The following is a 72,089-nucleotide window of genomic DNA, read 5'->3' on the forward strand; positions in this document are numbered from 1 at the left end:
GGGTCACTATCAGTTGCCTGTTTGTCATGGTATTACTGGGCCTTGCCTTCATCACCAGATGGATCAGAGCCTTAGCACTCCGTCAGCAGAATACCGACTTGATAATCCAACAGGCTATGCTGGCCACCTTGCGATCTCACCCCAATAAAAAAGTATGGCTTAGCATGACAGAGTGGTAGTCAAAGATGGGTAAACACTGATGGGCATTCCTAGCATCCTAAGACAGAGGGTAGGACAGGCTTCCTATTACCTCCATGATGGGTAAGCAGGTAGCGCGCCATTGGGTACCTAAGACAGGCACATTTCCATGCCATTTAAATAATAAAGAAGGGGGAGATGTGGGGCTCCATGGGATGCGCAGCCATGGAGCCCCCATGTCAAGGTCGGTCTGATAGCTGTTGCTGTGTCTTTATCACATGGCGGATGTTGCTAGTTTCGGTTAGGGCAATGCTTTCCCACTGTCGGGACTTTCCAGAGGAGTTGAGAATGTTGTAAACAACAAGATGGTGCCGAGGACTGCGCGGTGAGCCTGCCTGCTGCGTGACACCTCATCTGATTGGCCCGAGGATGCGTGCACACTGCATGAACAGACAGCGGATTGGAGTGTTCCGTGCATGGACTTGAGCCCGCTTGCAATTGGCCAGATTTTGTATATAAGCTGTGTGCTGAGGAAGGAGGGGCTTTCCTGTCCACTCTCCTCCCTTCATTCTTTCTCTGTCCCTGTTATTTTTTCACTAAAAGTCTGCTGAAGACCGATAAGCTGTGAACAGTGTCGTTCCTTTGCGGGCAAGGGAGCGACAAGTAGGACCAAGAAAGCATACACATCTGTAAGCCTAATTCTGTGCTGTTTATGAATAGTCATTGAGCTGTAATACTTATCATGAATATCAATAGTATTTATATTTCCAGTTTTAAGATTGTAGTATGTGTTGCCAGCAACATGGCATAGCCCATAAAGCTGCCACCTGCAGTGTTGGTATCCTATATGGACACCAGTTTGAGTCCTGGTTGCTCCCCTTCCAATCCAGCTCTTTGCTATGGCCTGGGAAAGCAGTAGAAGATGGCCCAAGTCCTCGGGCTTCTGCACCCATGTGGGAGACTTGAAAGAGGCTCTTGGATCCTTGCTTCAGTTTGGCGCAACTCTGGCCATTGCGACCATGTGAAAAGTGAACCAGAGGATGGAAGACCTCTCTCATTCTCTCTCTCTCTCTCTGCCTCTCCTCTCTGTGTGTAACTTTTTTAATTAAATAAATAAATCTTCAAGAAAGAATCCTTAGTATGTGTTTATATTTACAAAAACTGATTTGCACATTTCTCCTATGGCTTGTTGTGTATACAGCATCCAAAATAGGATGCTCTCCAAACATTCACTAGCCTAATTATTGTTTGCTTTTGAACATATTTGGACATGCTTTCTTATATATGTATGTTATCCAACTTGGCACAACTTGTCTCAGACATTTAAAAGAATATTTTATATGTAGGACACTGTACTAGTTCTTTGCCTCTGTACAGCTCTAAGTTTATGTATTCAATGATTAATTGATTTCATATCACCATCTAGATAACCAGTCTATGTTTTATCATGTACTTGTGTCCCTGCATTCTTTCACTTTAATTCGCCTTTTTTATTTCTTTATTTTCCTCCCCAGAGATCAGGCTTGTGCTATAACTCATATGCACAACACTTTGTTTCATCCAGAGAAAAGGAAAGTGTAAAATTCAAAATCTCATTCTGCATAACTTATCTCTTTCAATAGCTTGAAGTACATTTGAATGATTTATCTTTTATTTATTTAGCTTTAATTCTAGATTATAGAGAAATAGTTGAGGGTGCCTCGCGCTGGGGGCTGCGGGAGGGAGCACGCTCCCGCCCCTCTCCCCAGGCCCCTGTGCTGTAGGCCCCCGCAGGAAGACCCTGGGGCTCCCAGCCCTCCTTCAGGGTCAGGGCCTCGGGTGAGACCCTCGGGGTGGGAGTCAGGGGAGGGACCAGAGAGCAGAGACTTTGGGGAATCGGTGAGAGTGAAATCCAAAGGGGTGCCTTAAAGGTAAAGTCGCTATTTTACCGCCTACTCTTGCCTGCTGGGCCGGCGCCGCCTCTTAAAGGGCCAGAGCCTGCGTTTTACAGAAGCTGCCCCTCTTGTTCCTGTGCCCCCTAAAAGGAGTTGTCTTATTAAAGGGCCTAGAGGGCTGTGTAAGCAATGGCAGGAAAAGCTCCCGGGCCGCTCAGTGGCGGCACCCTCTTAAAGGGGAAGTCTGACCTGCTGGAAAGGCATGGACCGATCTTGGAGGGCTGGCTCTACTCCGTGCACCTGGGGGGCCATGGCCACTTGACTTTGGGGATGCTTGGCCTTGTTAGTGCAGCAGCTTCTGGGCACGCGCAGGTCCCCGCAGAGGCCTCGCTTACCATTTCAAGGGGGGTGCTCATTCATTCGTTCACTCATTCATTCTTCAAAGGAATTTGTTCCCTGGACACAGGCCCCCATTTCTGCTGCTTGGGAAAACCGTGGCCCAGGCTGCACCCTGGTTGGTCCTCTGCACGCTGGGCGGCCCTGAAGCAGGGGCTGCCTCAGTAGGTGTTGGGGGCGGTAGAGGAGAGTTGAGCTAGCCCCAGGAATCAGTCTGGCGACTTCTGGAGCCAGTGTGGTGGTCCTGGCTGCGGGGGCGTGGTTAGTACTGGCAGAAAGCACAGGACAGCCCCAGGGGTCTCTCTGGTCCAGCCACCTCCAAGGGGAGGAATGCCATGGAGACAGGGATGAGGCTGGGGAAGAGACTGGGGAGTGTCGGCAAAGACTTGGGAGTGAGGCAGGCGCTGGGGACGCTGGCGTGCCAGAGAAGCCTGGCAGGTGCCCCAAGGAGAGAGCAGGCTGGTGACCAGGGTGACCCTCAGCCTTAGAAGGCACGGAGGGGACAAGGCTGCAGGCCATGGGGAGATGACAGGCTCAGAAATGGGAGCTCTGGGAGGTCTCAGGGCAGCAGAGTGGAGAGGCCTCCCTGGAGCTACTGTGTGGGGAACAGATGGGGTTAGGAAGGGAAGGGGCAGAGACCTGGCGCGGCCTCCAGGAGAGGAGGTGGTAGCACACAGATGGGCCTTCAGAAGTGGCCGGGTTCTGCACAGGACCCTGTTGGAGGACTGCTTCCAGAGAGCCAGGGGGAGAGAGGGGCGAGGAAGGCCCTGCGTCCCAGGCTGCCACCTTCAGACAGAAAACAGGGGTTGAGTCGGGGTTGAAGCAGGCCCAGGAAGCTGGGGTTGGGTTGGAGTTGGGCATGGGAAGTCCAAGGTGTCCCAGGTCCATGTGGCACAGCCTGGCAGGGGAGTTTGCAGTCCTCTCTGTGCATCCCTGAGAGTGGACATGGCTCCCAGGGGGAGACTTGTGGGAATGCAAGGGCACAGGTCTGGTGGTCAGTGGGCTACACGTGGAGGAGGGGTCTCAGTATTCTCCATTGTGTGGGGTGGTCCTGCAGCCCTGCAGTGTTGAGAAGGACCCTTGGCCTCACCCCAGAGGCCGGCAGCACCTGCCCTCCAGTTGATAAACAGGCGGGGCTCCCCTGGGAGGTAGGAGCCGCTGGCACGCTGGCTGGAAGCTGAGGGCTTCCTCTCTGGATTGCTTGTGTTTTCCTCAGAGCCTGTGTGGTCCTTGGCGGGGTTGCCCACTTAGAGCAGGAGAGGACAGGGTGCTGGAGTCTGGGGAGAAGAGAGGCTGCCAGGGAGCCTCAGAGACATGGGTGTGTGCAGTGGGGCTGGCTGGGCCACCTCGTGGGCCAGTATATGCTGGGGGTGGGGGGGCTGTGAAAATGGGGGCGGGGCAGTGGCACAGGGCCCACAGCAACAGGGGCCACACACCTGGTGGTGTCCAGGGACTTGGGGTTCCAAGAGAAGGTGAGCTAGGAGGCAGGGTGATGGTGGCTAGGAAGAGTGGTTAGAGGCCAGGGCCCTGCAGAGGCTGTGGTCAGACTGAAGGGTTAGGGCGAGGCCCGGCTGCAGCCTCTGTGGAGGAGCAGGTGGGTGAGGTCTTTAGGGAGCTGCAGGCGGCAGATGACATGGCCTGGAAGTATGGGCAAGGTGCACAGTCCTGCCCGCTGTGCCCAGGCTGCTCAGTCTGGGAAAAAGGCCTGCCGCGCCCAGGCTGCTCAGTCCAGGGACATGGCCAGCGTGGCGAGGGTGACCTGTTGTCCCAGTTTGTCGGGTGGTTTCCATTTTGACACTAACAGCCTCTTTTCCTGGGCAACCCTGGGCTTCTGGGAGTGCACGTCCCATGGGGGGCCCCCCCCTGCGGGGTGGGTGGCCCCAGGGGAGGCAGCCAGTGTGGCCTGGGGCTAAGTGTAGCACCTGCCGCTGACCCAGAATCCCTCTACCAGGTGTGATGGTCGGCTCCAGGGCAGACAGGGCACCTGCCTCCACTGAGGAGGGGGCCAGGGAGAAGCCAGGCCCTGCCTGCTCCCTCGCCCTGAGCCCAGTATGAGTGTGGGGAGTGCGGCACAACGTTCCGCTGGTCCTCACAGCTGTTGCGTTAGATATTTTAAAATTTAATTAGCCAACATGTTATGAAGAACTTCAACATTTTTATTGAATTGGTAATATTATATTTTAATTTATGCTTGATATTTAATCTGCTTCTAAATTTTTAAGGCCTCATCTCTTTATCAGCACAGCCTGTGCCTGGTATGCTGTTGGCCCCAGGCCTGGGGAGTTATGATAGGGAGTCTCTAGGAAGCCAGCGGTGGCTACATCAGTGGAAGCTGTAGGCTGCAGGGGCTGTAGGAATAGCAGCATTGGTCCCCATGGACACATTTCTTGTGGAGGAATCATCTTGAACCTGGCCACCTATTGTGTGGGGTCCTCTGGGGGCTCCTTCTGCTTATTCTGGTAAGGCTGTATCTGTCTTCCATTGCTTCTCCTGCTTGTTTTGCCCCCTGACTGGGTGTACGACCTGGGGCCCCAGTTGGCCTCCCTGTTGGCTTGGAGTCCTTGCTGCTGGGAGCTGGGTTGAGATTATGAAGTTGGCCTGCAGCTTGGGCTACAGGCTGAGAATGCACGAGACAGGGTTGTTCTCTAACAGTCAACCCCATTTTCCAAGACACTCCTCCCAGAAGGTTCCAGAGAGACAAGGCAGCAGCTCCATCCTGACCAGGTTCTTACAGCTTGTGAGAACAAGACTGGAAGCCCATGTGGAGGAAGGCAGAGTATAGCTGCAGGAGGCTGGTCATGCTGACACAGGAGGGTGCTGTTTAGCCCATGCAGTGTGTAGTGAAGAGGATCATCTGGGAGTTCCCCAGTAACAATGCCAAGGATGCTACATACCTGCTCTGAGGTGCCAAAGTGTCTGGAACTGGTGCTCACAGCCCCAAGGACACAGCCCACAAGTCTAGATTGTGGAGGGGCTCTTCTGACAGGGGGGCCTCCAAATTGGTGTTCCTGCCCACAATACTGGTACTCAGTGGTCGGGGTCACAGAGGGACCACAGGCTGCGGAGAACATGAGTCAACTGTCAGGGGTTCCTCTTGCCTTGCTGATGCATTGAAGATAGAAACCCACACCAATGCACTGGAACATCAGTGCCTGCTTGCATGCCCAGGCCTTGAGCTTGACATTGGCCTTGCTGGTGAACACTCCAACAAATGCACATTGATAGAAGTTGGCCCTTATGTGAGCAGTGGCACCATGGAGTGCTGGCTGCAGCTGGCCTGGAGGTTCAGGTTATGCAGGATGAACCTCAGGGACATTTTGTGGAAGGACAAGCACTTGAGAGCCATGGCCATAGACTTGCTATAGCAGGTCTCTCAGCTGCTCCCACCAGCACCATCATGTTGGTTCAGGTCAGGCACAGCAATGTTCCTTCACTCACAGCCTGCAAACATGCTTCCAGGATGCTTGTGTTAGGGTTCCAAGTGGAGGACATATTGCTCTGCTCCCTACCCTCTGGAGCCAGTGCATCAGTATCTAGTCATCTGTGGGGTGGGACTGTACCAGGTGTGCCACTTCATTGAGCTTCACATGACAGCATTTGAGAACAATGGCCCTAGCAGAGGCATTGTTGGTAACTACAGATTGGGGCTCCAGCACCTCTCAGGTCAGTTGAATGGATTGTATCCAGAAGCCACAAGGCCCTCGAGCACCCAGAGGCCTCCCTCACAGATCACCCCTGCAGCAGCTGTTGAATGTTGGTCTCTAGGCCCCAGGTTTCCATGCCTTTTTGATTCAGCCATTTACTCATCTTGCTCTGACAAGTCCACAACCACCTGCTTCAGGTTCTTCCCAGCTGGTACCTTGATTTGGAGTTCTCTGGCCTCGAGATGAGACAAGCAAACTCTCTGATCACAACTCACATCAGGTCCCCATGAAACTCTTTTACACGGTGAGAGAAGACCTTATTGGAGGTGAGAGAGGCTACCATCACAGCCCCCTCAGTGTGTGGTTTACTTTTTCTCAGGTGGGCTCTCTTATATGCAGTGCTTTTTGCCTTTTTCCATTGCTGCTGGATTCAGGGATGCTTGGGGTTTCCCTGCCATAAACCAGGCTCTACAAAGACTTATTGTGAAGCTTAGATAACTGAATTAGTTTCTCACATTTCCCTTTCTTCTAATATGTGATGTAATAAATGATGTGATTAAATATACTTGATGCAATATTCAAAAATAATCACTCATTCAACTGAATTTTAAATATATATAATAGTATGTCAAATAACCTTGTGAGAATAAAGCCTACTGTTTCAATAGGTCAACAGTTATATTCTTTTAAAATTTATATGTTGAGAGACAAATAGAGAAGAACACAGAGAGCACCATCTGCTGATTCTCTTATGAAATGTCCACAAAAATCAGAGCTGGACCATGACTAAACTGAGAGCTTAGAACTCAGTCCAGGTCTCCTACATGGTTGTAGAAACCTGGTTTTAGAGCCATCACTTGCCACTTCCCAATGGAATTCTTTAGCAGGAAGCTACATGTCAGAGTGGAGCTGTAACTCAAACCCATATGTTACTTGCTAGAACAAGTGCTTACTCTGAAAATATTATTTGTAGAATATTTATACATTTGTCTAACTACATCTTAGAAATGTGGAAGCAATGAATACTCCTAATAGTTTTATATGAGTGTTTTTTTTTATCACTGGGAAATGTTATTCCTGCTTTGTTGTTTCTTTGTTAATTCCCTGTATGATTGTATCACAGAGTTTCTTAATTTTATGTGGCATAGTAGTTTCCATATAATTTCTTTAATTATTTTTATTTTACAAAAGATCTGTACATCGAAAAATATTGGCACAAGATTTTTCTTGTGGAATTAAAGTAAAAATTGTTAGCATTTCATCAATTATATTTTGTCCCATAGAGAGACAGAGAGAAAAAAATCAATAGATACAAACAGAAAGAGAGATAGACATCTCCCACAAACATGCTGACTCCTCAAATGCCTACAATAGTCCAGATGAGGATTGGCCCAGATGTGAAGTCAATCCAGGAACCTACTTGAGTCATCACTTGCTGCTTCTCAGAGTGCATCTTAGCAGGAAACTAAAATCAGGGGCTATAGTGGGAATTAAATTCAACCTTCCACCATGGAATACAGGCACATCAATTGCTAGGACAAGTCCCCACTTTTTAATTTTTAACTTGTCTATTTATTCAAATGGAAAATCATTTTAAAAATATTTCAGAGGGGCCAGCACTGTGGCATAATGGGCTAAGCCACCTCCTATAGTGCTGGCATCCCATATGGGTGCCGGTTCATGTCCTGGCTGCTCCTCTCCCAATGCAGCTCTTTGCTATGACCTGGGAAAGCAGTAGAAGATGGCCCAAGAGAGTGGGTCCCTGTACCCATGTAGAAGACTCTAAGGGAGCTCTTGGCTTTGAAATAGCACATGTCTGGCCAATATAGACTTTTAGCAAGTGAGCAAATGGATGACAGACTTTTCATTTCTCCTTCACCCTACCTTTCAAATATAAAAATAAAATCTGTAAAAATGATTTTAGAAAAATATTTCTTAAAAAATATTGTCATTTTATTTATTTATGAGACATGGTAGAATAAGGGAACATGAAGTTAACTTTTCCATCTTAAAAAAATAAAATAGGCCAGCAATGCGGCTCAATAGGCTAATCCTCTGCCTGCGGCACCAGCACACCGGGTTCTAGTCCCAGTCAAGGTGCTGGATTCTGTTGCAGTTCCCCCTCTTCCATTCCAGCTCTCTGCTGTGGCCTGGGAGTGCAGTGGAGGATGGCCCAAGTGCTTGGGCCCTGCACCCACATGGGAGACCAGGAGAAACACCTGGCTCCTGGCTTCAGATCAGCACAGTGTGTTGGCTGCAGTGGCCATTGTGGGGTGAACCCAAGTTGAAGGAAGACCTTTCTCTCTGTCTCTCTCTCTCTCACTGTCCACTCTGCCTGTCAAAAAATTAAAATGACTTCAGCAATAACTGTCTATATTTATCAGGTGCAATGTGATAATTCAGCAAAGGTAACCATGTGTACCGGTAAAATCAGAGATACTAACATTTTTTCACATTTGCCTTCCTTTATGATTGCAGCCTATGATAACCTCTCTTCTGTTTGTTCAGGCAATATCTAATAGTTTATTGTGAACTATTGTCACCCCACTCTTAGGTAACACTAGTTACATATTCCTTCAACTTCTGATTTGATGCCCATTATCCAATCTCCTTCTAATCTCCCACACATACTTAGCATTCTACAGTCATCATTATTATGTGTAAGATTGATTTTTTTTAGATTCTACACCTGTAAGAGAAAACATAGTATTTGTCTTTGTGTGTGTTTCAACTATTTAATTAATACCATGTTTTCCAAGTCCATCCATTTTTGCTGAAAATGACAGAATTTTATTCCTTTTATGATCAAATAATATTCTATTGTGGATATATACCATATTTTCTTTATGCATTCATCTGGTGATAGACATATTGGTTTATTCCATATCTTGCTATTGTGAGCAGTGCTACAATACACATGTGAGTTCATGTATCTTTCCAATAGAATGATTTTGTATCTTTTGAATATCCACCTAGCTGATTCTTTTTATTAAAAAAATTAAGCAAATAAACACTAGAATCAGCCAGTCCCAAAGGGACACATATCACATGTTCTCCCTGATAGGTGACAACTGACTGAGCACCAAAAAGGGAACCTGTTAAAGTGAAATGAACACTAGGAGAAAAGGTGACTTGATTAGCCCTCACCCTGACTGTTGATGAACAGCTTAATATGTTATCCCTCTTAGTATTTTTTTTCTTTGTTCTACTTAATACTTTTGGTTGAATACTGTAGTCAATACACAATTCTTCTTAAGTACTGAAACTTAACTGAAAAGTGATTGCTGTTAAATATAAGAGTGGGAATAAGAGAGGGAAGAGATGTGCAATTCGGGCCATGCTCAAGCTGACTTACCTCAAACAGTAGAGTTAGAAACATACCAGGGGATTCGAATTCAATCCCATCAAGGTGGCATGTACCAATGTCATCTCACTAGTCCTGGTGATCAATTTCTGTTCACAAGTGATCATAATGATAGGACTAAGAACCAAAGGGATCATATAAACAAGAATAGTGTCTGCAAATACTAGCTGATAGAATAAAAAAGGGAGAGAATGATCCAACATGGGAAGTGAGATAGATACACAGCGGACCCATAGAATGCCAAATGTCCTAAACAGCGCTCTGGCCTCAGAATCAGCCCTTAAGGCATTCAGATCAGGCTGAAATGCCCATGAGACTATTTCAGGCATGGAAAGCCAAGACACTCTGGGAAAAAAAAAAAACTAAATGAAAGATCTCCACGAGTGAGATCCCAGTGGAAAGAACGGGTCGTCAAAGAAGGAGGTACCTTTCTCTGAAGGGAGGAGAGAAACTTCCACTTTGACCATGGCCTTGTCTAAAAATGATCAGAGTCAGTGAACTCAGGGGGCTTCCATAGCCTTGGCAGCTCATGACAAGAGCCTAGGGTGATTACTGATGCCATAAACAAGAGTGTCAATTTGTTAAGTCAACAATGGGAGTCACTGTGCACTTACTCCTCATGTAGGATCTCTGTCCTTAGTGTGCTGTACATTGTGATTTAATGCTATAACTAGTACTCAAACAGTATTTTTCACTTTATGTTTCTGTGTGGGAGCAAACTGTTGAAATCTTTACTTAATGTATGCTAAACTGATCTTCTGTATTTATAAAGAGAATCGAAAATGAATCTTGATGTGAATGGAAGGGGAGAGGGAGTGGATAAGAGGAGGGTTGCGGGTTGGAGGGACGTTATTGGGGGGAAGCCATTGTAATCCATGAGCTGTACTTTGGAAATTTATATTCATTAAATAAAAGTTAAAAAAAATAAATAAATGCTAGAACCGTGAGCTACCCATTTTTTTATTTTTTTTATTTTTTTGCAGACATGTTGAGTTTTACGTGCACATTCAAACATTGAAACTTTCAAATTAAATTGCAGGTTTAACAATGGGATTTTAAGATGAATATTGTGATTCAATGAGTTATGTGGTTACTTGAGGCTTCCACATCCTGTATGAGATGGCTTGATTTGGAATCTTACCTCTAATTCTGATCCCACTTCCTGTTAGTGTGCACTCTTCAAGGCAGCAAAGATGGTCAATTACTTGGGTCGCTGCTATGCAGCTGAGAGACTCAGATGGAATTCTTTGTTCCTGGCATTGGCCAGGCTGTGCCCAGATTATTATAGACATTTGTGGAGAGAACTGGTGGATAGAAGTTTTTCCCTTCATGCCTCGACTTTTGTATCTGTAACTGCCTTTCAAATAAATACATCTTTTTTAAAGGATTTATTTTATTTATTTAAAGACAGAGTTACAGAGAGTGGTAGAGACAGAGAGAGAGAGGTCTTCCATGCACTGGTTCACTCCCCAAATGGCCACAACAGTTGGAGCTGCACTGATCTGAAGCCAGGATCCAAGAGCTTCTCCAGGTCTCCCACATGAGTGCAGGGGCCCAAGCACTGTGGCCATCTTCTACTGCTTTCCCAGGCCACAGCAGAGAGTTGGATTGGAATAGAAGCAGCCGGGACTAGAATCGGTGCTCATATGGGATGCCAGCACTGCAGGCCAGGATTTTAACCTGCTGCAGCACAGCACCAGCCCCCAAATAAATACATATTTAAAAATAAGTGGGGTCTGACCATACTGGATCCATAATCCCAGGGGATGACAATTGACTGCAGCTGGATAGCTGCTATTTCTTTCAGATTTTAAGCATTTGCTAATTCACCACACTCATTATTGTAGTCTAATAGGTCTTCTTCCATCCTCCACACTATGCCTCAGCACAGTTATCACTGAGTGGGAATTCTGTCAAGTATCAAATTATCATGGATAGTCACAGAGAAGACTTATCAGGACCAATGGCTTCTTGAATCCTTTGGAAACTATGTTATTCCCATTCTCAGGAAGAAATGGGTTCCAATACATGTTGAGCTCTAGGGATGATTATTCCTGGAGGGCCAATATTTTTGGTGTATATGTGCGGGGTCAGGGTTGTGAGGTGCATTTCATGAAAACTAGAAGTTATGGGAATGTTGGGCCTGCAAAATAGCATTGGTAATGAAAATGTATCTTAGCATTTAGAAAAAAATTCAGTGGCTTAGAAGAAAGTGCTTTGTATAATATGCTTGATTTTAAATATATGATTAATTTTTGTAATGAATTAAGGGGAGATAATTGATAGTCTACCTCATGATAAGATCTCATTAATGGGGAGTTGAGGATTAATTGGAGAGGGAGAAACAACTCAAACTGCTGGAAAAGGCTGAACAGAGCTCACAGAATATGAGGCAGAAAACAGTCCTCTGTTTGGGTAGGTCAAAGATGATTTGAAAATGCATGACCATGGCTGGTGCTGTGGCTCACTAGGCTAATCCTTCTCCTGGGGCACCAGGACTCCAGTTTCTAGTCCTGGTTGGGGTGCCAGTTCGGTCCTGGTTGCTCCTCTTCCAGTCCATCTCTCTGCTGTGGCCCAGGAAGGCAGTAGAGGATGGCCCAAGTGCTTGGGCCCTGCACTTGCTTGAAAGACCAGGAGGAAGCTCCTGGCTCCTGGCTTTGGATCAGCACAGTGCACCTTTCTCTCTGTCTCTCACTAACTCTGCCTGTCAAAAAAATAAAAAGAAAAAAAAGAAAACGCATGACCAGGTGCTCCATTGTCATGTGGAAAAAGGCTTTGTTCCCCAGGTGAACTACCACCTACTCTCTAGCCTCAGCCTCTGTAGCATGCCTGCCCTAACCCACAGTGTCTAAGTACAAATCCAGAGATCTTTGCCCACACTGATGCCACAGGGAGGGATGGGAGAATTGGGGGGTCACTGGAAGATGCTAGGTCTAGCTGACCCTTGGGTTGATCCACTGCCTATTTCTAGTCCAGATCTGATTGATGGTCATCATCTTTAGTGTTAGCCATGGCCATGTCTCATGATGGGTCTAGGCTTGCACACTGTTACATGGCTTCTTTGCTGCCACTCACTCAGAACATATTCCACTCATCCTGGCATTAGCTGGAGGCTCCATTCATGCTCAGGCTCAGGCTCTGGCTCCCAGTGACTCAAGTAAGGAGTTAAGATACACACTTGTAACACCCCCATGGAACAGGCCCTAGAGTTAATTTTATAAAAAATGATTGCAACATTGGACTTTAGGACTCCTTCATAGTATTAAAACCAATTGTAAATACCAATGAGCTTCTTTAAGTGAGTTGTTTCATGTATATTTTGTAAATATTTTATCTGGAGTTCAAGTTACACTCAGGGCAGGGGAGGATACTACCATTGTTAAATGTTCTTTGCATATTTATTATAATTTTCTTGAAAATGCCTGGTTGAATTTTAAACAGACATGACATTTCACAATACCATCAATAGATATTACAGATTTCTATGATGAGAGTTATAAAACATTAAAGAAAAAAGTAATCCAGGACATGTTCAAACTGACTTACCTCAAACGGTAGAGTTAGAAACATACCAGGGGATTCCAATTCAATCCCATCAAGGTGGCATGTACCAATGTCATCTCACTAGTCCTGGTGATCAATTTCTGTTCACAAGTGATCATAATGATAGGACTAAGAACCAAAGGGATCATATAAACAAGAATAGTGTCTGCAAATACTAGCTGATAGAATAAAAAAGGGAGAGAATGATCCAACATGGGAAGTGAGATACACAGCAGACCCATAGAATGCCAAATGTCCTAAACAGCTCTCTGGCCTCAGAATCAGCCCTTAAGGCATGCAGATCTGGCTGAAATGCCCATGAGACTATTTCAGGCATGGAAAGCCAAGACACTCTGGGAAAAAAAAAAAAAACTAAATGAAAGATCTCCACGAGTGAGATCCCAGTGGAAAGAACGGGTCGTCAAAGAAGGAGGTACCTTTCTCTGAAGGGAGGATAGAACTTCCACTTTGACCATGGCCTTGTCTAAATATGATCAGAGTCAGTGAACTCAGGGGGCTTCCATAGCCTTGGCAGCTCATGACAAGAGCCTAGGGTGATTACTGATGCCATAAACAAGAGTGTCAATTTGTTAAGTCAACAACAGGAGTCACTGTGCACTTACTCCTCATGTAGGATCTCTGTCCTTAGTGTGCTGTACATTGTGATTTAATGCTATAACTAGTACTCAAACAGTATTTTTCACTTTATGTTTCTGTGTGGGAGCAAACTGTTGAAATCTTTACTTAATGTATGCTAAACTGATCTTCTGTATATAAAGAGAATCAAAAATGAATCTTGATGTGAATGGAAGGGGAGAGGGAGTGGGAAAGGGGAGGGTTGCGGGTGGGAGGGACATTATGGCGGGGGGAAGCCATTGTAATCCATGAGCTGTACTTTGGAAATTTATATTCATTAAATAAAAGTTAAAAAAAATAAAGAGAAAAGTAGAGGAAGACACAAATAATGGAAAAACCTTCCATGTTCATGACTTGGAAGAATTAATATCATCAAAATGCACTCTTCCAAAACCAATTTACAGAGTCAGTGAGATACCATTCAAAGTACCAAAGGAATTTTTCTCAGATCTAGAAAAAAATGATGCTATTAATATGGAGGCACAGGAGACTTAGAATACTGAAGCCAATCATACAACAAAAACAAAGCCAGAGGCATCACAATACTAGATTTAAAGACATACTACAGGGCAGTTATAATCAAAACAGCCTGAAACTGGTACAAAAACAAATGGATAGACCAACAGAACACAACAGAAACACCAGAATTTAATACAAACTTCTATAACCAACTTATATTTGATCAAGAAGCTAAGGCCAATCCCTGGAGCAAGGACAGTCTATTCAACAAATGGTACTGGGAAAACTGGATTTTGACATGCAGAAGTATGAAGTAAAAGCCCTACATTACATCTTACATAATAATCGACTCAACATGGATTAAAAATCTAAATACATATCCATGCACCATCACATTATTAGAGAATATTGGAGAAACCCTGCAGGATATTGGCAGAGGCAAAGACTTCTTGGAAAAGACCCCGGCGGCACAGGCAGTCAAAGCCAGAAGTAATAATAGGGATTACATCATATTGAGAAGTTTCTGTACTTTAAAAGAAACAGTCAAGAAAGTGAAGAGGCAACCGACAGAATGGGAGAAAATATTTGCAAATTATGCAACTGATAAAGGATTAATAACCATAATCTGCAAAGAGATCAAGAAACTCCACAGTAACAAAATAAACAACCCAGTTAAGAAATGGGCCAAGGAGTTGAACAGGTATTTTTCAAGAGAGGAAATCCAGGGTCTGGTGCAGTGGCTCACTTGGCTAATCCTCCACCTGTGGTGCCGGCATTCCGTATGGGCACCTGGTTCTAGTCCTGGTTGCTCCTCTTCCAGTCCAGTTCTCTGCTGTGGCCTGGAAAGGCAGTGGAGCATGGCTCAAGTGCGTTGGCTGCTGCACCTGCATGAGAGAGCAGGAGGAAGCACCTGGCCCCTGGGTTTGGATTAGTGCAGCACGCCAGCTGTAGTGACCATTTGGGGTGTGAACCAATGGAAGGAAGACCTTTCTCTCTGTCTCTCTCACTGTCAAAAAAATTTATTTATTTGAAAGGCAGAGTTACACAGAGAGAGGAGAGGCAGAGACAGAGAGAGAGAGAGAGAGAGAGAAGAGAGAGGGAGAGAGAGAGATCTTCCTCTTGCTGATTTACTCCCCAATTGGCTGCAATGGCCAGAGCTGTGCCTATCCAAAGTCAGGAACTTCTTCCAGTTCTCCCACACAAGTGCAGAGGCCAAAGGCCTTGGGCCATTTCTACTGCTTTCCGAGGCCATAGCAGCAGAAAGCTGGGTTGGAATAGGAGCAGTCAAGATTAGAACCGGCACCCTTATGGCATGCTGGTGCTTCAGGCCAGGGTATTAACCCGCTGTGCCACAGTGCCGGCTCTTAAAAATGTTTATATAATATCTGCAAAGCTGTATCTACACAGTCTATCACTGTACTTAATTAATAATAGTTCATAATAAATATTGGAAGTAAAATATTACTTCAAAATAATGTAAAAATCTAATCCATTTTAGTTCTAGAACTCTCCATTTACCAATTGCACCTTATGTGTTCTGCTTAATGCAGCATCCTTAATCAATCATATTGTCTTCATCAAAATAATAAACCATGGGATTTTTTCATCTCTCTTTTCCCTTCTCTTACTACCTGTGGAATGAATAATTTTATAGGTGTTTTCAATTGCCTTCTAGAATAGTGACTATAAGCCATAATTGGAAATTATTGAACTATCCAAAGACTGGTTTCTCTTATTTCTTCATGAGTGTGGGAGATCCAAAAAGCAGGACATTTAAAACCAAAGACACAGGATATTTAAAATCAAATACCTAAATGCATCTCCTTAATACAGGAAGATGTGAAAAGAAAAACAAAAGCAATCATAAATAATTTACACAGCTTGTGGTGATCTTTTCAGTTTTGTCATTGGGAAGATTCCTAAAATAATGATTAGATGTTAGTTTTTTTATTTTCTTAGATTTTTTCTTTTTCAAATTTATTGGAAAGGCAGAGTTACAGAGGGATATGGAAGAGACACAGATCTTCCAACCACTGGTGCATTCCCCAAATGGCTCTAATGGCCTGGGATGCACCAGGCCAAAGCCAGGAGACTAGGGCTTTTTCTGGATCTTCTACCTTGGGTCAGGGGTCCAAGATTAGTACATCTTCTGCTGTTTTCTCAGGTGCATTAGCAGGGAGCTGTACTGGAAGCAGGTCACTTAGGTCTTGAATTGGCACCCATAATTGATGAAGGCATTGACTTGGCTGTCTAATCCTTTTCACTACAACTCTGGCTCCTTCTGCATTTTCCTTTAATTTAAATTCATTCTGTAGTAGGTACTAACAATTTTTACTCTAAATATTTCTGGATATATTTCCTCAATCTAGGTGTGTTTTATCCTTGTTTTCCATTCTAGTCTCTTTTAACATCTCACCCCGTGTATCCATATGCTCTCATTCAGAATTTATACCAACATATTCTCAATGAAAATATGACCATTAGCCATTATTTAAAACCTTAATTTTGAAGCATCTGGACATTATGTGTTATGCTTTAAAATCCATATTCTGCCCAACTCTTCATCTTAGTCCTTTCCTGTCTGCCTATTGCTTTGACATTACTGATTTGTTTGCTGATGCCCTTCTCAGCAATATCTATATTTTATTTTATTTTGTCCACATATAAACTTATATTCCATTTAATATTATACAAACATTTAAACTTGAAGAATGAAATGAAAATAGGTACCTCTTGTAAGTGTGAGATAAATGAATTCAAATTTAAGAATTTGCTTTTATTTTATTGAATCTAATTTATTTGACTTCTTTTTTTCACAGTACATATTTTTTATTAATTTTAAGACTCATCAGTTCTCATCATGAAAACACAGTATTACTTTTTTTCTAATATAAGAACATTCTATGAGCATCACAGTTATCATTTCATGAATATTTATTTTTGTTCAGCCAAGCATTTAATGAGCAATAATTATTTCAATTTTTCCACATGTCAGACATGTCCAAGAAACAAAATGTGAAATGACTGGGTCTATTCTTTCCCCATTTCTGTCACTAATCTTGCACATTCCCTTTAATATTTCCTAATATTGAAAAACATTTTTCTCTTCTCCAGTTAGTAACCTTTAGAAAATGCGCCCAAGTGAATTCGTTATTTAAGATATGGTGAAGTAAAGTATTTTAAAAATGAAGAAACCATTATTTATATCCTAAAACTTCTTTTGATTTAAGCAATAATATTATGTGTGTATATTAGGAAAAAGGAAAATGCAAATAAACAGAAGAAATAAGGCATCCATAGCCCTGCCACTGAGAAACTTTCTATTTTAATCCTTCATGATTCTTATTTCTGTAACTTCCTCTTTGAATGTAATTGCTGTGGTGCAGACGTTTCTTTGTTTTCTAGATTCAAAATATGATAATGAAATTTGAATAAGTGATTAATGTAACAGTAGTAACAGCAACAGGTTAAAAGTATAAAGGTGGCAAATGTTGTCAGAAAAATGTTATTTCAAAAATAATCTAAGCTAAAGCTCAGCATGAAAACCAAACAAGCAAAACAATAAATGCTCTATGCAGTTAATATGTCAATACTTATATCTTTAAAGATGTCAGTGTTACAATTAAAGTTGGGCATAGATCAAGATGACATTATAACTGCAGTCATTTGAGTACATAAATCAAGGAAGAGCATACTGATAGTCCTGTTCCAGTGCCATACTCCCTTGTCCATAAATTTTAAGTCTAAAAGACCCTGAAAAATGTGAGGCTTTGACACAATGGTTAAGATGTCCCTTGGGAACCTACATCCTATATGCGGAATTCCTGAGCTCAATCCTGCCTTCAGTTCCTCCTTCCTACTAACATGTGGCAGGTGATGGATTAAGTGCTTGCCTCCCTGCCATGTATTTATGAGACTCAGAGTGAGTTCCAGTTCCTGACTTCATCTTAGCTAAGCCCATTCCCAGCTGCGATGGGTAGTCAGGACTGCAGAAGATGGAAGGTCTCTGTAAATCTCTCTCTCTCTTTCTATCTCTCTCCCAAGTAAAATGAAAATAAATTAATGGTTAAATCCCTGAAAATCTAGTTTTCCAAATAACTTAGTGATGAAATTGCCCTCCAAATGACCTGATATGCGGGTAGATGTAGTTCTATTGATCCCACTTCATATGAACATTATGCTTTGCTAAAAAAGACCAATGTGATTGGCTATAGAGAAGAAACTGTCTCCACTTGGGGTTAGACATCATTTATGTTATTCAGTTCTTTGCTGCCTTTCCAAATAATAATCATTTTATTACATTTTAAAATATTTATTTATTTGTTTGAAAGGTAGAGTTACAGGTAGATGGAGTTACACACACATACACACACACAAACACATACACATAAAGATAAGGAGAAGGAGAGAGGGAAACAGGGAGTGAGGAAGAGAAGGAAAGAGGAGAGAGAAAGAGAGAAAGAGAAAGGGAGAAAATATTCTATCCACTGATTCATTCCCCAAATGACCATAGATGCCAGAGCTGGGCCAGGCCAAATCCTGGAACACTATCTGGGTCTCCATGTGAGGGTAATATGGACCCAAATATTTGGTCCATCATCCAATCCTTTTGCAGATGCCTTATGAGGGAGCTGGATTGGAAATGGAGCAGCTGCTTTCAAAATAGACATCATATATTACCCTGGCATTGTAGGACTCAGTTTAACCTGGTGCAATACATCAGCCCAAATTAATAGATTTTAAAAGAACTTTTAGACAATTTTGATGGCTGAAAAACAAAAAGAATAATGTTATTTCATGATAAATGGAAATTACATGAAACTCAAACTTGAATGATCATAAGCTTTTATTGGCTGAGGCCAGTGCTGTGATCCTTAATCCCATATGGGCCAGAGTTCTAATCCTGGCTGCTCCTCTTCCAATCCAGCTCTCTGCTATGGCCCAGTAGAGCAGCAGAGTATGATCCATGTCCTTGGGCCCATGCATCTATGTGGGAGACATGGAAGAAGCTCCTGGCTCCTGGCTTCAGATTGGCACAGCTCTGGCCATTGCAGTCATTTGGGGAGTGAATCAGTGGAAGGAAGACCTTCTCTCTATCTCTATCTTTTTCCATAACTCTACCACTCAAATAAATAAATAAAATCTTTTTAAAAAGTTTAATTGACAAAGGACCACCCATTCATTGTCTATCATCCCTGAGACCAGAGTTGAATAGTTGTGACAGACACTAAATTGGCATACATGTCTCAAACATTTGCTTCACTATTTTCCCATCTCTCCAAAATATAATTGTCTTTTTAGCATTCCACAGTACTGTTTTGTGGGAAATAAGTTGAATGAAGTACTCTATGCCTTAATTCTCTAACAAGACTGTGGGGAGCCATTGCACGGCGCCCTAAAGATGGCGCCGGCTCCTTTCTCCTGGAAGGACTGGCGAGAAACAAACAACTCCTAATAAGGAGACGGCTGAGCTCCCTTCTGGCTTCCGCATTGCTGTACCTATCAATCCTTGCCACTTGGCTGCTTTTGATTGGTGTGCTGATGGCTATAAGAGGGATGGGAGAGGGAAGGAGGCGGAAGAAGAAGCTTGTTCAAGGTTCCTGAATAAACTGCTTGAAGAAGAGTTCGGGTTGTGTCTTCCTTGCTGGTCGAGGGACGCGACACAAGACAAATGAACTCCTGCCATTCTTCGGTTGCCTCATGGAATTATTTCTCCATACCTAAGCACTCACACCATCCACTTTCCCTGGAGCAGCCCTCTATTGTCCATGTGGAAACTCCTGGTCATCTTTCAGAATCTCATCCAAATCCCACCTTCCTAGAGTTTCTCTTGAGTCCTCCAGGCAGAACCAGCACCTACACCCTGCTTCCACAGTGCCGCAGATGGGCCTCTAGTGTTTCTGTGAGGAGCCAGGGTGAAGGAAAGGCACTCATATCTTCACATACCATGTAGTAACTCCTGCCCCTCTGCTCTCTTCATGCATGCACCTTCCTCTCTAGTCTAATTGACATGTGAAGTCATTGTTTTAGCTATACGAGTGAGAAGGGATGCAAACATTTATTGCAGTGATGTGGTAAACCTCAGCTTCACTCAGAAAATAAGATGCTCCAGAACCCCTAAAGCATCCATTATAGAATTTTCACATTTCTTTTTTCACTTCATTGCCTTTGCTATACCCAGATCCTAGAACAAGAGAAGAAGTTTTTCTCTCTTTATGGCTCTCATTCAAAAGGCAGGCATATTCCACAGACATTGGGAGAATTGCATTGCATGAGGTACTTTTACTGCCATGGTTCTGAAATCATGCCACTATTTTGGCCATAGGGAAAAGAAACCTATGACTTCATTTAGATCAATGTTGATAAATAATGAGACAGGGCACGAAAACCTTTTAGGATAGTGATTTTCAAACTTTAGTGTGCTGAGGATCCACACACAGAAATTGTCCAATAGGCAGATTTCAGAACCTCACCCCAAGCATTCTGAGCTGTAAAAGCATAAAGTCCAGAATTACACTTGCTGGTCAGCTTGAACCTTATAACTCAGGTAGTTGTAGACTGTACTGTTTGGGGGCCCTGCAACATGTTGCCTATTTAGTTTATGGATTCACATAGACACACTCCTTCCTAGGATATTCTCAGGTATCTATAAGGATATCTTGCTTTGGGATAGCTTTAAACTTGAGTTATTGCAAACAGATGTTCATTGTATGAACAGATCTGCTATAGATGGCCATTAAAAGATCCAGAAACCCCTGATAGTCTTCAAAATTGGATGTTATTTTAAATGTGATTTACACTCAAGTTTTCTGAAACATTCCTCTTGTTATGTTCTTTAAAATTTACACTCATATGCAAATTGCCCAAAAATGTAACATCACACCCCTGGTAACTTTTTAAAAATTTTATGATATCACAATGGTGGTTTAAAACATTCCAGTTGATTATTACATTAACAGGCTGTCTAGGTCATCACAATTGATTATGAGAAAACAATGGTAGCTTAGAACATCACAAAGTTTAGAGAATCACAATAGATTTTGATTTCACATTTTTGTATTATAATTGGTGATAATACCATAATAATTTTATGGTATCACAGTGGAAGCTTATAATACCACAATGGTAGTTTATGATATCACAATTATAACATCACAGTGGCATGTTTGTGATGTCACAATGGCATTTATAGCTTCAAAGTTCAATTAATGATTACAACATAGCAGCATCTTTCTGAAATCTAAATTATATATGTATCATGATATAAATCACAATATTGTCATCATAGTGCTTTCATGACATCACAATTGAATATAACATCACAATGGTGGTCTATGGAATCATGATTATGACATCACAATGCTAGGTTTATGATTTCATGATGATATTTATGACTTCATAGTTGATTATGACATCACAATTGTTTGTTTGTGACATAACAGTTGCCAGTTTATTGCATCATAATATTGGTTTATAAAAAAACAGTGGTTTTCATAATAGTAGAATTGATTATCATATCACAATGGCAGTTTACCACATAACAATTGATTATGACTTCTAAAAGGTAGATTTCTGACATCACAATGGTTTTTATGAGTACACAACTGTCTATGGCATCACAATGGTAGCTTTATAACATGTTTTATTGCCATCAGAATTGATTATAATGTCAGAATGAAAGGTTAATAACATTACAATGGCTTTTAAGACCTCAATTTAGATAATTACATCACAATGTTAGTTTATCATATCCCAGTTGAATTTTTGGCATTTCATGACAATCACAATTGTTTATGACATAACAATGGTACATTTATGACCACAGAATGGTATGTTATACTATTGCAATATTGTTTTACAGGAGCACAATAGATTTTATGACATCACAATTGGATATAACATGATAATGGTGGTTTATAACATCACGATTGATGCAAAATCACAATGGTTTATACAGAGTAACAATTGCTTATGATATCACAAGCTGATTATGACTTCATATTGGTAGTGTATGACATCACAATGGTTTTATGAGTTAACTGATTATGAAGTGAATTATAGGTGTATGATATAACATTATAGTTGATTAGGAAATTACAAGAATTTTTATGAAAACATTTTTTTTAAACTTTTATTTAATGCATATAAATTTCCAAAGTACAACTTATGGATTACAATGGCTTCCCCCCCATACCGTCCCTCCCACCCACAACCCTCCCCTTTCCCACTCCCTCTCCCCTTCCATTCACATCAAGATTCATTTTTGATTATCTTAATATACAGAAGATCAGCTTAGTATACATCAAGTATGGATTTCAACAGTTTGCTCCCACACAGAAACATAAAGTGAAAAATAATAGATGATTTTTTTAAATGATGATGAAATCAGAGCAGACCTATTGTCATGTTTAATCCCAGTGAGAGTCAAGTTGGGAATTGATAATTTCTTTCTTTTTTTTTTTTTACAGAGGATCAGTTTAGTATGCATTAAGTAAGGATTTCAACAGTTTGCACCCCCATAGAAACACAAAGTGAAATATATTGTTTGAGTGCTCGTTATAGCATTAAATCTCAATGTACAGCACATTAAGGATAGAGATCCTACATGAGGAGTAAGTGCACAGTGACTCCTGTTGTTGACTTTACAAATCGACACTCCTGTCTATGGCATCAGTAATCTCCCTATGCACCAGTCATGAGTTTCCAAGGCTATGGAAGCCCTCTGAGTTCTCCAACTCTTATCTTGTTTAGACAAGGTCATAGTCAAAGTGGAGGTTCTCTCCTCCCTTCAGAGAAAGGTACCTCCTTCTTCTGTTCTTTCCACTGGGATCTCACTCGCAGAGATCTTTTGCCAGAGTGTCTTGGCTTTCCATGCCTGAAATACTCTCATGAGCTTTTCAGCCAGCTCCGAATGTCTTTAGGGCTGATTCTGAGGCCTGAATGCTATTTAGGACATCTGCCATTCTATGAGTCTGCTGAGTATCTCACTTCCCATGTTGGATCACTCTCCCCTTTATTTACTCCATCGGTTAGCGTTAGCAGGTACTAGACTTGTCTATGTGCTCCCTTTGACTACCAGTCCCTCCACCATGACCAACTGTGAACTGAAACTGATCACCTGGAACAGTGAGATGGCATTGGTACATGCCACCTCGATGGGATTGAATTGGAATCCCCTGGTATGCTTCCAACTCCACCACGTGGGGCAAGTCAGCCTGAGCATGTCCCAAATTATACATCTCTTCCCTCTCCCATTCCCACCACCATGTTCAACAGGCATCACATTTCAGTTAATTTTCAACACTTAAGAATAACTGTGCATCAATTACAGATCTAAACCAGTCATATTAAGTAGAACAGATAAAAAAACTACTAAGAGGGATAATGTATTAAGTTGTTCATTAACAGTCAGGGCTATGCTGATCAAGCCACCGTTTCCCATAGTGTCCACCTCACTCCAACAGGTTTCCCTCTTGGTGTTCAGTCAGTCATCACCGATCAGGGAGAACATATGGTATTTGTCCCTTTGGGACTGGCTTATTTCACTCAGCATGATGTGTTCCAGATTCCTCCATTTTGTTGCAAATGACTGGATTTCGTTGTTTCTTACTGCGGTATAGTATTCTAAAGAGTACATATCTATTCAATAAATGGTGCTGGGAAAATTGGATTTCCACGTGCAGAATCATGAAGCAAGACCCCTACCTTACACCTTACACAAAAATCCACTCAACATGGATTAAAGACCTAAATCTACGACCTGACACCATCAAGTTACTAGAGAACATTGGAGAAACCCTTCAAGATATTGGCACAGGCAAAGAATTTCTGGAAAAGACCCGGGAGACACAGGCAGTCAAAGCCAAAATCAACTATTGGGATTGCCTCAAATTGAGAATTTTCTGTACTGCAAAAGAAACAGTCAGGAGAGTGAAGAGACAACCGACAGAATGGGAACAAATATTTGCAAACTATGCAACAGATAAAGGGTTAATAACCAGAATCTACAAAGAGATCAAGAAACTCCACAAAAACAAAACCAACAACCCACTTAAGAGATGGGCCAAGGACCTCAATAGACATTTTTCAAAAGAGGAAATCCAAATGGCCAACAGGCACATGAAAAAATGTTCAACGTCATTAGCAATCAGGGAAATGCAAATCAAAACCACAATGAGGTTTCACCTCACCCCAGTTAGAATGGCTCACATGCGGAAATCTACCAATAACAGATGCTGGCGAGGATGTGGGGAAAAAGGGACACTAACCCACTGTTGGTGGGAATGCAAACTGGTCAAGCCACTATGGAAGTCAGTCTGGAGATTCCTCAGAAACCTGAAGATAACCCTACCGTCCGACCCAGCCATCCCACTCCTTGGAATTTACCCAAAGGAATTTAAATTGGCAAACAAAAAAGAGGTCTGCACCCTAATGTTTATTGCAGCTCAATTCACAATAGCTAAGACCTGGAACCAACCTAAATGCCCATCAACAATAGACTGGATAAAGAAATTATGGGATATGAATACAATTTATTAAAACATAACAATGACAGCTTTATGTTATTTATAACATTTTATGATCATTACTTCACAATGGTAGTTTTATGACATCACAATGATTTTCATTGCTTCAATATTTCATCATGACTACACAATGTTTGGCCTATGACATCCCTATTACATATTTATTGCAGCACAATATCAGTATCTGACATCAAAATAGTTTTCATAATATCAGAATTGATTTATAACATCAATATTGTAGCTTCTGACATCACAATTGTTCATGCCATCACAATACTTGCTTATGACATAGTAATTGAGACATCATAATTATAGGTTTATGAATTTACAATGGTTTTTAATTAATTCACAATTGAATATGACATTATAATGGTTAGTTTATGGGATCATAATTAATTATGATATAACAGTGGTAAGTGTATGATGTGCCAATTATTTCAGACTTCACAATTGGTTATGACACCACAATGGTAGTTTTATGAGATCACAATTGTCATTATGACATCACTAGGGTAGTTTATGACATCATAATTGATTATAATGCCACAATGGTAGTTTTAAGACATCAGAATAGTTGGTTTTTATCATTGTAAGTATTCTGTGACATCATAACTGATTATGACAAAATGAATGTTAAGTTTGTTGCAGCACAATATTTTATGCCATCACAATACTGATATATGAGATCATAGGTGTTTTATGACATCATTATTGATTATGGTATCACAATGGTGGCTTATGACATCTTAATTGATTAGGATGGCACAACAGTGGATTTGTAATTTCACAGTGGCTTTTATGACATGACAGTTGATTATGACATCACAGTGGTTGCTTTATGAAATCACAATGGTGGTTTATCAAATTCCAATTGATTATAATATCACAAGGGTTTTGATTTATGTCACAATTGATTATGTCATAACAATTGTAATTTTATAAAATTATAGATTTTACAAATCACAATAGAGTTAAGCACAATAATTTTCATGACATCACAGTTGACTACAACATGATGGTAGTGGTTAGTGACATGAAAATTTATTATGACATCAGAATATTCATGGCATCACAATATTGGTTTGTGACATAATAATAGTTTTTTGGCCTCATAATTGATTCTGATATTGCATGGAGGTTCATAATATCATAATTTATTATGTTGTCACAATGGTCAGTTTATTGTAACCCAAATGGTTCAATGACTTGACAGTTGATTATAAGATCACATTGGTAGTTTTATAATGTCACAATGATATTTATGCCACCACTATAGTTGTTCATGACATCAAAATTCATTATTACAACACATTGGTAGGTTTATGACACCACAATTGTTTTTACAATTCCTTGATTATTATGACATCATCATAGTAGACTATAGTCAAGGTTTTTGTCATCACAATGGTGGGTTATGACATAGAATTGATTATGACTCTATAATGGCATGTTTATAATGCCAGTTTTTTATGATTTCACAATTGATCATGACATTACAATGATAATTTTATGATATTACAATTGTGGTTTATGGCATCTCAGTTGATTATGATATCACAAGAATTTTCAACCTCACAATTAATAAATAGTAATGATAGCTTTGTTTTATGTCATCTTAATATTGGTCTATGAAATCACAATGTTTTTTTTTTTTTTTTGACAGGCAGAGTGGACAGTGAGAGAGAGAGACAGAGAGAAAGGTCTTCCTTTGCCGTTGGTTCACCCTCCAATGGCCGCCGCGGCCGGCGCGCTGCGGCCAGTGCACAGCGCTGATCTGATGGCAGGAGCCAGGAGCCAGGTACTTTTCCTGGTCTCCCATGGGGTGCAGGGCCCAAGCACCTGGGCCATCCTCCACTGCACTCCCTGGCCACAGCAGAGAGCTGGCCTGGAAGAGGGGCAACCGGAACAGAATCTGGCGCCCCAACCAGGACTACAACCCGGTGTGCCGGCGCCGCTAGGCGGAGGATTAGCCTAGTGAGCCGCGGTGCTGGCCACAATGGGTTTTTTGATATCAGAGTGGAACATAATGTAATATTGGCTGATGCAGTGCCCATATGGGATGCCAACGCTTCAGGCTATGGCTTTAACCTGCTGCACCACAGCGCTGGCCCCATCACAATGGATTTTTATGACATCACAATAGACTTCAGATAACAATTATTTTTAAGATGATGTCACAGTTGATTTAAAAATCATAATGGTGGCTTATGAGATGAAAATTGATTGACATAATTATAGTTGCTTTATGACAACAAAATAGTTTTATGGCATCACAATTAACTATGAAATCACAATGGTGGTTGATGACATAATATATTATGATGTAACAATTTTAATGAGTTTGCAATTGATTGTGACATCAGATTTTAAATATATTACATCACAAATGTGAATTATATCACAATATTATTTCATGTCATCACAATCATTGTTGTGACATCAAAATTTTGACATCAATGGCATCACAATGGTTTTCATGTCATAAAGTTGATTTTTGAAATTGAAAAGATTTTTGTGATAACGTAATTGATTATACCATCCTGTTGGTAGTTTATGACATCATAATGATAGGTTTATGGTGTAACATTTGATTTATAATTTCACAATTGATTATGACAGAAAAATTGTAGTTTTTGATAGCACGAGTATGATTTATCACATCGGAATTGACTGTGACATCACATAAATTTTTTTAGTATACCACAATTGATTGTGACATAGTAATGGTAGCTTATGATGTCACCATGCTTTTGAATAGTCACAATTGATTTTGACCTCTCAATGTTTTCATGCCATCGCAGTTCATAACGTCATAATGCAGCTTTATGACATCACACTGGAAGTCTATACCATCACAATTGGGTATGCCATCACAATTAAACTGTTGGTTTATGTTCTCATAATAGATTTGTAACTTGTTAATTCATTATGACAGCACAATGGTTAATTTATGACATCATTATAGCACTTGATGGCAACAGAATATTTGGCATCATAATGGTTTCCTAATATCACAATTGATTATTACATCACAGTGCTGGTGAATAAACTCACAATTGGGCCAGCACTGCAGCTCACTAGGCTAATCCTCCGCCTTGTGGCACCGGCACACCGGTTCTAGTCCCAGTCAGGGCACCGGATTCTGTCCCGGTTGCCCTTCTTCCAGGCCAGCTCTCTGCTGTGGCCAGGGAGTGCAGTAGAGGATGCAAGTCCTTGGGCCCTGCACCCCATGGGAGACCAGGAAAAGTACCGGGCTCCTACTATCAGATCAGCACGGTGTGCCAGCCACAGCAAGCTGGCCGCGGTGGCCATTGGAGGGTGAACCAACGGCAAAGGAAGACCTTTCTCTCTGTCTCTCTCTCTCACTGTCCACTCTGTCTGTCAAAAAATAAAAAATAAACTCACAATTGATTATGCCATACAATGTTGGTTTATGACTTAACTATCTTAGTACATGATACTATAATTGATTATGATGTCTAATGATAAATTTATTGCCTCACAGTGGTATTATGAATTCACAATTGATTATGATGTCACAATAATAGATTTTTGATGTAACAATGGTGCTTTATGACATGCAGAGTATTATGACATCTCAAAGAAATTTATGACATCACAATTGATTATTACTTGATAATGTAAGTTTATAACAGCACAATGGCTTTTTATATCATAACAATATGCTTTATGACATTACAACGTCTATATGACAACACAATTTACTATAACATCATAATTATAATTTATAATATAAAATGATTATGATGACTCAATAATGTACTTATGTTGCCATAATGCTTTGGGTGACTTCATAGTGATTATGTATTCAGAATGGTTGATTTATATCACAATCATTGTTTATTAAATCCTAATTTATTACAATAGCAGAATGGTATTTGCATGACAACTGATTCAGAGTTAACAATGATAGCTCATGACATCACAATGTTTTATGATATCAGAATATATTTTAAAATAAGTGATTTTTGACATCATAATAATAATAATATCATGACAGTTTTATTACTACAGAATTATTGGTTAATGACATCACAATAGTACATTAACTGCACCACAATACTTGTATATGATGTCTCTATGGCTCTCATGGAATCACAACTGACTATAAATTCATACAGATGGTTTTATGACATGTCAACTGATTATGCCATAACAAGAGTGGGTTATACATCACAATTGGTTGTAATATAATAATTGTGGGTTTATGATGCCATAGTGGGTCTGTGAATTTAAACTTTATTGTGACATCATAGCAGTAGGTTTGTGACATCACCATGTTGGTTAATGGTATTAAAATATCAGTTTATGGACTCAAAATGGATTTTATGACATAATTGTTGAATATGATATCACAATGGTGGTTTACTTGTTTTTTTTTAAAGATTCCTTTATTTATTTGAAAGTCAGAGTTACACAGAGAGGAGAGGCAAAGAGAGAGTCTTCCATCCACTGGTTCACTCCCCAATTGGTCACAATGACCAGAGCTGTGCCAATCTGAAGCCAGGAACCAGGAGCTTCTTCTGGGCCTCCTATATGGGTACAAGGCCCAAGGACTTGGACCATCTTCTGCTTTCCCAGGCTATAGCAGAGAGCTTGATCATAAGTAGAGTAGCCAAGATTCAAACCAGTGCCCAGATAGATGCTGGCACTGCAGGCAATGGCTTTACCTTTACTGCAGGCTATGCTATAGTGCCAGCCCCAGTAGTTTATGAAATTAAAATGATTTCATAATGATAGATTTATAACACCACAAGACTTTTTATGTGTTTTCAACTGATCATGACATCATAATGGTAGGTTTTCAATATAAAAATAGTGGTTTATCATATCTTTGTTGATTATGATGTCACAAGAATATTTACTTCAAAATTGATTATGACATGATGTTAATTATGACATCACAATTGCTTATGAAATAATTATTTCATAATTGATTATGACATGGAAGTGTTATACTAAATAGTTTTTACAAGCATCATGATATTGATTTATGACATTGCAATGGATTTATGATATCACAATTAATCACATATTCATCATTTATATCACAATTGATTATGACATGTCACATGCCTTTATTTTATTTCTTCCTTGTACCTACTTCCAGCAGTGTCTGAACATGGCTCATTTGGGTTCTCAATAGTAGATTTGGAGTCACTGTTTGCAAATCTGTTCTTAGAGATCACATTCACAGTTTGAAATCTGTCTTGGGTGGGAATATTTACAATAAAGAAATGGTCCACTGCTGTATCCCAGAATTCCCCTCCTCCTAAGGAACTGCCCTGGCCCTTTTTCTTATTTCATTCAAAGAGCAATATTTTTCTTCCCACAAAGAATATATAGTATTCTATCTCTGGTTCTTAGTCAAAAGCTTTTTTAAACTTCAATTTCTAAGCTAGGAGTAAGTGCTCATTTTTGCATATTTTCCAGGTTCAGAGCCTGTGCAGATTAAATATTCCTAATGAACTTTTCAACTCCTTTCTTCACCCTGTTGCTAGATGCTTTAGCATGATCTTTAGGGAAGAGCTTCAGTGGAAGAAAGTGAGTTCTCCAAGTCCAATGCCCATGAGATGGAAGAAACACTGTTTTTTTTTTTGAAGTAGACTTGTTACCTTTCCCCTTCTCCCTTTCTTTCCCCACCTGTCCTCTCACATCACTTCCTCCCTTTTGTCAAGATCCTTGGTGCCTAACCAAAAAAAAAAAAAAAAAAAAAAAAAGACCCTTCTCAGCTCCTTGCAGTACAAATGGCAAAACAGATAAGCTGCACAGGATAGCTATGAACAGACAAGAGAGAAATTTCCAGAGACTTCAAAGAGTCCCCTACTCTTCTGCAAAATGTTTTCTACACTCTCCCTTCCAGTAGTGGTAAATTCTCTCCTAACCAGATAAACCCTGAGTCCCAAATGTGCCCAGCACACAGTCTCTTCACAAGAACAGACTATCACCAACCTCTTTGCTTCCAGTAAAGCAACCTGTCTCTGTTGAGGTCAGTCTACAATCTCCTTTTTCTGTCTCTCCTTTCTGTCTCTACTTATCTGCCAGAAGATATTCCAGACCTAACAAGAAGTGTTTCTCTTTCTGGTTTCAGAAAACAATGTTTACTTTCAAGTGTATCTTTCTACTTGAGGATAAACTTTTAGTACAGAACCCATCCAGTCTTTGCAGAGGCCACAGAGGTATGGAACAGAAGTTCCAGGTTACAGCTTTGTCACTCAAACAGAAACAAAGCAATGGGAATAAGAGATATGGCTGTGTGAATTCACAGATTCCTTTCTAGTAAAATAGAAAAAAGTAGGTGAATTTACAAAGCTTATGCCATTTGATTTAAAAAAAAATTCTTTCTTCTTTATTGCTGTTATTTTATTCATTTAAAAAATATTTAAACTATGCAAATTTAATGTATTTAATATATATGGGTTTAGGAATATAGTGATAGTTCCCTCCTTCCTGCCTACGATCCAACCCTTTTTCCTCCTCCCTCTCACATTTCCAATGATAATTTTTACAATGACCTATTTTTAATTTATTTATTGTACTGAGAGCTCCCCAGTACACAGTTTGGTTTCTTTAAGGATATGTACCATGTCTTTTCATTTTCTCCTAGCCTGTAGGTTTCTGATGGGAAGTCAGCTGTGAGTCTAATTAGAAATCCTCTGAAAGAAATCTTATATTTCTTTTGTGAACCTTCTAGAATCTTTTCTTTATGGTTTACTGTTTACTGTTGAAAGTTTGACTACAATGTGTCATGGTGAAGATTTTTTCTGATTATCTCTATTAGGAGTTTATATACTTCCTGTAATTGGACATCCCCTTTCTTTCTCCAACTTGGGGAAATTTTCTATAATTATTTCACTAAATATGCCTTCTCGTCCATTTACTTTTCATACCTTCAGGAACTCCTATGACCCACATTTTGGGCTGTTTGATAGTATCCCATAAATCTCCAACATTTTATTCTTGTTTTTCATGTTTATGGTCTGAGTGAAAAACAGCCAAAAATTTGTCTTCTAGTTCAGATATTCTTTCTTATGCCTCACCAATTCTATTATTATTACTTTCCCCTATATTTTTATTTGATCTATTTCATTCTTCATTTTTAAAGTTTCACTTTGATTTCTCTTTATAATCTGAATTTCATTGGAAAAATTTTTCACTCCTATCATGTAAGGGTTTCTCTAGTTCATGTATTTACTTCTGAATGCTTTAGAATAATCCTATGATTAATTTTTAAATTTCATTTTTGACATTTTGTGAATCTCTTCAGCTTCACACTCTAGTGTTGAAATGTCACTTACCTTTGGGAAGGTCATGATGTCTTCCTTATTCTTGTTTTTTAATATCTACATTTATTTTTAGGCATCTGTGGAGGTACTTAATATTTTTTCCTCTGATGGCTTTTTTTTTCTTTGAATATTCCTCTGTGGCTTAGTGAAGTGTCCATAGTTTCAGTGAATACCAAGAGATGTGTTTTAAGTGTGGCCTGGGAGCTCTGGTCTGTGCTCCAGAGTGGGTCAAGTATCCAGGTTAATACTCAGGTTGAGCATAGTAGATCTGCTCTTGTTAACAGAAGGGGGAAATTGCAACCTCTGTAGGTGTGATCCTACCTTCACCTCCTCTATTCCAAGGACATCAATGCCTTGGTTTTAGCCTCCAGAAGGTGCAACACTCATCTGTGCTGCCATACAAACTGCACAAATGATCTGCACAGTCTTCAATGAGCATAGATTCCACTGTGATGACCCACCCAGGCAACCAGGGAGCTTTGAATGTGTGAATCTACACACAGTGACTGCCCAGAGACCCAATTACACCCTGTATTCTCTGATGCAGCCAGAGTCCCCACCATCACAGCACACAAGCCTTCCATAGTCACTGTGTGCAGAGGTTCTGCTCTGCCATGCCAACCTATTCAGTCTACAGAGAGGCAGATGTTCCCTGTGCCAGCTGTCTATGGGCTTAAGTCCCAGAGTCTGTGGTATGTTGGGAAACTGAGGGCACCTTACAATACCACATGGGTATCCAATCTCCCATGTATCCTCCCAGCCAGGCTCAAAGTCAGTAGAAACCATATATTTTCCCCACTGCTAGAATCTCTGGATTACATTCATACACAAGTGCCACTGGCCAAATGTTGATTCTCCCCACCACTTCCAACAGTACTTCTGAGAAGATGGCCTTCTGCCATAGCCAGTTGATATGCATGCACAAAAGGGCTTCCACAGCTGCTGACCAGACCCAAAATGGTGCCTGCTATCTCTCAGCCAGGTGCTGGGTGCCATTGTGGAGAGGATGGGCTGAGAGAAGCATGACCCTTTTACTTCCACTGAAATCTTGGGTATTTGCCATCAACTAGGGTTCTATGCCAGACTCACACCATGGTGTCCCTCCAGCTATATCCCATGGGCTGCTGCAGTTTGGTTTCACCTCTGTCTCTAAGCTGCCAACTGCTAGAGCTCATAGCTGTTTAGTGTGTTGTGTCCGTGTTCATGCTGCACATCTGAACCTCCCACACATGTCCACAGCATTCCTTTTCCTTCCATAGAATTTCCACTGCTTTTTTTTCTCTCAGTTCTGTAAGAGTGCACTTCCTACTGTTTTTTGTTGTTAAAGAGTGAGGGAGGAAGTCAATGTCCAAATAAGAGAAAGAATGCACAACACCAGAAGGCTTTTCTGCAGCAACGGCAATTGCAAGCACATCATATTGATCTGAGCTAGACCACGGTGAATTCTAATTGAATGTCAGTGGCAGTGGCTGCAGGCATGACAGACAGGAGTGATATTGATTGATTCCTTATCCCTCTGATTATCTCAGTTCTTTTTTTTTACTTTTTGTTAACTTTTATTTAATGAATATAAATTTCCAAAGTACAGCTTATGGATTACAATGGCTTCCCCCCCATAATGTCCCCCCCACCAGCAACCCTCCCCTTTCCCACTCCCTCTCCCCTTCCATTCACATCAAGATTCATTTTCGATTCTCTTTATAAATACAGAAGATCAGTTTAGCATACATTAAGTAAAGATTTCAACAGTTTGCTCCCACACAGAAACATAAAGTGAAAAATACTGTTTGAGTACTAGTTATAGCATTAAATCAAAATGTACAGCACACTACGGACAGAGATCCTACATGAGGAGTAAGTGCACAGTGACTTCTGTTCTTGACTTAACAAATTGACACTCTTGTTTATGGCATCAGTAATCACCCTAGACTCTTGTCATGAGCTGCCAAGGCTATGGAAGCCCCCTGAGTTCACTGACTCTGAGCATATTTGGACAAGGCCATGGTCAAAGTGGAAGTTCTCTCCTCCCTTCAGAGAAAGGTACCTCCTTCTTTGATGACCCATTCTTTCCACTGGGATCTCACTCTGAGATCTTTCATTTAGGTTTTTTTTTTTTTTTCCAGATGAACCAATTATTTCATGAAGCTTTATACATGATTTATCCAGTTGACAAATTCTTGTTTACTTCATCATGGGGCTGGAAGAAATGCACACAAAGCCCTCTATGTGGTAGGCAGAATTGAATCTTGCTCAAGGTCACACAGTGACAGAACCAGGAGTAGAATCCAGAGTCTTAAAGTCCAGCTTAGTGCTCCTTCCATGTACCCCTCTTCTCATATTATAGATGTGTTGGAGGACCCACTGTGCCTGAAACTATGTTGGCTGGGGACAATGTGATTAGCCAGACAGACTCAGCTCCTGCCTTTCAAAAATTTGTTGTCCAGCTTGATCTGATATTTCTCAATTACTTCCACAATTTGAAAAACATCCTCTCCTTGTTTCTACATTTCTGAAGTAATTCTGGGTTCTAAGTAAAAAAAAAGACTTATCTCCCTACATTTTAAGTAATCACCTTGCGTCAGGCCCTCCATTTGCAACAGGATTGACCTTAGTTAAGTTGCTACACTTTTCTAGACCTCAGTTTCTTCATCTGTAAAATAGAAATACAATCACACTAACTCCTTAGCAAAGTTTGCATAAGTTATAAATGGAAAGCACTTGCCTCAAGACAATGTCCATCAAATAGCATGTGCTATAAAAATAGTATTATTATATTTATGTGTTATTCTAAGTGCAATGACAAATCTAGTAGCTTTCAGACATATAGAGAGCCTCATAATAAGCATTAAAAACTGCTATTTATAGACTTGTAAAAATGCATTATATTCTTAAGAATGACATCCTACATGTATTTATATATATAGTTCATTATTGCACTATATATATATATATGTGTGTGTGTGTGTGTGTGTGTGTGTGTGTGTGTGTGTGTATATATATAGAGAGAGAGAGAGAGAGTTCATTATTGCACAATTACAGAAATCAGCAACTCTGTCAAAAGTGTAGAATACAGTGATAGTCTCAGACTCAGGCCCTGTGCCTCAACCTTGGACTGGAGAAATCAGTCACATTTTATTATAGAGTGTAGTAGGGTGGCTGATGATAACCTCGAGGCCAAATGGAAATGCAGTTTCCAGAAGGTGAGGAAACAGAAGCATAGTTATCCATCAGCTATTCACTCCATTACTTATTCAACATTTCCCAGTGTGTTGCTGTTCAGTCATTGAACTTAATGTGGAAATGAAAGATGACCATATCCAGGGCCTCAGATATCCTTGGAGAAACATAATCTTATGCAGGATGACAAACATATTAAGGTACTTCAAAAACTTCAGGGGGCTGGCATTTGGCATGGTGGTTAAGATACTGATTGATATGCCCACATGCCATACCAGAGTGTCTAGGGTCAAGTACTGACTCCCCAAAGCAGCAGCAGCAGAGGTTATGGTACAGTTGGTTGGGAGACCTGAGTTGAGTTTCTCACTTCTGCTTTCATCCTGGCCCAATTCCAGATGCTGTGGGCATTTGAGGAATGAACCAACATTTAAAGATCAGTAGCGATCTCTCTCTCTCTCTCTCTCTCTCTCTCTCTCTCTCTCTCTCTCCTCCTTCCCCTCTCATTATCTTTCAAAGAAAATAAATTATTTTAAAGTAATGGAAAATGGAACTAAATGTTTTGCTTATTTTGGTGCCAAAAAATAAAATCCAAGGAAATAAGTGGTTCAGCAAAAAGTTTATGGAAAATATTATGAATTACCATGCATAGATCTCATTTTTTTGCAGCAAAATACTTATCCTTTATTTCTATTTTTTATTAAACTTGAAAGTACCTTGTGTAGAGTGAGTCCCATATTTGGTCTGCTCCACAGGACATGTATCTGCAGGGAACATGTAGCACACAGCAGCAGGAGCCCAGGTCACAGTGAGAGCTGTAATCATCAGCTGCAAGAGATTGAAACTGGAGGAGAGAGTCCAGGTCAGAGCTCAGTTCTCTGGGATGTGGGACTCGGGAGAGGATTCCGGGTTCCAGGCAGTGGATGGATTCATGTCTAGGGCAGGGCCATCAAGATGCATCCCATTTCAAAGATGCAACTTGGTTCCTGTAGATGGCCGAGGCTGCAGTGCTATCTCTGGTAGACAGAGTTCATTATGGAAGCAAAGAGTTGTCCAGAAGGCCCAGCGAAGGGTATTTGACCACAAGCAGTCTGGGTGCCCCCAGGATAAGCAAAAGGCATGTGGGCCTGGCAGCCCCATCACAAGGTAGAGTAAGTGCCGGCCAGGGAAAGATGGACTGGTGGATGGCCAGATGTCACCTCTAGGATGACACTGGGCTCAGAGATAGTGGCATGGATATAGATTCCAATGACAGGAGCCAATGAGAGAGATGCTGAGAAGGTAGAAGTGGATGAGGACAGAGGGAAGGCTGGCACAGGGAAAGGTTGAGCCTGTGCAGGGACTGGAGACAGGAACTGGGGTGCGGGTCTGTGGAAGGAGGTGAAGGAAGGGCTACACAGAACGATTCTACAGGTTGGGAATGCCAGGGACCGGGATCTTGATCAGAAAGGAGAGGTCCATGGGGATGAGGACAGCATTGAAAAGTGCAGAGGGAGGTACGTGTCCCTGGTCCCCACTGCAAGGGGCCTCGCCTTCCACCTCTGAAACTCCTAAGTCTGGCTGCACTTCCTTCCTATTTCCACTGCTCCAGGTTCCTGGATGGTTAAGGTATGGGGTATCCCAGGTGACCCTAACCCTGCTCGCCCTTGTTCTGGAGATACTTACCTCCCATTAGCAGTTGGCAAGTCTGAACACACAGAGCTTGGCCAGATCCTATAAAGAACCCCCCCTAGCTTGACCCATGAGCAGAGCAGCTGCACACTGGGTAATCTGATGCTCCAGGCATCCATACTGTGGCTTCTGATCTGACATGCACCCTGCCCCCATCCAATGGAACTGTTCAAGTGAACCACCTACCCCCACCCCTGCCTCCTCCCCCCCCCAGACTGCTTCAGGATCTCAATTTCCTGCCCTGCACCTGCCTCTCCCTCCTCGTCCCAGAATACTCATCTCCAGTCTCCACCAACCCACACTTTCTTCAAGGAAGGGAGAACTGTGGATGACCAAATGGGAGCAAAGTGTGAAGTACCAGGCAGAGGTGTATGGCACTGCTGTTTTCCAAGTGCCCATCCCTGCTTTTCTGGCCTGAACCCCACTCCTGCTGCCACCAGTGTGTCACTAATCATGTCTCATTTGTATTCCAGGCATACTCGTGGGTGGTATGGGGTAAGGCAGGTAGATAAATTAGGGTCAAACATTGGAAGCCACATCTACCTTGCCTGTCAATAAAATGACCTCTTTTCCACGTTGGCAAGGAGGAAATGTGTTAGTGAACTCTCGCCTGGCCAAAGTACCCCTCTGACCTGGGACCTGGGCACTGTATCATGTCACCACTCCACTTTCTAAGCTCATAAATATCCAAGGCTGGTGCTGTGGTGCAGCAGGCTAACACCCTGGCATGAAGCACCAGCATCCCATATGGGCACCGGTTCAAGATCCAGCTGTTCCACTTCCAACACAGTTCTGCGCTATGGACTGGAAAAGCAGTAGAAGATGACCCAAGTTCTTGGTTCCCTGCAACCACATGGGAAACCCAGAGGAAGCTGTTGGCTCCTGGCTTCGGATTGGCACAGCTCTGGCCATTGTGGCCAATTGGGGAGTGAATCAGCAGATGGACAACCTCTCTCTCTCTCTCTCTCTCTCTCTCTCTCTCTCTCTCTCTCTCTGTCTCTCTCCCTCTCCTCTCTCTGTGTAACTCTGACTTTCAAGTAAATAAATAGATCTTTAAAAAAAAAGCCTGGTAAAGGGAAGGTGCTCTCTATCCCCTCTTCCCTTCCCCACCCACATGGACACAGAGCAAGCAGGGCAAGGAAATCTCACTTTTCCCTTCATGGCTCACTATTCCTGAACAATGTCCAAATATGTGTCTGATTTGCTCATCCTTTAAATAAACTATACTTTTTGTGTGTTGTGGGACACACAGATTAAAACACAGAGAGACTTTTGAAGTCAAATTAGGAGTCTTTATTAACCAGCTGGTGACTGCCCTCTCACAGAGCAAGTCCATAGAAGACAGCCCTAAGTTGCAGTGGTGGGGGCTTTGTAAAGGCAAAACCTACTTTTTATCAGACATTTTATTATGTGTATGAGCTTGTGCAAGCAGAAAGCAGGCCTACAGAAGCGAGAAGCAGTTAGATAATTAGCCAGTTTTTTTTTTTTTTTAATCTTGATGCCACCTGTGCTATCCTGTGTCCACAGCTGGGAGTAGGCAGGAGAAACCACAGTCTAGTGGCCTTGGCTATTATCAAGCAAGCACAGGTACAGAAGCTAGAAATGGGTCAGTTACAAACTCTCATTTAATGTTATGAAGAACAGGCCTTGTTTTAAAACAACCAAGCAAAATAACCTATTGAACTTTGAATCCCTTTCCACAGGACCACACTTCCAATGCTCAACTGGTCCAGTATGTTTGTAAAAGAGATACCAGGGGCAGGCTTATTAGGACAGATTTATGACTGGGGTTCACAGAAGCAGAACTTAGGACATTTTCCCTTTCTAGACAAGATAACCATGGCCAGCTGATTCACTAGTTAACTGGGAGCAGCCACTTCTCAAGGTTTGTGTTGGGGGAGGGGGTCCACTTTTCTTTGTCTCTGGTTGCAGCCATACTTCTTCTACAATCAAAAAGACTCTGATCTGTGATGCAATCTTCTTAACTACGCCAAGCACTATCTCATATATTGACAGTTTTCAAAAGCATGATTTTTGGACTCCATGATATACCACTAACTACACAAATGCTTTAATTTCTTGAATCTAGCTAGGTTACATTTATTGGCCACTTAGGTTGTGGTTTTTTTCTGTCAAAAGACAGCCATTCAATAAACTTTTATTAAGCATCTTTGTGATACTACCAGGTGCTGCATATGAAGAGAAGGCATGCAGAACACAGAGGAGACAGGACAGGAACAGCCAGCCAAAATGAATTTACTCAATAAAAATAAGGGCCAGCACTGTGGCAGAGTGGCTAAAGCCACTGCCAGCAGTGCCAGCATCCTATATGGGCACCAGTTCGAGTCCTGGAAGCTCCACTTCTGATCCAGCTCTCTGCTATTTCCTGGGGAAGCAGTAGAAGGTGGCCTAAGTCCTTGGGCTCCTGCACTCATGTGGGAGATACAGAAGAAGCTCCTGGATCCTAACTTCAGAACAATGGATCTCCAGCCATTGCAACCAATTGGGGAGTGAACCAGCAGACAGAAGACCTCTCTCTATCTGCCTCTCCTTCTCTGTGTAACTCTGAATTTCAAATAAATACATAAATCTTATAAAAATAAATAAATTCACAGAATTGAGTAGTCAACAGCCAGTGTGCTCACAAACTGAACATGTGTCTAGTCTCTCAGTGGGCTGGGCCTTTTATATCTTAGGATGGGCTAACCATTCAGAGAAGAGTGGGGAGAAATAGAGATGAATCCATACAGGTTTTTCAGATTCCATGAGGCCTTTCAAACCCGAAAATGAATGCAAGGAGTGGTGTGGGGAATGAAATAAGTTATAGTACTGAGTTGATCTCTTGAAAGAAGGCAAGAGTTGGCCAATGCCATGGCTCACTAGGCTAATCCTCCACCTGTGGCACCGGCACCCCGGGTTCTAGTCCCAGTTGTGGCACTGGATTCTGTCACAGTTGCTCCTCTTCCAGTCCAGCTCTCTGCTGTGGCCTGGGAAGGTGGTGGAGGATGGCCCAAGTGCTTGGGCCCTGCACCCATATGGGAGATCAGGAGGAGGCACCTGGCTCCTGGCTTCAGATTGGTGTAGCTCTGGCTGTTGGTGGCCCTTTTGGGGGTGAACCAACAAAGGAAGACCTTTCTGTCTCTCTCTTTCTCTCTGTCTAGATTAAATTATTCTTGACTTGGTGCTCTGGTCATTTACTCTTCATTCATCTCAAAACTCCAGCCCTGGACCTTTCTGACTCTATTCTTTCCTTCTTAGGAATTCTGACCTCAGTAATCTTGGGTTACCTCTTCTGTTAATTCAGATAATATTGGTTCCTCAGTTCTGATCACAACTCTCCCCCCACCTTCAGGTATTTGGATTTCTGACCAGGAAACTGTGAACTCTATTTCATTATTAGGTAGGCCATGTTGAAGATTCAGAGATTCATTTTTAAGATGTATTTATTTATTCATTCTTTTATTTGTTTCAAAGGCAGACAGAAGGATTTTTCCTACTAATGTTTCACTTTCCAAATGATCACAACAGATAGGGCAGGGCCACCCTAAAGCCAGGAGCCTGGAATTCCATGTAGATTATCTGCATGAGTGGAAGGGGTATAACTACTTGACCCATCTTCTGTTGCTTTTCCAAGTGCATTAGCAAGGGTCTGAATAAGAAATAAAACAAGTAGGCCTCAGATTAGGAATCAAAAGACACTCTATTATGGGAGGTCAGGATTGAAAGGGACACCTTAACACAAAGCATTACAACCCAGACCCCAATTTAGAGATTCTTATAAGTCTAATCCAAAATTCTCTTTATAGGAAATGGTGAGTTTCCCCAGACTACAAAGCTGGTATTTTGACTTATGGCCTGTTCATGGTAGCCTTCATTAAAAATACATAGATAAAGATTCTAGTGAAGTGTATTTGGTTCCATCTGTTATTCTGAAGTGGTAACTAAGACACTGTCCTAAATTAAGTCATTTTAACCAGTAATATCCTGCATTTCCTCTTAGCATCTGAAACATTTAACTTGACTTGTGCCTAGTGCCCTACCAGTAAGTACATGTGCTGCATGAATCAATGGTGGCTGCATGTTAAAACAAGGAGTAAGATGAACTTCACCAATGGGTATTGAGGTGCCTTAAAGAAAAATGTATACTATGCTCATGGGATTATATATATATTTGCTTATTTAATCCTCAAAGTAAACCTACCGTATAAGAATTAGTAAGCAATTTCCAAATTAGAACTGCAAATCACAAAGTTATGTACACTAACAAAATTCCATAACTAAAATATGGAATGATAAGAATTGGAAATTAGGTTTCCCTCTTTCAAATAGTCTGATTCCTAAACATGTTCACCTTGAGGGGTGCACAATAGATCTACATGTTATCTACAATGTCACCTCCTAGCTTATTCACACAGTTCTTGCCCTGATTCAATATTCTCGTCACAGGGTTCTACTCCTGAAATGGGTCCACTGTCCTTCCGTAAACCCAGCCTCTCCTCCTTTATACTTCCCATTTTATTTCAATTATTTACTTTCCCATATGTTTATCAAGGCTACATACTCTCATTCAGCATATCTGCTAATTAAGCACCTGAGCCTCATGATTTCAAGTATATCTGCCTACCCCATGCATGCAACTGACAGAGTATCTATTAGAATGCCAACCCTGATCTAATTAGATTTATTATTCTCTAAGTGATATTGATGTATACTTATAAACATTATTATACCTAGAAAATTATGCTATTTCTTTATGCTCCATAAATATTTCAACCCTTCTTCCACAAATTAGGTTTCATGAATTTCTCCAAGTTAACAAAACAGATGGAATGACAAAAACAAACAACAAATAAACAAACAAAAAAAAAACAAAAAGCAAAAAAAAAAAACCTCTGTTGCCATACAAGTTACAAATATATCAGAATTCATTCCCATTTTTATTCATTTTATTGTTTTCAAAATTAAATTAACCATGAATATATTCTTTTTTTCTTTTACTATTTTGTATTCCTTTTACTTTCTTAACATTTCATGTCACTAATTGTAAATGAAATTTCCATCATCCTTAAGTTCTCCATTGTTTGTCCAGTTCTCCTCTCACCATCTAAATGAAGTGTGTGACTTCTTTTTGGGAAGAAAATCACCTGTGCACCTAATTCCCAACACTTCAGTATAGTATCATCTCCTTCTTCCCTTCCTAATGTTGCAGGGAGAACAGCTGCCCTTTCTTCATACACTCTTCATGCTTTGACTTAAATGAATCACTAGTAACTTCTCTCACTGGAATGGCTGATCTCTATATTAGTGGATCTTTTTTTTTATTTTTATTTTTTGACAGGCAGAGTGGACAGTGAGAGAGAGAGACAGAGAGAAAGGTCTTCCTTTGCCGTTGGTTCACCCTCCAATGGCCCCCATGGCCAGTGCACTGCGGCCAGCACACCGCACTGATCTGATGGCAGGAGCCAGGTGCTTCTCCTGGTCTCCCATGGGGTGCAGGGCCCAAGGACTTGGGCCATCCTCCACTGCACCCCCTGGCCACAGCAGAGGGCTGGCCTGGAAGAGGGGCAACTGGGACAGAATCTGGTGCCCCATCTGGGACTAGAACCCAGTGTGCCAGCGCCGCAAGGCGGAGGATTAGCGTAGTGAGCCGCGGCTCCGGCCATATATTAGTAGATCTTAAAAGACCAGCTGTTTACAAATAAATAGTCCTACTGAGCATTCCTATTGTATCTTAATTTTGAAAGATTTGTTTCCAAAGTCAGAGTTACAGAGAAAGGGAGAGACAGAGAGAGTGATAAAGAGAGAGAATAAGAGGGGGAAAGAGTGAGAGAGAGAGAGAGAGAGAGAGAGAGAGAGAGAGAGAGAGAGAATCTTCAATTTGCTGATTCACTCCCCTGGTGGCCACAACAGCCATCGCAGGATCAGGGTGAAGCCAGAGACCAGGAGATACTTCCAGATCTACAATGTGAGTGGCAAGCATCAAGGTACTTGGGAAATCTGCTACGCCTTTTCCTTAATCAAATGCTCGAATGACAGGAATTTCTACTCTCAAGGTGATTTTCCTTAACCAGATTTTCAAAGCTTAGTCCACACTTCATATTGCCTTAGTATCCAGAGTTATGTCTCAATAAATGCTAATATTGTCTGAAATTTTATTGCAATAGAAATACTTGATTTGGGATATTCAGCAACCTACATTTATGTGGCAGAATAGAGTGGTGTCTTTGGAGTGACTCTGTAACTCCTATTCCCAAGAAAACACACTTACTCCCTGGTATACAAGTGAAATCTGTGCACATCTTCCTGCTGAGACTATGGAAGTATCTAGCCATCAAAGTGTGCAATGACACCACAGTAATGAAAGGACCCAGCACACTGAGATCTGTTCCTGTGCCCAGCATGTAGAAGGCCTGTCAACTTTGAGACTGTTCCTTGTGACTGTGAGTACTTGGCAAGGGATGTGCCCACAGTTGCATAACACAAAGGCAGTGTTCCTCATGTTCTGAAACACAGCCTTAGCCCCACAATGTCTCTTCTCACTCAAATGCAGTTTCCTAGCTGGAACAAATGTTTCCACAGGGTCCATTCATTCTCCAGGTCACAGAGGATGCTAGGATGACAACAGCTATTTGTCATCTAGAAAAGTGTTCAGCAGACTTCAGTACTGGATGCAGACAAACCAGAAATTGTGAATTTTGGAAAGTCCTGGAAAAAGGAAACTTCCTCAGAGGAGAGAAGCAGCTACTACTCTTCTGGCAAATATCACAAGATTTGCTACTGCCACTTCAAGTTGCAGAAACATGATCTCTCCCTTTGTAGTCTCCAAATGACAAATTTGTGAGCTGTAGTCCCTGTATGCTTCCTGTGGTTCTCACAGCCTTTGTGGTCAGACTCAAGATTGACCAAATGATTTCACTTCACTGAGTTGGGGGTTTTAGTGCATGGTCATTTTCAGTATGCAGTCCAATACACACATTCCAATAATTTCTATTTGTGGAGCATGTGAAGTATGTTTACTCATTAGAATAAAGCACAAAAGCAGTGGGAGTGACTCTGGGTTACAGCGTTGGGGATAAACTGCTCTTGAGCTGTTATTCCAAAAGGACAAGAATGAGCACAAGAATGTGTGCAGTTTGTGTGTGTACATGTTTACCTATTTATAAATATTCCCAAAATTCACAAATTTGGAACATGATAACATTGTTAAGAGGATGTTATGGAGGGGAAGCCATTGTAATCCATAAGCTGTACTTTTGAAATTTATATTCATTAAATAAAAGTTAAAAAATAAAAAAATAAAAACTACCTAAAAGTAAAAAAAAAAAAGAGGTGAATTATTACACTTATTTAAAAATATTCTCCGACTCTTATCTTGTTTAGACAAGGTCATAGTCAAAGTGGAGGTTCTCTCCTCCCTTCAGAGAAAGGCACCTCCCTCTTTGAAGACCTGTTCTTTCCACTGGGATCTCACTCACAGAGATCTTTTTGCCAGAGTGCCTTGGCTTTCCATGCCTGAAATACTCTCATGGGCTTTTCAGCCAGATCCGAGTGCCTTTAGGGCTGATTCTGAGGCCAGAGTGCGATTTAGGACATCCGCCATTCTATGAGTCTGCTGAGTATCTCACTTCCCATGTTGGATCACTCTCCCCTTTATTTATTCTATCGGTTAGTGTTAGCAGATACTAGACTTGTTTATGTGCTCCCTTTGACTCTTAGTCCTTTCATTATGATCAATTGTGAACTGAAATTGATCACTTGGAATAGTGAGATGGCATTGGCACATGCCACCTTGATGGGATTGAATTGGAATCCCCTGGTATGTTTCCAACTCTACCAATTGGGGCAAGTCAGCCCGAGCATGCCCCAAATTATACATCTCTTCCCTCTCTTATTCCCACTTTTATGTTTAACAGGGATCACATTTCAGTTAATTTTCAACACTTAAGAATAACTGTGTGATAATTACAGAATTAAACCAGTCATATTAAGTAGAACAGACAAAAAAAATACTATGAGGGATAATATATTAAGTTGTCCATTAGCAGTCAGGGCTATGCTGATCAAGTCACCATTTCCCATAGTGTCCATTTCACTTCAGGAGGTTTCCTTTTTGGTGTTCAGTCAGTTGTCACCGATCAGGGAGAACATATGGTATTTGTCCCTTTGGGACTGGCTTAATTCACTCAGCATGATGTGTTCCAGATTCCTCCATTTTGTTGCAAATGACTGGATTTCGTTGTTTCTTACTGCGGTATAGTATTCTAAAGAATACATATCCCATAATTTCTTTATCCAGTCTACCGTTGATGGGCATTTAGGTTGGTTCCAGGTCTTGGCTATTGTGAATTGTGGAAACTCATGACTGGTGCATAGGGAGATTATTGATGCCATAAACAGGAGTGTCAATTTGTAAAGTCAACAACAGGAGTCACTGTGCACTTACTCCTCATGTAGGATCTCTGTCCTTAATGTGCTGTACACTGAGGCTTAATGCTATAACGAGTACTCAAACAGTATATTTCACTTTGTGTTTCTATGGGGGTGCAAACGATTGAAATCTTTACTTAATGTACACTAAACTGATCTTCTGTAAAAAAAAAAAAATTATCAATTCCCAACTTGACTCTCACTGGGATTAAACATGACAATTGGTCTGATCTGATTTCATCATGATTAAAAAAAAAATCATCTATTATTTTTCACTTTATGTTTCTGTGTGGGAACAAGCTGTTGAAATCCTTACTTAAGGTATACTAAGCTGATCTTCTGTATATTAAGATAATCGAAAATGAATCTTGATGTGAATGGAAGGGGAGAGGGAGTGGGAAAGGGGAGGGTTGTGGGTGGGAGGGACGGTAGGGGGGGGAAAGCCATTGTAACCCATGAGTCGTACTTTGGAAATTTATATTCATTAAATAAAAGATAAAAAAAAGAAATTCAGAAGAAAAAAAAATTAAAATACATCTTTAAATAATAAAAAAGTAGTGAAAAAAAATAAAAATAAATAAAAATATTTCCTGGGGCTGACATTGTGGCACAGTGGGTTAAGTCACCACCTATGGTGATGGCATTTCATATGAGCCCCATTTGGAGTACTGACTGTTCCACTTCTCATCCATGCCCCTGCTAATGCACCTGAGAAAGCAACAGAGGATGACTTGAGTATTTGGACCCCTGCCACCTGCAAGAGAGAGATGGATGGAATTTCAGGCTCCCAGTTTTGGCCTGACCCAACCCTGGATATTACTACCTATTGAGTAGTGAATCAACAGATGGAATATCTGTGGTGTGTGTGTGTGTATGTGTGTGTATGTGTGTGTGTGGGAGTGAGTGTGTGTGTGTCCATCTTTCTCTTTCTCTCTTTCTCTCTCTCTCTCTCTCTCCATCTGCCTCTCCCTCTCTCCCTGAAACACTGTCTTCCAAATAAATAAGTGAATCTTTAAGAATTAGCTAAACATATCTCCAATTTGGATATTTCCAGAATAGAAAAACTCAAAAACAGTTTTCCACATTTTCTCCTTGTCTTTTCTTATAAACTCTCTTCCCAATTGAATTTTCATGAAAGTAATTGATAAATACTTTACTTAGAGAGAAATGCAATGTAAAACAAGTGATTTGATTTCCCATAATTGGAAAAGCAGCTTTCCATAAAACAACCTTGTGGAAATTTCTCTATATAAGTACTACTATATATGTAATGACAGAAAATAAAAACAGAGATAACTGTCATGTAGACTTTGTTCTACCATTCCTGATCTTCACTTTAATTCTTCAACAATATGGTTATGAAGGCAATGCTTAGTTTATTTTCATGTTGAAGTGCATGTGCAAAACTTAACTACATAAATTCCATGTCTATCCACAGACTATTAAATATAAATCACAGCTTAATGTGAATTTATGTTCCAGCACTACTATGATAATTTGTTGTATTATACATGTCTGTTTTTCACAGTTGTGCCACATGATGATGAAAGGTAAGACTTCCATCTCTCAGGGAATGTATTTTTCATTTCCATGCCATTTATGTAAGTATTAGGTTTTCCTTTTTCAAATTTGAAAGAATAATGTACATGTGTTTAAATGGAAATTCTGTGGGTGTTTAACAGGTCAGTGTCTACCAACCAAATATGAAGCCAGGCAGTCTCGATATATTTTTTGAAGACAGTAATTACTGCAGACCACAAGCAATCTTCACTCCACATTAGAAAATTTAGCAGTAACTAGGAATGGGGTGAATGTTTCAAATCAAACATATAAATTCAAGTTATACCACTCAGGAAAGCAGATTAGCACAGTCTCTGCCAGCCATGAGGCACAGAGCAGAACAATAAGACACTTTGTTTAAGGGGTAGTCCTGGATTCTCATCCAATGTCCTCTCTTTAAATCATCAATATTCTGATAGTTTAATGTAATTTTAAGGTTTCAAGAAGATTTAAATCACATACTCCCAATAACAATGAGAATTGATGAAGATAATAGGAAATTAATTAAGTGTTCATATACAAAATGAACTACTATTGTAAATACCAGCAATGAACAACTGGAATTTGAAATGGAAGCAATATTTTTTTAAGATTTTATTTATTTTTATTTGAAAGTCAGAGTTACTCAGAGAGAAGAAAGACAGAAGAGAGAGAGAGGTCTTCAATCTGATGGTTCACTCCCCAGTTGACTACAATGGCTGCAGCTGTGCCAATCTGAAGCCAGAAGCCAGGAGCTTCCTCTGGGTCTCCCATGGGGATGTAGGAGCCCAAGGACTTGAGCCATCCTCCACTGCTTTCCAGGCCATAGCAGAGAGCCAGATTGGTAGTTGAGCAGCCAGGTCTCTAACTGGCACCCACGTGGGATGCTGGTGCTTCAGGCCAGGGCATTAACCCGCTGTGCCATAGTGCTGGTCCTGGAAGAAATATCATTAACAATACAGAAAAAAGAGAAACAAGGGAAAGAGAAGATAGATATATAAACAGAAATACAGACATATGGTGAGATAGAGAGAAAATAGGAAGCAGAAGAAGCAGAAGCTGAAACTGCGTGAGGAAGAAGAGGAGGAGATGAAGGTGAGGAGGAAGAGGAGGAAATGTTATGAAGTATAAATACATGAAAATACATACAAAATGTGTGGGGAAATTATGAAAAAACCTATATCAATGGATTCTATGTCTTCTTAATGATTGAAAAACACAATACTATTAAGGTATTCATTCTTCCCACATGGACCACAAGATGCAACATGTCCAATAAAAATTCCAGTAAACTGTCCTGTAGAAAATGATTAGCACTTTTCTGAATTTGTGAATTGAACACATTGTTGAATAATAGTAAATTTGAGGGATAAATAATTATTAATGTCATGTTTTATTATAAACATAGAGTAATCAAAAATCATAATGTTGGGTAAAGAAGAAATGTGGATAAGTGGAATGGCATAAATATATGGAGGTAAATATTTATACTTAACTGATCTTGGTCAAAGGTACAGAGAATAACATGTATATTTAAAAAAAATTATTTGAGCAGTAAAGTTACAGACAACAAAATGGAAAAAAAAACATAGAGAAAAGTCTTCCATCCACTGGTTCACTCGCCAAATGTCCATAGTGGCCGGAGCTGAGTTGATTCAAAGCCAATAGCCAGGAGCTTCTTCCAGGTCTACTACATTAGTGCACAGGTCCAAGCACTTGGGCCTTCTTCTACTTATTCTACTATCAGGCCCTAATAGAGAACTGTATAGGAAGGGGAGCAACTAGGACATGCACCAGTGCCCAAATAAGATGCAAGAGAGAGAAAGGTCTTCCTTCCATTGGTGCACCCCCCCCCCAATTGGCCACTATGGCCAGTGTGCTGCACCAATCCGAAGCCAGGAGCCAGGTGTTTCCTCCTGGTCTCCTATGCTGGTGCAGAGCCCAAGAACATGGGCCATTCTCCACTGCCTTCCTGGGCCACAGCAGAGAGCTGGACTGGAAGAGGAGCAACCAGGACAGAATCTGGTGCTCCAACCGGGACTAGAACCTGGTATGCCAGGGCCACAGGTGGAGGATTAGCCCAGTGAGCCACAGCACCAGCCATGAATAGATTTTTACATAGGTAAAATGAAAAAAGAAATTAATTGCATTAGTTTTATATACAATGTTGAATATATGATCCATAAAAATGTAACGCAGACTTTGATTTTTAAAGATTTATTTAATTTGAAAGTCAGAATTATACACACACAAACACACACATACCCACACACACACACAGAGGGAGATACAGGGGGACAGAGAGAGATTTCTTCCATATGCTGGTTTATTCCTCAAGTGGTTATAACAACCAGCATTTGACCAGGCTGAAGCCAGCAGCCAGGAACTTCATCGAGGTCGCACACATAGGTAATGGGGCCCAAACACTTGTGTCATATTTTGCTGCTTTCTTGGGCCATTATCAGTGAGCTGAAATAGAAGTGAAGCAGTCTGGACTTGTGCTAGTGTCCATAGGGCATGCTAAAACCACAGGCAATGACTTTACCTGTTCTGCTACCATGCTGCTCATGTAACATGTATTCTATTAAATTAAAAATGTCTTATATTCAAAAAGCATTTTATAAAATAATGGGAGATGCATCTCATCCTAGGAGAGAATATTAGCAAGAAGTATATTTGTTGGACTGATATTATAGGGTGTTGGATAAAGCCACAGATTGCTATGCCATTTGTGTCCTGAATGCTTCATTTCCAATCCAGCCCCATGCTAATACATGTGGAAAAAGAGTGGAGGATTGTTTAAGTATTTAGAACTCTGTATCCATGAGGGAAGCTGAAATGAAGCTCCTGAATCAATGTGACCCAATCCTGGCCATTGAAGCAATTTTGGAAGTGAAGCAGTGGGTCAAAGATATTTCTTTCTGTCTTTTCCTCTCTGTAATTTGACCTTTCAAATAAATAAACAAACAAACAAATAAATATTTAACAGTACAAGCAGTCACTGAATGCAAAATTAATGAAGACTTTATAAAACTCACCAATGCGGTGATAAATTCTCCAATTTAAAAACAGCAAATTAATGAAGAATTGTCTTTACATTGAATATATGCAGATTAGAAAAAAGCAGATAAAATTATGAGATAAGGGAAAGGACAGTAAAGAAAGAACTTAAATTAAACAAGCATTAAGTACTAATATTTTTGAGATGGATATAATAAGCAAATAAACACAGCAGTGTAAACATTGAGAAGAGTATTGAAAAAACAAAAATCACATTCATTATTGGTCAGAATGTATAATGGTACTTTACAAGACATCTGCAGGTGTGAATGTGAAGTCTTCAATAGTATCACCGTACAATGCAGCAAAGATGTCTGTATCAATTTACCCAGTTGATATGAAAATACATATTCCACAGTATCCAGCTTGAACATAAATGAAATAGTTTTATTCATATTGGATTTCACATGTATGAAACCAAGATGCCCTCCAGTAGATGAACAGATAAACAAATTGTCACACAATATGGGGACATTTGAGGCACAACTCATGTGATGACATTTAAGATGATTGGGATGCAGATAGTGGGTTGGGTTGGATTCCCAGGGGCCCAGAGACAAAAAGAAGATACAGGATACAGGTAAATAGCATAGACACCTGACAGAAGCAGCAGATTTTGGAAAGACATAGGGTGGTACCCAAAACTGCCAAAAGCTGGAAACACAAGAAATGAAGTCCTTCCAGGGTGGGGCAAAAGTTACTCTGTAGAAAGAAGTGATGGAGATGAAGGAGCACGGATATAGGTTGAATGGAACAAAGAAGAACTTGAGCAGGATCTACCTCTCCTTCCATCTCATCGACATTGTTCTGGAGGCAGAGTCAGGGAAATTGAGTGAGGAATAGGAAATATTAGGTAAAGGGTCAATTTTTCACCAAGAAAACCTTGATATATATAATAGAACATAACCAAATATAAACTGATGAGAGGGTTAAGCAAGATTCTTGGGTTCAAGAGCAATATATACAATGAAAGGTGTTACTAGGCACCTTTCAAAAAACAAATAGGCAACATTTTTGAAGGACAAAATACTGACTAGGAAACAAATCTCTATAAAGATCAGTGAGACCAAGAAATAATACTCAACCATTTTCAAATCAGTACTAAAAATTTCAAACTCACAGAAAAACAAAACAAGAATATAAAGAAAAGACCTAGAACCCAAACACTGGGTAAACTGTAACTCAAGGAAAACATTTATTAGGAGCCCCAAATCACAGGATCACAGACAATGGAACAGGGAAGTATTTCAGGAGATGGTCTGGAAGGTGTCGGCCCCCTCTGCTGTTGGAGTGTAGTGTCCCAGGAAGAGGAGAGACAGCTTCAAACTTGAGCCCAGGGCTCACACTGTATTCCCCTAACAGCACAGTCCCAAGAATGGCCCGCAGGCTGTGAAATCAGAAAAGACCCCCTAAAATTTACCATGAAATGTGGCCCCTTAAAGTTCCATAGAAATGCTATCCAGGGTGCCACATGTGCTACCAAAATTTGGGGTGCCTTACGATTTCACCACGGGCTTATTACTAAATCCCCATTATTATTAAGCCTGAGAGGGTTCTTGCCTAATATTTAGAGAAGAATTTTTTTTTGACAGGCAGAGTGTACAGTGAGAGAGAGAGACAGAGAGAAAGGTCTTCCTTTTGCTGTTGGTTCACCCTCCAATGGCTGCCATGGCTGGCACGCTGCAGCCAGCACACCCTGCTGATCCAAAGGCAGGAGCCAGGTGATTCTCCTGGTCTCCCATGGGGTGCAGGGCCCAAACACTTGGGCCATCCTCCACTACACTCCTGGGACACAGCAGAGACCTGGCCTGGAAGAGGGGCAACTGGGACAGAATCCAGCACCCCGACTGGGACTAGAACCCGGTGTGCCAGCGCTGCAAGGCAAAGGATTAGCCTATTGAGCTATAGTGCCAGCCCTAGAGAAGAATTCTAAATACTGGCACAGATAAATGAGGCAGCATGGTACATTTTAAGCTTTTATTTAGGGAGAAAGATGCATAGAAGGGTGAGAGCTTTATTTAAGGGAGAGAAGTGAATAGGGGTTCATACCAAGCACCAGGAAGCAGCCACATAGATGAGCATCCAGGCCAGGAAGCCTAGAGCACATGGCCTGAAGGCCATGCACCCTGGAGGCACAGGGCTACAGCAAGCCCTGTCCTGGCAAGAGGCCAGGGAAGAAGAGCAGGGGCCTGGGCACACTGTGCCCTAGGTTTTTAACCCACTCCAAAGGGGAGTGGTTAATTAATCTGATTGGCTGGTGGGCACCCCGGTGTGGCCAGGTAGGGGAGTGAGGCCACACAGGGGTGTGGCAAAGACATCAGGTAGGAGCATGAGGTCACACAGGGGCGTGGTCTTCCAGTTCACAAATATGATTAATTTTAACCTGTATTCCTGCATACTTCATTCCCCCCTCAGAGACTCCAGACCTTAATCTTAAGGGGATGTTGATGGGCATCGAGTCTCCATCTTCTGTAGCTACTTCCTGCTGATTAGGGGCACAGACCCTGCCTGTTCTCATCCAGAAGTCTCTGCCTATCTCATCTAATGAGTTCACTTCATGAGCCAGAGCTCTTTCAGTCACCGGCATTCTCAGTGTCTTCTGCATGGTCATCATTTTTCTCAGAAGCTGCTGGGTTCTACTGGGTTCTTTTAGATATAAATGAAGGTCCATTGTCACTCTGGAGTGACCATGGGAGTCCAAAGCGTGGCACAATGTCTTTCAACAAGGCTTTCAGCACCTTGTGTGCTTTCTCCGTTTGGGTCGAAAAGGCCTCTATCCATCCTGTAAAAGTATCAATAAAGACTAGAAGGTACCTATAATTGCTTGTCGGGAGCCTATTGGTAAAATCAACCTGCCAATCTTCAGCTGTTTATGTTCCCCTCCTCTGCACAGGAGTCAACAGGGGAGGTGGCCTTATGTGGTGAGGGTTATTCCGTAAACATAGAGGCCAAGAGCGAGTCATTTCCTTTATGACCATATTTGGTCCCTTTCCTCCAAAAGCTCGGGGAACCAGTTGTACTAAGGCATCTCTTCCCAAGTGGGTAGAGTTGCATAATTTTCCATTAAGTGGCCATTGCTAGCATAATTCTGTGATTTAGCATCCACTATCCATTTGCTTTTTTAGTATAGCCTCACTGTTGAGCCCATTAATTTTCAGGCTCTATATAGTGAGATTCCTTAGCTACTTCCTCAGATTGGCGTATAAGGGCCATTTCCAAACTTTCCTGTGTAGTTATTCAATTAACACATTTCCCTTGTTAATATAATTATCTCCCTTCTGGTATCCCTTGCAGTGGATGATGGGCACTTCTAAAGGCTCCAGTGCTGCCTGAAGTAGAGCCAGTATCTCTTTTCCTTATTTAACAGAGGAACTCTTTGCAGTTAGTAAGCCCCTCTCTTTCCAGATGCTGCGTGTGCATGTAATACAAGGAAAGCACATATCATCTGCCTTTCTAACTCCTTCCTTCATATAGCTGCTGCCATCAGTAAGCCATTCAGCATCTGGATTTTCCAGGGGCTCATCTTGAAGGTCTGGCCTACTAGGGTGCATCTGCCTAATTCATTCCCCCCTCAGAGACTCCATCCCCTTAATCCTAAGGGGAGTTGATGGTCATTGAATCATCTCTTCTGTAACTGCTTCATGCTCAAGAAGGGTATAGTACAGGCCCTGCCTATCCAGTGTCTCTGTCTATCCTAACAAATTTGCTTTGTGGGTTGGAGCAGTCTCGATCACTGCCAAGGTCTATGTCCCTGCAGAGTCAGTTACTCCCAGAAGTCGAGTTCTAAGGTTTCTGATTGGCTTATAGGAACAGTCAGTAATGTCTTTCGTATTCACCTGTGAAGACTTAAGAGGTAGAAGTTTAGTCCTAATTTCACGGAAGTAGTCGTGTTCACTAGCACCTGGTCAGGACCCTTTTATTTAAGCTGAAACTGATCTGAAGAGGATCTTCTTACAAATGGCTTGCTCAGGAATTTCTAATGTTGGAGTTTTTGTTAAAAACTCCTTGATTCCTTGGAACAAGGAATTCCTTTCAGCTGCATCTGATTGGCTGCGTCTCCTCTGAGCCATAAGTGCTCACCATTGTGTGAATTGCCTGGGCAATGCTGTGTGAATCTCTTTTCTGGGCTCTGCCATTCTTTGCTTCCCGGCTCTGCTCCTGGTTGCGGCCTCCCGTGGTCAGCCTTTCCACCCCCTCTTACAGAGATTTCGGGATGCCTGGACTCCTCAGAAGCTGGAAAATGGTGAGTGAGGTCCAGTCCCCTCAGGCCCACAGGATGTGAACTGGGCCACTGCTGGAGCCCTGAGGGTCTTGTCCTGGCCCTGTTTGCAGTGACATTGGCTTAGCTCTGGAGCCCTGAATCTGCCAACATAGTTGATGAGGACAGGAAGGAACTTAGAATTCCAGACTTGAGATCTGGCTGTCATGTGGGTGAGAAGCTGATTTGTAGGGCCCACCTTTCTCTCTAGGGATGACTGGAGTTCCCTGAATTGCAAACAGGGTTTAATGTCTATAACCAGGTCCTTTCAGTGTAGCTCTTCCTAGGGGCCTGCATCTCTTTATGTTAATAATAACACAAGATCTCAGACCAGGTACATTGTGAAGAAAAGGGTGTTATTTGACTCAAGGTTCTGCTCAAGGTTGCAAGGCAGCATCTGGCAATGGCTTCTTGTTGGCAGAGGCTTGGGGTCCCGCAGAGACCATGTGGCCAAATAAAGGGAGTGCTGGTGAGGCCAGGGCAAAGTGGCTTCTATAGCAGACCCCCTGGAGATAGTCCATTAATCATATGAATGAATTGAGCCTAATCATTGCTTCAAATATCCCACTTGGTTCTATGGATTGTTCTTATACTTGGAATTAAAGTTCCCCATGAGTTTCTTTTTTTAAGATTTATTTATTTATTTGAAAGTCAGAATTACACAGAGAGATCAGATGCATAGAGAGAGGTCTTCCATCTGCTGATTCACTCCCCAATTGATCACAACAACTGGAGCTGCATTGATCTGAAGACAGGAGCCAGGAGATTCCTCTGGGTCTCCCATGTGATTGCAGGGCCCCAAACGCTTGGGCCATCTTCTACTGCTTCCCCAGGCCATAGCAGAGAGCTGGATTGGAAGTGGAGCAGCTGGGTTTCGAACCGGCACCAATATGGGATGCTGACACTTCAAGCCAGGGTGTTAACCCACTGTGCCACATAGCCATCCACAAAGAGTATCAGAGGGATAAACCATGTTCAATAAAGAGTATTAAACCTGGCCAAAAAAAAAATGATGTCAGGGCCATTCCCCTGGCCCAGTGAGTAAAGCTGCTGCCTGCAGCTGGTATCCCAAATGGGTGCATTTTCCAGTCCTGGCTGCTCTACTAAATGATCCAGCTCCCTGCTAATTCTTCTGGGAAAGCACTTGGAGATGGCCCAAATCCTTGGCCCCTGCACTCAAGTGGGAGACCTGGAAGAGGCTCCAGGTTTCTGGCTCCTGGGTTTGTATTGGCCCAGCTCTGGCCAATTCAGCCATTTGGGGAGTAAACCAGCAAATGGGAGACCCCTCTCTCTCTATCTTTCTCTCTCTCTGCCTCTCTCTAACTCTGCCTTTCATATAAATAAATTAATCTTTAAAAACAAACAAAAAATCAGTAAAAATGTCCAAATCCCCTCCCATGTTGCCCAATGCTAACTGCTTCTTGAAGTTCACAACTCCATCAATGTTTTTTTTTTATGGGATATTTCATTCAGCTTCAGTTAAAAGGCTATTGCTAAAATAATATTGTCTTTTTTCACCACTATGAAATTCCTTAACTCTTTAAAACACTTATTTTCTGTCTATGAACCTATCCTATTAGAGGAAAGCTAAGAATGCTTACCTGACACCCACGTGTAAAGAGATCTTTGTTTAAAATGGGTATTTGTAGTAGTGGTTAAGATGTTCCTAGGACTCCCACAGTCCCTCTCAGAGAGCCCTGGTTTGCATTCCAACTCTGCTTCCAACCTAATGCTCACCTGAGGAAGAAGCAGTGATGGTTCAAGTACTTGGGTCCCAATCACCCATGTAGGAGGATCTGATTTAATTCCAGCCTCCTGGCTTCAACGTGGGCCAGCCCTGGCTTTTGCATGAGGAGTGAACCATTTAGTGGAAGATCTCTCTGACTGTCTCTGCAGCTCTACTTGTCAAATAAAAATACATTTTTTAAAAAACTGTGCATTTCTTCTTATCTCCCTTAAATGCAGACATTTTATTAAAATGTCATCAGTTCGAGAATCCCCTTGGAAGCTTTCAGGGCAATGTCTCCCTAACACACTCCTCTCTTTCCCTTGTCCTGAGTTGTGGGTGATGACAGAAGATTTTCCAGTGGCCAGATACCTAGGAGTATCAGGTGAATGCCAGGCCCTGGCTGTTTCTTTCTAAAGAACAGGAGTAAGAAGGGGGGGCATTTGATGTCTCTAAGGCAAAGGGTATCTACTGTATACCCTCCATCATTGTTGCTAACCCATTGAGACACTAAAATTTCTTCTCCCAAGTTCAATTACCACTGTGGGAGACATATTAGTGTCAGCTAATTTGATGCTGATATTGAAGGGGCAGTGCAGAAATGAGTTATGCCCTCTAGGTTCTATCTGCCTTATGCAGGAGGAAAATCTTTTGTAAAGGTAAAGAAAAACTTGACCTAGCTAAATGGTGCCAGATTTGCAAAGCAAATGCACATGCATTTTGCATCCACAGATTTGGTTTAATTAGAGTATAGTTTGTCAATTTTCAATGTCTAGGAAGATCAGCTTCTGTTGGCTGAGAAAGTTTAAATTTGAGATTATTTTCATGACTGGTATAATAAAAATTTTATTTGAATTTGTCATTTTTGGCTCAGAGATCCTAAGACATCTGGAATTTCCTGAATGGTAGGCCTGGCTCTGTTTCTGCCTAACACACACATCTCAGATGGTAGCTAAGTCTATGTTAATGAGATGACTCTGTGTAGGATCCCTAAATAATATCAGAATGGGGACAGGGCATCAGAAAGAGCCAATGCTTGCTCTCCACTGGTATCTTCATGGGGCTACATGGTGCTTATTCTTATATATTTAGTCTATGTCTTTATGTTTGCCTTTAAAATACATTTATGTATCTTCAGTTGATATATATAAAATATCATATGCCTTTTATGTTATGAGAACACTTAAAATCTAATTTATTCATTATTTTCTTTAGTAGAAGACATTGTTATTAACTATTGTTATCATGTTGTACAATGTACATTTTGAAGTTATTCTTCCTATGGAATTGAAATTTATTCTCCTTTGAGCAACATAGCCTCAAATCACCTCCATGTCTCTTTAAATTTAAATAATTTTCCTATAAACAATCCAAAGTTGGGTCTTGGTCTTAGTTTAACTGTTCAGTCTCTTAATTGGAATAAATAGTTAATACACATTTAAGGTGATGATTGCTGTATTTGGATTAATATGCAGCATACTTGAAATTGCTTCCCCTTTATTATAATAATTTTTAAAAGTTTTACTGATTTTTATTTGAAAAACATCTAGAAACAGAGGAAGAGAAAGATCTTATATCTAATGTTTCAGTCTCCGAATGCCTGCAACAGTTGTGGCTAATTCAGGCTGAGCACAGGAGCCAAGAAGTCCTTCCAGGTTTCCCACATGTGTGACAGAGATCCAAATACTAGAAGCATGAACTGCTGCCTGCCACAGTATGCATTAGAGGAAAACTGTATCAGAACTGGGAAAGCTATACTCAGACCTGACATTCTGATATGGGATGTGGTCATCAGAAGTGGTGTGTAAAATGTTCCACCCAACAACCATGCCTGTCTTTGTTTATAAATGTTTCCTAGTTTTCTCACTTATCACTTTATTTTTTTAAGGTTTATTTTATTTATTTGAAAGACAGAATTACAGAGAGAGGTAGAGATAGAGAGAGGTCTTCCATCCACTGGTTCACTCCCCAGATGGCCACAATGGCCGGAGCTGCACTGATTCAAACCAGGAGCCAGGAGCTCCTTTTGGGTCTCCCATGTGGGTGCAGGGGCCCAAGGACATGGGCCATCTTCCAATGCTTTCCCAGGCTATAGCAGAGAGCTGGATTGGAAGAGGAGCAGTTGGAACTTGAAACGGAACCCATATGGGATGCTAGTGCTGCAGGCCAGGATGTTAACCTGCTGTGCCACAGTGGTGGCCCCTTATCACTTTATTTTTCAAAACGTTTATGCATCCACTTTATTTATGAGCAGAGAGACACACAATGAGAAACAAGAGTGAATTGCCATCTGCAAGTTCATTCTCCAAGTGACTGTGCAATAATTGTGCTTTTCCTGGACAAAGATATAAGCCAAGAACTTAATCTATGTCAAAGATTGAGATGGCAGAGATGCAAAAATCACGTCATTACCTGCTTCCTTCCAGAGTATGCTTTAGCACGAACTGGGAATTGGGAATGTAGGCAAGACTAAAACACTGGAACTCCAGTGTGGGATGGTGGAATTCAGAACTCTCTTTTAATCACTATACCAAAGGCCCACATCTTCTCAATAAAGTTGAGCATTCTATTAAGATGTCAAGGATATATGCTTTCTAATATTTTAAAATAATTTCTCTAGAGTTTGCAGTGTACATTATCAAGTACTTTCAAGTAACATGCTATTTTTTAGGTAGTGCAGATAACTTATAATAGAATTTTCCTGATCCCTTCCTCCTATCTTCTGTATAATTTGTATCAGAAGTTGTAGTGACTGAGTTGATGTTATCATTTTGAATAAACCTTTTTTTCTGGTAAATTATGTAGAAACAAAGTGAATTCTTTTTTGTACGTTCACTTAATTTTTTTAAAGATTTATTTATTTATTTGAAAGGCAGTTGCAGAGAAGCAGAAGTATAGTGAGAGAGAGAGAGAGAGAGAGAGAGAGAGAGAGAGAGAGAGAGAGAAGTCTTCCATCTGCTGGTTCACTCCCCAGATAGTCTCCATGGCCAGAGCTGTGCTGATCTGAAGCCAGGAACCAGGAGTTTCCTTCTGGTCTTTGCACATGGGTGCAGGAGCCTAAGGACTTGGGCCATCTTCCATTGCTTTCCCAGGTCATAGCAGAGAGCAGGATTGGAAGTGAAACAGCCAGGACTCAAAGCAGTGCCCATATGGGATGTGGGCACTGCAGGAGGCAGCTTTACCTGCTATACCACAGTGCCTGTCCCTATTCATGTCCTTTTACTGGTTAGCTATATTGTTTCTTGTTGCTACTGTGCAGTTTTTCCAGTTCTGTACATGTTCTGCATCAGTCCTTTGTCAGATGCATAGTTTACAAATGTGTTAGCTCATTCAATTGGTTATATCTTCATTTTGGTGGCTGTTTTGTTTGTTTATATTGTTTTTGGCTTTAGGAATCTTCTTAGTTGATATCAAAATTATATATTTGTATTTTTATTGCTCGAACTTTTGGGATCTTATCCAAAGCTATTGCTTATGCCAATGTTGTAGAGTTCCCTGTCTTCTTTATGAGATTTATGTTTTACATTAAATTCATTGAGTAAATTTGTTTTTTGTGTAGGGTAAGGTTGGGACAGTCTCCTTTCAGTCTTCTGCGTATGAAAACCCAGTTTCCTCTGGACAATTTACTGAAAAGATTTCTTTCTTTAGCTTATTTTTGGAATATTTGTCAAATGTAAATTATCTGTGGATGTATGGGTTTCTTTCTGGAACCTCTATTTTGTCCCACTGGTCTATGTGTCTGTTTTAATACCAGTGGTTATAATATCTGTTATAACTATAAAGTAATACATATAATATATGATGCATTATATAATATATAATATGTTATAAAATATGTAATAATATGTATATAATATAGTATAATTATGTTACTATATTATATATGTATTAACAGATATTATATTACACTATTTGTTATAAATATCTGTCTTGAATTCAGATATTTTAGTGATACCAGAATGCTGTTCTTCAGTATTGCTTTGGCTGTTCGGGGTACTTTTTGACCCCGTATTAATTCTTCAAAACATTTGATTAATTTGAAAGTCTGGATATTAGAGAAAGAGAAGGAGAGACAGAAAGAGATCTTTCAGCTGTTGATTCACTCCTCAAATGGTCACAGTGGCCAGGCCTGGGTCAGATGGAAGTTAGGAGCCAAGAGCTTCATTTGAGTCTCCCATGTGGGTGGCAGGGCTTCAAATACTTGAGCCGCCTTCCATTGCTATCCCAGGCCATTAGCCGAGAGCTGGCTCAGAAATGGACCACTTAGGACTCAACCCAGAGCACACTTGGGATACCAGCATCACAGATGGGGGTTTTATGTGATATGCTACAATGCTGACCTCAATTTCATATTATATTTAAGTTTATTTTGTGTAGTACTATGAAGAATTCATTGGTGTTCTGATGGCAGTTTTTAACTTTTTCTCTTAAATTCCTTTCATCACTATTTGTAAATTTTTTCTTGCAGAGGTCTTTCACATCCTGGGTTATATTTATTCCAAGGTCTTTTGTCTTCTTGCAGCTGTTGTGAATCCAATTGTTTTTATACTTTTCAGTGAGTTCACTATTGGATACAAAAGTGCTCCTGATTCTTCTGTGTTCATTTTGTATCCTGCAACTTTGGTGAATTCATTGATCAGTTACAGAAGTCTCTTGGTAGAGTCATTTGGTTTCTCTGTATATAGAATCGTGTCATCTGGAAACAGTACATGATTTGCTTTCTTCTTTCCTATTAGCAGCCTTTTCTTTCTGCCATTTGCCTACTTTTTTGGTCCAAACTTTCGGTGTAATATTGAATAACAGTGGTGAGACTCAGCATTCTTGTCTGGCTCCAGACCTTGAATGAATTTCTTTCAGCTCTTTGCCATTCCAGAGAATGTTAGATATGGGTTAGTCATATACAGGCTTTACTGTATTAAGGTATGATCCTTCTAAAAATATGTTGCTCAGAATTTTGTCATAAATTCATGTTAATTTTTGAATGCTTTAACTACCCCAATTGACATAATTCTAATGATTTTATCCACCATCCTGTTGATGTGATTTATTTTCTTTTTTATTTGCATGCATTTAACTACCCTCAGGGCACATCTTAATTGGTTCTTATTTGCTGTAGGATTTGATGGCTAGTCTTATGAAAATTTTGTATCTATAATCATCAGGCATATTGGTCTATACTTTTATATTTGAAAGACAGACAGAGATCTAGCTGCTGACTCACTCTAGTTTTGGAATCTAGACAATGCTTTCTTCATGGATGACTTTGAAGGGGATTCATCTCTTTAAAGTGTTTGGAATAATTTTAGAAGGACAGATGTTAGTTCTTTAAAAAAGATGTAGAATTAGTAATGAAGACAATATTTTAAATGCATCTAATTTTCTCAGTGAGATTACTAAATTAGCTGTATAAGGAATCCTAGTGAGGTTTTCAGCATTTTAATAGTCACTTGTAATGTTGTTCAATGTATCTTTAAGTTTATTACAATGTGTGTTGTCAGTTCATGCACTGATTATCACTAGTTTCATGAGAATGGGGATGACTTAACAGGTTTTGAAATAGAAAAATTATAATAACACCGATCTTCATAACATCCGCATGGTCTATAATGTACATAAATAATAATGTGAGTCATTTATAAGATATTTGAGTTTAATTCACTTTAGCTGATATGCCATTACTAGGTGGTGATTATAAACATAATTAATAATTCACTGAGCAAGCAAACAATAAAGTTGTAAGTTTTCTAGAGAGATTTCTGACATGACAGTGTGAGTAGTTGTGTGGACCCTCACTCCAGTAGAATTAATCAAAACAACTTTAAGAACTAATAAATATCCCTGCAAAGACTCTAGAAATGGTCCCAAAGACATTTAGCAGCTAAATATTAGGAAAATCAGATTTGCTAAGAGCAAAGGGACTCCGTAGTAGTATTTAAATCTAGACCTGATTTCTCAGTCCCCTGCCCTGACTCAGAAGGAAGCTATTCCATACAGGAACAATAGGAAACATAGGGCTTCGCTTGCTGGGAGCTGCCACCTGGGGAGAAAGACATCTTGATTTCTCCTATCTGCAGCTACCTGATGCCAGAATTATGTTCTTTATAAATACAGCTGAGAGATAGGGCTCAATCCCACTCAAGTGACAGAGCTCTATATTGTGCAGAACACTTCAATTTCCTATTACACTCAACATCCAGAGTAGAAAAATCTATACAACAGCGTATTTGTAGTGGCTTTAGTTTCAAAGCATTGGGGACATGGAAGAAAAGCAAAAGAGTACTCTTTTTTTACTTATTTATCTGTGTTTATTTTATTTTTATATTTATTTATTTATTTTAAAAGCAGAATTACTGAGAGGGAGAGAAAAATCTTCCATCAGCTGGTTCACTCTCCCCAATTGGCTTCAATGGCTGTGGCTGGAAGGCTGGAGTCCAAAACTCCATTTAAGTCTCCCACATGAGTTCAGAATCCCAAGGCCCAGTGGGATGCCAATATTGCAGAGGGTGACTTGATCTATTGTGTCATAATACCAATTCCTTTTGTTAATTTTACAAGCAAGGAGAGGGGGAAGATACGTGTATCCCTTCATGCTGGTTCACTCTCAAAATGCTCACATCAAGTGAGGCTGAGTTAACTTAAACCTGGGAGCTACTGAGGCAGGCATAGCAGTACAGCAGGCTGAGCCATTGATGAAGATGGCCATGTCCCATATCAGCATGCTTGTTCAGGCGCCAGCCATTGTGCTTTCAGTTCATATTGAATACTGTGAATTTTTTGCTAATGTGCAAAGGAGGCAGCAGATGAAGGCAGACTTGAATTTCTTCCTTCCATACTGGAGACCTGGATGGAATTCTGCAACCATATTTGGCTTGCCAAAGTCTTAAGTGTTAGGGGCAATGGGCAGAGTTATCTAGTCAAAGGGAAATTCCTCTCTCTCTCTCTCTCTCTCTCTCTCTCTCTCTCTCTCTCTCTCTCCCATTTCTAAATGATTAGTCAATTAATTTTAAATAATTTAACAAAATCAAGAGTTGGGTACTCAGTCTAGGTTTCCAACATGGCTCAAATTTTCTTAAATACTTGGGTGTTTTACTTATGGTTGATGTGGTTCCAGGTGGGCATTAGCAGAAATCTGGAATTAGGAGTGCAGCTGGGAATGAAGTCCAGGCATTCTGGGATGTGTGTGTCCCAAGAAGCATCTTTTGCTCTTTTAAGATTTATTTATTTATTTTACTTTCTTCAGATTTTATTTATTTATTTGAGAGATAGAGTTATAGACAGTGAGAGGGGGAGATGAGAGAAAAGTCTTCCATCCACTTGTTTACTTCCCAAATGGCCAAAATGATCAGAGCTGTGCCGAGCCAAAGCCAGGATTCAGTAGCCTCTTCCAGGTCTTCCACATTGGTGAAGAGACCCAAGAATCTGGGCCATTGTCTACTGCTTCCTCAGACCATAGCAGAGAGCTGGATCAGAAGAGGAGCAGCCTGGACTAGAACCAGTGCCCATATGGGATGCCTGTGCCTAAGGCAGAGGCTTAACTTACTGAGCCACAACACCTGACTCTTGAGTTACTTTTAAAAGTTATTTATTTATTTGAAAGGGGGGGGCAGAGAGAGAGAGAGATAGAGTATGAGATCTCTCATCAGCTGATTCACACCCCAAGTGACCACAATGTTAAGAGCTGGGCTGATCCAAAGCCAGGAGACAGGAGCTTCTTCTGGGTCTTCAACATGGGTGCAGGGGCCCAAGCACATGGGCCATCTTCCAGTACTTTCCCAGGAAAATTAGCAGGGTGCTGGATCAGCAGTGGCAAACTAGGACTTGAACTGGTGCCCATATGGGATGCTGGTGCTGCAGGTGGCAGCTGTACCCACTATGCCACAGTGCCAGACCTAAAGCAGCATCTTCATGACTAGATTCACCTCACCTTTTTTCTTTTGGGTGATTATAAATTTATTGTGGTGGTAGGTACATGTAACTGAAGACTTAATTGCATGATAAGTGAATTATATTCTCATCTCTGTGCTACTTAAAATTTTTATATAAGGGTCCAACATTGTGGTATAGTGGGTGAGGCTGCCGGGTGTGATGCTGGCATCCTATTTGAGCTCTGGTTCATGACCTGGATGCTCCACTTAAGACCCATCTCTCTGCCAATGTGATTGGGAAACAGCAGAAGATGGTCCAAGTGCTCGGGGAACTGCACCCCCCACCAGGGGAAATCTGGATGGAACTTCTGGCTCCTGGCTTCTCTTGACCAAGCCCTGGCCATTGCAGCCATGTGTGGAATGAACCAGAAGATACAAGATTTCTATCTCTGTGTCTCCTTTTCTTGATATAACTCTGTGTTCTATTTTTTTAAAAAGGTTATGTGAGGGACTAATGTGAAATAGTGGGCTAAGCCACTTCCTGAAGTGCCAGAATCCCATGTGGGCACTGAATTAATTCCTGGCTGCTCCACTTTCTATAAGGTTCTTTGGTAATGCATCTGAGAAAACAGCAGAAGATAGTCCAGCTGCTTGGGCTGCTACAGCTGGCATGGGAGACCCAGGTGGAGTTCAAGGCTCCTGGCTTCATCTTGGCCAAGCCCAGGCTATTGCAGCCTATTGGGGATAGATCTCCATCTCTCTCTCTCTCTAATTCTGACTTTTAAATTAATAAAAGTAAATCTTTTTAAAGAAGTTATATGATTTCTGATAAATTGCACAATTAAATAATTGTATTTAATTTTTAATATTTTGTAATTCAGTATTTCAATCTCAAATCCACATAAAATTTTACTTTCTTCTGTAAGTTACACAACATATTGATATGTGGTTATGGATATAAATGTAATAGCAAGTGATCCAGTATATAAACTAAATGGATAATCATGATTGTTTTAAGATCAAGGTATTATAGGAGAGGTGACATTAATTTTGTCTGCATGTCTTTTTAAAGAATATATTTACAAAATAAATTAATACAAAAAAAAAAAAAAAACCATGGTCAGACAGATAAGTATCTGATTAGATATTTCAGTAGTGATAAGTCAGAAAAGACCAACCTTAGGGGTTAGCCTTGTGATAGAGTTTTATGTGGGGAGCCATTGCACCGCGCCCTACAGATGGCGCCGGCTCCTTTCTCCTGGAAGGACTGGCGAGAAACAAACAACTCCTAATAAGGAGATGGCTGAGCTCCCTTCCGGCTTCCGCATTGCTGTACCTATCAATCCTTGCCACTTGGCTGCTTTTGATTGGTGTGCTGATGGCTATAAGAGGGATGGGAGAGGGAAGGAGGCGGAAGAAGAAGCTTGTTCAAGGTTCCTGAATAAACTGCTTGAAGAAGAGTTCAGGTCGTGTCTTCCTTGCTGGTCGAGGGACATGACAGTTTTAGTCACTGCCTGTGATGCAGGCATCCCATATTGTAAGATCAGGTTGAGGCATGGCTACTCTGCCTCTGATACAGATGCCTGCTAATGGTCCTGGGCAGGCAGTAGAAGACGGTCCAAGTAGCTGAGCCCTTACCACCCAAGTAGAAGAATCAAATGGAGTTCCTGACTCTTGGCTTTGTCTTAGACACAGACTTGGCTGTGGCAGCCATTTGGGAAGTGTACAAACAGAAGGAAGGGACCCGTTTCTCTGATTCTCTTTCTTTGCTCTCAACTATATAAGTAGCTACTAGAGATGAAACAACTAACCTCAGGTCATAATCCTCCTGAGTGTCCTAATTAGTCCATCCACTCTCTGGCCATCACTTCCTTTATCTTTACTACAGGACCATTTATTCCTCTGCGATCAGCACAAATTAGTTAAGCAAACTCTTGTCACTTTCTCAGTGCTCAAAATAATGAACTACAGAGATTATGTGGAAACTATACTTAAGAAAAAGAAGAATGAGTTGTTTAAAATTAGCCAACTTTCAATGAGGATGGTCTTCCAATGTTTAATCCTCTCAGGAATTCTTCTGGAATCCTTATTTTCAGTGCCAGCAGGAGCAGCTTCTACTGAGAGTTTTTGAGAGTTTTGTAATGACCAGGATGAAAAATTCCAGAGGAAGGACTTGACACACTACTTCATGGTGCCAAGCTGGTTCTTTGATTCATGCAAGTTCAAAACTTTCTATTTAAAGAAATATGACTTTGAGATGTACATTTCAAGGCCCAATTGTCTATGATTTGAGGAAGTATGTAGGCTTGGAAGCTCAAGACTGAGGTTTCTGCACGTGCAGAGCAGTCAGTGAGAGGCAGTGGCAGGCTTAAAGAAGACTCAGGAATTTGTGCAGTGTAATTATACCTTAAACGTAGAGAAAACTGAAATAGGCTGTGGCCCAGAATCAGTAAATGCCACCAACCCCTACTCAAGCCCATATCAACTCTGAACACCCCATTTGAGTGGGAGCACCAATAGCAATGGAGCCTTTGTGATTCTGGGATCTCTTCTTTTGACCTCTTTGTTTAGATGGTGGCATCAGTCCTCTAATGGAAGTAAAGATTCAGGTCCAGCTCTCAGAATTAAAGCACATATTTATTAGGTGGATGGATACATGAGAGGAAAAAGAACTTCAAAAGCTTATAGGTAATTATCAGACATTGGAATTTTGCACAATGAATTTGAAATGTACTTACCTGAAGATCCATTATTTTATTCCAAAACATGCACTAGAATAGTTTTCCCAACTTTGGAATATACTTTATGGATATATCACCAATTATTCAGTAGATGAAGAAAATATCTTTTTAAAAGGGTTACACATGAGTTTCCACAGAAACATTTATTTCTTGTTTATGTATCTTGTTACTTCTTTACTTATGCTTTAATCAAGCACCTGTAACAAGTAGATGAATGTTTTACAACTCTAATTTTCAGAATTAAAAATGAAAATAAATGAGGATTTCTAGTGTGGCTGGGTTGCTGTGGGCCCCTTAGACATACATAGAATGTCATTCACAAGCAGGCTGTTTGCTGTGGCTAGAAAGGGTGTTTCTGGACCAACTGGCATCTCACTACTAATAGCTTCTTATGCCGCATGGGTGACCTTGTGGCTTTTAATCATATCTTCAGGGTAGGTGCATTCTTTTACTCAGAGCTAGCAGAGGAGGGGCCTGAGCCCCTAAGGAGATGGACAGTCTCCAGGAGACACCCTCTGTCTCCATAAAGCCCAAGACAATCACCATACAGTATGTGAAACCCCTGTCCAATGGGGACCCCCATAGAATGACCCAATGAAAAGAGCAATGCCTTAAAAACCCAGGACACTTCCTAAAAGGCAGTGTCCCATTCAGGCACTCCTTCTGGTCTCCTCAGACCAGATGCTTTTTCTGTCACTTGTCAATAATATAAATGTTTATTTTCTGTCAAATAGAAGTTTCTGCCTCTTTGCAAGCTGTTTCCTGGCTTTGCATTTCCATACTAACCTGAGAAAAAGAGACCACAAAACTCACTCCTGCAACCACCCTCCCCCCTGTGACTGGTAACATCATAAGTTGTGACAGTTCTCATCCAACACTGTACCCCCATTTAAATTTCTCAATTCATAGCAGGTTTCTTTCAAATGTGAATTTGTCAAGCCAAATCCATCAGAATTCCATACGGTTAGCACATGGATGGAGATGAATTCAGATGCACCATGTTACAGCAAGGCTGAATACCCAGGAGGTATACAAATCATCCTTCTTTTCCAAGTGCAGAGGCTTGTGGGAAATGTAGTCTTTCCCAGGCATGGCATCACCACCACAGAAGTGTGGAAAGGGGTTTTTCAGGTTCCTTCTAAACATGTGTCATTTGCCCACTCCTGCCCGCTTCCAAGGAATTCCAGACCTGAAGCTCTTCTGATTCTGCTCCATAGACTCCAGAGTCTCTAACCCTGGAGGATGCTTTCTGGGTTGACAATTAATCCCAACAGGCAACAGGGATTACTGGGGAGTGAGACATGTTCACTTATTAGGAACAGAAACATCCATGGTTCTCAGTTGGGGGAAATCTTACATTGAGTTGTCTGTGAGGAAGGCCATACCTGCATTTGATCCTCAGATCTGAAGCCCAGAGAATGTGCAGCATGGCTTACATTTCAGGTCATTAAGCTGTTAGATGTGGTTGCTCTGCCAGGAGATCTGTGCTCTTACAGTTCTGCGGAAGCTCCACAAATGTGGTCAATCTAAGATGGCAGTGTGGCAAAGAATTCTGCAGGTTGCAGGAGTAAGCTGTGTGCTTTGAGTCTAGTTTGAACTCAGCCACCGTGGATCCTGTTACTGACCTATACGGCATAGGTTTATACAACTGTAGCATGTGACCATTCACAACATTAATTTAATATCACAAATTTTCAGCAAAATTACTGTGAAGTGTGTGCAAGCTCTCATATGATGGGGCAGTTGTATTTGTGGGCTTTTGTGATGCCTCCTCAGAAGAGAACTTTCTGGTGCTTTCCTGTGTCCTGCACAGTATTTTATTTGAGTTTGCATAAGTTTATATAAAATCTAATTTTCAGGGGCTGGTGGCATGGTGTACTAGGTTAATCCTCTGCCTGTAGCACCAGCATCCATTATGGGTGCCAGTTCTAGTTCTGGCTGCTCCTCTTCCAGTCCAGCTCTCTAGAAATCTAGTTCACTGGGAAGGCAATAGAGGATGGCCCAAGTGCTTGGGCCCTGTGCCCACATGGGAGACCAGGAGGAAGCTCCTGGTTCCTGGCTTTGGATCAGTGCAGCTCTGGCCATTGCGGCCATTTGGAGAGTGAACCAATGGAAGGAAGACCTTTCTCTCTGTCTCTCTCTCTCTCTCACTGTCTGTAACTCTACTTGTCAAGTAAATAAACAAAATCTTTAAAATAATCTATTTTTCAAAGACAGTGGTTTCTCTGAGGAATGTGAGAGAACTGCATGGTGACCTTTCTAGGAAAGTGGATTGAGCTGAATGAGTAAACTCCATGAATAAAAATGCACCTGAGAGAATATCCCTGTGGGCTACACCCTCTCATTAGGGCTTCACAATAGAGGAAAAGAAGACTCAGAAAGTTGAGGACCTAGCTTTGCATAACCAAGAATTATTGATGCTTTGCCCAGAGGGATCAAGGTTTGGGATATGGTGCTTAATCTCATCTGTAAGCTCTCGAAGCCTAGTTGGTATTGGAAGTTTTATATGAACTTTGAGAAGGAGGTGTGAGTGAATGGAGAAGGATATGCAATGGACTGGAAAATGTTTCTTTTTGGAAGGATCTTGAAGGGGTGGCCTGCAGTGGAGATAACCTCTCATATATGAGAATCTTTCTACACCACTCTCTAACACACTCCAATTATTTGATGCTGTCCTCATTATTTCCAGAATTGTAATTCTCTGAAACCTGATCTGTCACCACATTTGGTATCCAGAGTTATGCTGATAGTCCCTGTATACTGCTAGTTCTTCCTGGTACCAATGGAAGTGTAGCAAAAATAAGATTTTATGAGATCAGTTTTTGACAAATGTGAAGTGATTACTGCATGTCTGACACCTTGATTAGTATTATCCGTTATACCATACCCAATTAAAAACTTGTGTATAGTTCTGAGATCCATATTAGGAACTGAACTCAACTTAGAAGAAATAATGTTTTAGAAGACTTCCCTTGAAGGTGACTATCTTTTTCCCCACATAATTTCTGATTTATGTAAATGCAGTATACTTATAATGCAAGTTTTTATCATTTAACATTGGTTATTCATTCTTTTATTTGAAGACTTATTTTTCATAGAGAGAGGGAGAATCAGAGAGAGAGAGGTGTTCCTTCCACTGGTTCACTCCCAAAATGGCTAAAATAGTTGGTGCTTGGTCAGGCTGAAGCCTTAATTCAGGAGATTCTTCCAAATTGCCTACATAAGTGCAAGGGCCTGAGTACTTGGGCTGTCCTCTTCTGTTTTTCCAGGCACATAGCAGGGAGTTGGATTTGGAGAGGAGCAGCTGTAACATGAACTGACAGCTTATGGAGTTCTGGCACTGCAGGTGGCAGCTTTATCTACTATGACAATGGTGGCCTTTGAAGATTCATTCTTTTTGCTTTTTAAAGTTTTTTTTTTTAATTTATTTATTTGAAAGTAGAAATAGAGAGGCAGAGGCAGAGAGAGAAAGAGAAAGGTCTTCCATCCCCTGCTTCACTCACCAAATGGCCACAACAGCCAGAGCTGGGCCAATCTGAAGCCAGGGGCCAGGAGCTTTTTTCTGGGTCTCCCATGTGGGTGCAGGGCCCCAAGAACTTGGGCCATCTTCTGCTCTCACAGGCTGTAACAAAGAGCTGGATCTGAAGTGGAGCTGCAGGGACTTGAAACAATACCCATGTGGGATACCGGCACTTCAGGCAGCAGCTTTACCTGCTACACCACAGCACTGGACCCTTGTTGTTCATTCTTGAAAATCATAAGCACTACACAAATTTAGCATGAGTCTGTTTTTTATTTGATTATTGTTTACAGGCTTTTTTGTTTGTTTGCTTGTTTTTTTTTTCTTTTTTATACTTTTTTTTCTTTTTTTTATTTGTTTGAAAGACAGAGTTACAGAGAGAAGTAGAGACAGAGAGAGAGGTCTTCTATCTGCTGGTTCACTTCTCAAATGGCTGCAATGGCTGGAGCTACTCTCATTTGAGCCAGGAGCCAGGAGCTTTTTCTGGGTCTCCTATGTGGGTGCAGGGGCCCAAGGACTTGGGCCATCTTCCACTGCTTTCCCAGGCCATAGCAGAGAGCTGGATCAGAAGTGGAGCAGCCGGGACTAGAACCAGCATGCCATATGCTTCAGGCCAGGGCATTAAACCGCTGCGCCCCAGCACCGGGCCCCCTTTTTCATACTATTTGTTTAAAGCTTTACTTACTGTAGGGTTAATCTTATGAGTATAAAGCTAACTGAATATAGATCTTCATGAAAATTAAGAATTGGGGCTGGTGCCGTGGCTCACTAGGTTAATCCTCCGCCTGTGGCAATGGCACCTAGGGTTCTGGTCCTGGTTGGGGCACCAGATTCTGTCCCAGTTGCTCTTCTCCCAGTCTAGCTCTTTGCTGTGGCCCAGGAGTGTAGTGGAGAATGGTGCAGGTCCTTGGGCTCTGCATCCGCATGGGAGACCAGGAGGAAGCACTTGGCTCCTAGCTTCGGATCGGCACAGGATGCTGGCCATAATGGCCACTTGTGGGGTGAAAAGACAGAAAAAGGAAGACCTTTATCTCTCTCTCTCTCTCCCCCTCTCTCTCTCCTTCTCTCTCTGTCTAACTCTGCCTGTCAAAAAATAAAAATAAAAAAATAAAAATAAAGAAAATTAAGAATTGGAATAGGAGAGAGAGGAAGAAATGTGAGAGCATGGCAGGAGGGAGGGTAGGATGGGGAGTATCACTATATTCCTGAATCTGCAAACAGGGAATATATGGCATTTGTCTACCTTAAAGAATATTTAGAAATTTGAATGAATTGCACTTTATTTTTGCTTAAAGATTTCTTTGAAAGGCAGAATTGCAGAGGGGAGGGGGGAGAGATAGAGATAGGGGAGAGAGAGAGAGAGAGAGAGAGAGAGAGAGAGAAGTATCTTTCATTTGCTGATTCACTCTTCAAATGTCTGCAACAGCCAGGGTGTGACTACACTAAAGCCAGGCACCTGGAACTCCATCTGTGTCTCCCATGTGTGTGACAGAGATACAGGCACTTGGATCATTTTTCCTGTTTTCCCAGGTGCATTAACAGGGAACAGCATCAAAATGGAGCACCTGAGTATTAAACTGACAGTTCATACACAGTGGCTTAACTTGCTGTGCCACAATGCTCTTCCACAAATAGCTGCTTTGCTACTAATTCATTTATAAAATACAAGTAAAGTCCTCTACACTTTTCAAATGCATGTTAAAAAACAATTAGAGAGCATTCTTACTATCTCCAGGTGATTTTTGTGTGTGGCAGCATCCTTGCTAACACTCATGGGATAGTATACATTATGTTTATGAAAACTTTCATGTGTGATTGTGAAGATCTATTGATTGTATTTGGCATGGAATTAAATTATTTCTCCCATGGTAACAAATGCATATAAGCATTTGAGGTATAACAAAAGAACAACAAATGAGTAGGTTTAAAATATTGCCATTTTCTGTTTGTAATTTTGGGTCAGCATTCTGAGTGGGCTCAGCTGAAAATCTGCTCATGTTGTCTGATATCTCAGATGAGGCTCTAGTCAACAAGTGCCATTAGTGAGGCAGATGTCCTTAGGATGAGGCCAAGAATGTATTCTTGGTCACCCCAGTGTGTGACAAAAATCCAATGAAATCATCACTACTGCCTTCCAGCATCTGCATTAACAAAAAGCAGGAGTCAGGCTGGTGCCGCAGCTCAATAGGCTAATCCTCCATCTAGTGGCGCCGGCACACCA

This window comes from Oryctolagus cuniculus, chromosome Y, assembly GCF_051225735.1.
Source record: "Oryctolagus cuniculus isolate XC-2025 breed Fujian yellow rabbit chromosome Y, ASM5122573v1, whole genome shotgun sequence".
Classification (NCBI taxonomy): Eukaryota; Metazoa; Chordata; class Mammalia; order Lagomorpha; family Leporidae; genus Oryctolagus; species Oryctolagus cuniculus.